Here is a 68981-nt window from a genome sequence, read left to right on the forward strand (position 1 = left end):
ACAATTTAAAAAATTTCTTCTCAAGCCAGCCCGGCTTGCTGGAAAAAATGGGTTTTATCCTGCCTTGAGCAAACAGATCGGAAACTCCATGGAGGAACAGCTGGAGCATCTGCTTCACTGGATGTGCCTCATGGACTGCTTTCCACAAACAGAATATGAGCCAGTGTGCATTTAATTTAGTTGTGTTTTTCCATGGCCAAAGTATATGCTGTGAAGGTGTTCATTCTTATTGAGTTTTTTAGCTTATTGAACTGATTGACCATGTTTAGATGGGGCATTTCTCCTGGAACCGCTGACATTTGGGCCATTGGTGACCTTTGGGCAAATTGTAGACAGCCAATTTTGTTGAGTGATTAAAGCATCAGTTTAGAAACCAGGAGACCATGAGTTCTAGTCCTGCCATATAAAAGCCAGCAAGGTGATTTTGGGCCAGTCACTTTCCTTTAGCCCAACTTGCCTCACGATTTGTTGTGCCACCTCTTATTGTTGTGGGGAAAATAGGAAGAGGAAGGTGTGCACTCAAATGCTTGAAGAGCTTTCAGAAGTTATAGCTGGATGCAAAGTGTGGCAGTGCAGGCAGTTCTTAGGGCCACTAGAATGGTCCATGTTACATCACTGCTTTGTGAGATGCAGTGATCGCTGGTCTGTTTCCGGGTACAGTTCAAAGTATTGGCCATTATCTTTAAAGCCCTGCATGACATGGATCCAGACTACTTGAGGAACCATCTCGCCCTGGAGGGAGGGATCTTACACATTCATTCATCATTTTAAGGGTCGCAGTGTCACAAAACTCGAGGAGTAGTGCCTGGGGCATCCTCAGTAGAGTCAGAGTCTGCAAGATGTTTTTATGTTTTGGCACAAGAAAATGGGGCTGTCTGCAGAACCCATGCAACTATTTAGTGAAGGAACATGCAATTTTGTTAGAGACAGAGATGTTATCTAGCCACTTTAGTCCAGAGCAGGAATAAAAACTTGGACCACAATCAGACTAAATCAGGTTTTGTATATGCAGAACCACGTACCAGACTGTTTGTTTGTTTGTTTGTTTGTTTGTTTGTTTATCAAAGTTGTGTGACACCACAACTTTGGGTTGTGGTGTTTCCAACAACTCTGGGTGACTCACAACAACCCAAAACAAGAGAGTTACAGTAAAACCAATTCAAAGGAAGAAAGAGGAAAAAAATGACAAAAACAGACTGGATGGAAATGAAGGAAGGGGTCTCACTCTCCTTGACAGAAAAATGTCAAGAAAATGTGAGAAAAATGTGGCTTTTTTGGTTTAGTGTTAATTGTATTGAAAATAGTGGGATGTAAAGCACCCAATGAACCATTTAACTTCTATTGATTCATTTTTGATAGACCTTGATATATATTTTATTATAGAGGATTTTTTTTTCAGGTTTTTAATGAGTACGTATACTCTACCTACTTAATTCAGTAAAGCATTGGACACAAAAGCACTAATTAAACCGGCATATTGCTATAAATTTAGGATTGCAGTTAATGCCTTTGAACTAGCAATACATCTACTGCATTAGCAATATTTTAAATAGAAAGGAAAATAAAAGGGAAAAAACATTCTTGGTAAAGACCAATCACACTCAGGAAAAATATCAAGTTGTTTCTTCTTATGTCTTCAGTTTTCTGAATAAAGCAACTGGAGCTAAAATTTCTATCCTTTCATTATTAAGAAATGACATTCAGCTGAAAGAAAAATCTTTATGTGGAATATTGTTTTTCTGTTTTACTTTCAAAGATAACTGCATTTCTCAAGGACTTCAATTTAAAGCAATTCTGAATTTGTGATAACAAAAAATAAAAAATGTCAATCCTTTACAAAATGTTAGGGGCTTGTGATACTCAGAAGAATTATTCTCTTACGGTTGCTATGGTTTACCTTGCCGTGTTGAAATAATCCAGTTTCTTTAAAAATCCTAAATACTTTTGTATTTCTCATTTTAAAGGGTTAACATGATGAATCATTATCAGAACCCATTATTTGGGTAACCCATTACCCATTATTGCCTAATTTAGTTACTACCTCCGATTTGGGTTTTTGTGTAGGAAGCTGGGGGCTACACTCCCCAAAAGTTGGGAGAGGACATAAAAATCATCTCATTTCATTTGAATTTAAATTAATAAGCTACAACTGATAACAATTATTAAATATATGAGATTAAGATTCCTTTTCTGCCCCATTACAAAGAACTACAGTTTGATAATAACTTTTAGATTGGCTCTGAGAACTACATCCAAGAATTTAAAAAATTACCCTGAAGTTCTGTATTTTAATGTCCTTAATAGTTGTGTCACGTTTGTAGTATCCAGAGGGTACTGTTGAAGAAGTAGGACTATTTGTATATCATCACACTTTATCCATATAAATCTCACATTATAAGAAGTCTGCCTTAAAGTCCATTTAAATACCAATGGACAATGCTGTTTATGTGTAACCTTCTTAACAGTTGCAAATGGAAAGTTTTATATTTTCTCCAGATCTTCTTCCCTAGATGGATATTGATCAAGATTCTGTAAAAGACCAGGTTCGGACATATATCCAGATTTGGCAGTGGTAAGAATTGAAGAAACCATGCTATGCCAGTGTAACTAGGACCCCCTTAATGGGGCCTTTTAATCAAGTAGTTGAGAGGAATGTCTTTTATAGCTTGTGTGCTGTTGTAACTCTTGATGCTTCAACTGTTAGGCTGGGAAATGTATTGGGAGATGATAACAGGTAATAAATTAATGCATATCCTGCAAGGTATTTCCAAAGCTGATTTGTACAGATTATTACTTATTTATCTCCCAATCTCCTGGACCTTGAGCCAAAATCGTGCACAATTATATAAATAGAAAGTAACAATCCCAACAATTACAACGCTTCCAGTCTTGATTAACATGATAAACTTTCCTTGCCTCATATTATTCCTGAACTCTGAGTCTTGCCTGCCAAAGTTTCTCCATGCCAAGCTTTTGTTAGCCATAATCTGTTAAATAAATCATAATGTCTGAATTCACATGCTACACAAAGCTGTAAAATCATAGTTTAGAAAGCACAATGCTAACTTGAACAGTACAGTAAGCCCAAACCAAATTATGTTATGGTTCAGCCCAATACATGAAACCCAATTAGAGTCACAACAGTTTTGTGTTGCTTCCTAAACCATTATTTTCTGCTGTCATCTGTATTAGGATGAAAGAACTAGGCCGCAGCCACATTCTTTCATTAGATGGGAGCAAAATGGGGCAGTTCTAACCCAGATTATTGCAGCACAAATCTGATAGTTCTAGTCTGGATTCCTGGTTTATTTTTATTTTCTGTCCTCGTCTCTAAATAGTTTTTGCTCCCACTGCTTCAGACTGATTGTTCTTGGGCTACAGTTCTTATCTGATCTTGAAAGAACATTCTAATCTAGTCTTCAACCTGAGTGATGACCAACCAGCATTATCCATTGGAGCGCTGTTTGGGACAGTAGAAACTATAGAACAAACACTCTGGTAAAGACAAGATTGGGAGATACAGTTTCATCCATTCCCCTATATCTTAACTTAGACAAGGCCATGATATAGGCTGGGCTAATGATGCATTATGCCAGTCAAGGCAAGCATTAAACCAATAACTCATGGATAAAATTTCTCTCTCCCTTTTTCTCTCAGTCTGTCTCTCTGCCAAAGAGGAGCATATACTGTAACTTAGGTTACAATAATATCCTGATTCCGCTTTCACCTAGATGTCAGAAAGAAGCCATAGACAAAGTTCAGTCTCTAAGAATTATGCTCCTTCTAGGGCGCTCCCCTGTGCTATCAGCAATCTCACCTGGCTCCATAAGATTTTGACTGACTGAGCCACAGCATGGTAGCTTCCAATCTGCAGGCTTCATGTTAAAATAGTATACCAAGGGGTCAAGAGCACTGTTGATACTAGCAAGGGCCATAGCTGCACGCTGGGCTGAGCAAGTGAAATGCAGCAATCCTGGAGCCGAAAGAATGCCAATACGGCCCAGGGTATGTAGCACATGGATGATATGAAAAGGGAGGAAACAGAAGGTGAGCAGGCTCGTCACCATCAAGAGGGTTTGAAGGGAATGCCTACGCAATGAAGACGCCTGCATTGTCCCATGGCCCAGATTCATAATTCGGTGGGCAATCACAATGGAACAGATAATGATAGTAAGGAAGGGCAGGAAGAAGCCCAGGGCTGAGGAAGATAGGACCATGGCTGCCAGACTTCCACTCCAAACTTGGGCTGGGAAGTTTTCCATGCAGGCGGTGTTTCCATTGGAGAAACGATGAGTCACGGTGCTCCTGGAGAAGAAGATCAGCAATCCAATCCCTACCAAAGACCAGATAGCCATGGAGAGCAGCACACGATACAGAGGCCATTTGAGGCGCAGGTAAAAGACAGGATGGAGGACAGCCACATAACGCTCCAGGCAGATGCAGGCCAGGAAAAGGGTGCAGCTGAACATGTTGGCCAGGAAGAGGGCATTGGTGACCTTGCACAGGCCTTCTCCAAAGGGCCAGTCATTCTGCCTGGCATGATACACTGCCTGTGATGGCAGCGACAGGGCAAAGAGCAGGTCAATGATAATCAGGTTGTAGATGAAGATCATGATGGGTGGGGCCTGGGCTCGGTAGACCCAAGAGCTCCATAAGGCCACGCCATTTGAAGCCAGGCTCAGGATGCAAACCAGGCTGTAAATGATGGGTAACAGTAAGTGCTGGAATGCTGCTTCAGCCACACACTGCAAATGTGCTGAGTTGTTAGGGAGAGAGCCTGGCGTTTCCCTCAAAGGGAAGGATGCATCTGTGCCATTCTTCCACATCTGCAAAACAAAAATAAGACTTGCATGTTAGCTTAACCCAGAGTGGACAATCTCTGGCGTCTTAAGGAACACCAATCATAGCAGGCCTAATGTGAAGTGGAAACTCTGAGCATGGAGTATTTCCATTGCTTTGCTGGCTGCATGCAGCTGCAAGGGCAGAAATATGGGTGGAGAAAGATTGGACTGTCTACATTCTTTAAGGTTTCTTTCTTAAGGGCCTATCTACTTGGCCTGGTCTGCAAAGATACCTACTGATTGTTTCTGAAGAACACGAATGCACAGCATCTTTCTCAGACTTGTTTCCTGACCCACCACGAAAACAGCCTTGTTCTGTTTTTTTCTCTCCACTTCAAAAGGGGTGTTTTTCAACTTCCACCAATGCAAGTCATGCCGAGGGTCAGTCTAAAGCCAATTATTCTGTGATAAGTTTAGACTTAGGGTCTGTCCTGGTCCTATGTCCCCTCTGAGGCTACTGTGGATGTGGCATCCCTTCTGGCTGCTGGCCACTCATTTTCAGCAGCAGGAGAGTCAGGGCTGTCCCATTGGACCAAAAAGCCACCTTGCTGACTTCTTTTCCCAGCCCAGGGGTAGCAGATGAAGCAGGGGAAGAAAGAGAGGGGGCATTTCTGCCAGCAATCAAAAGACTCATTTCCACCTGTGGAGTAGCTAGAGGGATGCTTCCCTTGTTTCCACTCCCAAGCAAGTCAGTACCACAATCCTTCCATAATGCCATGGCAACTTTCCCACGGGGTGCCAGCAAAAAGCTGCAGCTGGAAGCCTCTCACTGGACCTGTGGGTAGCTCTACTATGGGGGTTGCAGATGCACAGTCACTTCAGTTCTACTGGGAAAGCAGCTCTTTAGGTGCCAGTTCATGGAGAGGTGGGGCTCTGTGTGGTGCCAGGGACAGAGGAAAAAAACCACCAAAAACCCCTCCTTCCCTCCCTTTGCTTTACCTGCCCCTCTGACTGGCAGGAGAAGTAGAGCAGAAGGGCTCTTTCACTGCCAGTTCCCCAGTCCTACAGCGATTGCCCTATGGCAATGTTTCTCAACTTCAGCCATTTTAAGCACGCTGGCTGGGAATTATTTAGGCTGGGAAACACTGCCCTGTGAGATTGAAGACCTTAAAGCAGAATTCCTGTAGATCTTCTGCTGCCAGAAATCAGCATCAAAGGAGGTGTTTCCCACTCACTTCTCTTCTCCCCCTCCCACCTGTGCTGCAGACAGACCCTCTCCTCTGCTGCATTGCTAAGGCAAAATAGGCATCTGGAATGCAATCAGCACTTCTTCAAACCAGTATGGTTTTCTGCTGGCTCTTGCCTTGAATAATAACACTTTGGTGTGGTGGAACATTTAATGTTTTCTTTCCCTCATCAAGTGAAGGAAGCAATTCATATCAACCATTCAGCTATTCATCCTTTCTGCTCCCAGGTAGGGGCACGGCCAATAATCGGTTTCAGCTCTGGCACAGAACTTACTAAACTTGGCAACATCCAAAATGGATGTCAAATCTAGAATTCTGAGGAAGAGCTATTCCTGATGGCGGGATTCTGGGAATTGAACTTTTCCTATCTGGAAGATGCTCAGGTTGCCGTGGCAAAAATCCTCATGCTTTCCAGTCCATCCCCCTCCCTTTACAATCTCCTGTCAATAGGCACAAAATTTCATTTTAAGTCCAGGAGGGAAGGATATGCAGACTACTAGAAAAGGACATATTTTCCCTATATGATGCATATTCTTGATTGACATGATTCTAAGAAAACAGCATATCTCAAGGATTCATAACAGTTGAGAGAAATATTTCATTTAGCTGGTTGTGTTAGAGACCAAAGCAAACTTCAGAACTGGGTGGTGGGGGAAGCATCTGTTTCATTTGGTGCTGCTGCCAGCTTCCCTCCCCCCAAGTACCTTTGACAGCTCATTTCCTCTCTGCTTTCCACACTTCCCGCTGAAGCTTCCCATGCCCCTAACTTCTGTCATGAAAGGAAGCGCTCACCATACCCCAGAGAAATTAGTTGGCTGAGAGAGATTGCAACATTTTTTATTCAAAGATGAGTATCAGTCTAGCATCTTTTATTTTTTTTCTTACATATGCTGTATTTTTTATTAATTCGAACCATGCTAAAATGTCATTTGCAAATGAAAGGCAGAGCATTCTGTAATTAATATGGGAATGGCTCAGAAAGCGGGAGCAGGTTGCCATATTCCTTCCCACATTAATTAGCATATAATTCTCTTTTTTATCTGCCTTTCCAATATCTCTAAGGATTTGTTAAAGAAAATATACAGTTGTATTAAGAATGGTATCAATTTTAGACACTGCCTTGCTTGGATCTAATTTTTTTTCCAAGAAGATTTAATTTTCTGATGGCTATTTTACTTATCTCAAGGAGACAATTACAAATTGCATTCTACAGAGTAAAAATCCACAAACAATGAGAACCTTGAATTTTTCCTATTATTTTTTTTCAATTCAATAGAGGACTCTTTGAAATTTGTATACATCTCTACCTTGCTATTTTTTTATTATTCCGGTAAAAAATGTATCTAGCAGATTGGGAGAACTTGACGATGGAATTAAAGGAAATGCCATTGTCATTAAAACTTTATTATCCCAGTTCCAGACCAAGAGCAATTCAGGAATAATCATCAGTTGTAAATATATTCCATTTTTAGGAGAACAAAACAGATCTTATCCAAATTTATTTTAGCACGTAAGCGATGTTCACATTTCACCCGCAAAGCAGAATAGTATGAGGCTGTTAAATGCATTAAATTGAATGGCATCAAAATAATGTGAAAGGCAGATACAAAGAAAAGTATATTCCCACTATGGCATTCTTGCTGCTATCTGCAGTATCCATACCTTGGGTGTCTTGATGATCTAGAAGATGCCTGCTCCTTTGCTGGCTCAAAGAACTTGGACAAGATGAAAATGGGCGGGAATTATTCTGAAACAACATTATAGGCACCCTATCACCCTGTCCTGGTTTCCTGTTTCAAGGCTAGGCTGGCATAGGTTTTAAAGAACATTTGTGGCATTTACCACTGCTGAGACCTCAGTGTTACGAGATTCATTGTAGTCAGTAGAAATAGAAGACATCCCTACATCTAATTTCCAGTCTGACCATTATAATTGCAGAGTGGTTGGTGTTGCTATCTTCTATAAAAAGTCCCTAGGTCTGAAAAAGATAAATGTTACACAGGAGCTTGCTCTTCCTGAGACCATTGTCTGCAAACTGTCCCTAAATACCACAGTTCATTTTTTGCTATGTTATAGAGCCGCTGATTACAACCTTGGTCATATGAACAAACTAACTGCACTACTAACATGGGCAGCTTCCTGCCCCCACCCCCTTTTCTTTCTTGGTGACATCAATTTGCCTCTTATTAATTGGACCCTAAACAAATGTGCAACTGAACCTATACATGCAACCCTGTACAATGCTGTTATGACTCTGGGGCTTGAGCAGTTGGTAACGAACAATACTAAGCTCAACAATTGCTTAAATCTCGTCTTCTGCAATATCTTAAACTCAATTTATTGCCTACAAGTTAAAGAACCTTTTTCCAACAGTGATCACAGCATGATTGATTTTTTTCTCAATTTGTGTCCTTACAAAGAGGGTCATAATAATAAAACTGGCTACGTAGCTAACTTTAAAAACCACTACAAAGCCTTATGCTGCCAGATAAAGGCTGAATGTACCAATCACCATTGCAAACAGGAGAAAGAGCAGTTAAACTCAAACTCCTCCCGAACTTTCTATAATTTCGTAAATGCCAAACTTAAAGACTCAAAAACTATCCCACCCCTAAAAGGGCCTAATGGGGAAAACTGTAATGATGAAGCTGTTAAGGCCAACTCTTCAATACCTTCTTCAGTTCAGTCTTTGTCTACAGCAATGACTGCTGCCCCCCATTTCCTAGTCGTACCATAACAACTTGTAACGATTTACTACGTATTGATTTTACAGTAGATAACATTGAAACGGCACTACATAACCTAAAGCCATCTCTATTTATTGGTCCTGATGGATTATGTGCCTACTTTTTGGAAAAGCTTGCCACTGCCCTAGCTGAACCTCTATGCACAATCTATGAGGTATCCTTCAGAACCAGCTCCTTGCCCAACCTATGGTCATTAGCCACGGTTATACCTATCTTTAAAAAGGGAGACCCCTTTAGTCTAGTAGAAAATTACAGACCAATCTCACTGTGTCGCGTCATCTGTAAAGTTATAGAATCAATTATAAACCAATCCATCGCCCTCAAACAACCTGCTATCTAACAAGCAGCTTGGTTTTAGAATTTTTTTTCCTGTAATCTGTAACTCCTACACTGAAGAAACATTTGGACCACACATCTTGATCAGGGTAAAGCAATAGACACAATTTACATAGACTTCTGTAAAGCTTTTGATTCAGTGGTGCACGACAAACTACTGTTGAAACTAAGTTCCTACGGCATCTCTGAATCCCTGCACAAGTGGATAGCCACGTTCCTATCCAACAGGCAACAAATAGTCAAAATAGGGAGGGCCCAATCAAATACGGCACCAGTTAACAGCTGTATCCCCAAAGCAGCATTTTAGGACCCACACTCTTTCTGCTTTACATCAATGACCCATGTGATTATATTAAAAGCATTTGTGTCCTCTTCACTGATGATGTAAAATTATTTAACACCACTGACAATGCTGCTGCCCTACAAAGCGACCTTGACTATGTGTCTGAATGGTCACGCATTTGGCAACTCCAAATCTCAACTAATAAATGCTCTATCCTGCACACTGGCAAAAAAAAAAAAAAATCAGAACACCAAATACAAGTTGGGCGGAAAAGATCTCGTAGATGACCCTCACTTTGTCAAGGACCTAGGAGTACTCATCTCAAATGATCTAAGCCCTAGAGCTCACTATAACAGCATTGCCAAAAAGGCATTAAGAGTTGTTAACCAAATCTTGCGAAGCTTCTTCTCCGGTAACATTGTATTGATAACTAGGGCATACAAAACCTTTGCCAGACCAATTCTTGAATACAGCTGATCCACTTGGAATCCACACTGTATATCGGACATTAACATGATTGAGCGGGTCCAGAGCAGGGGTGGGTTCTACTTACCTTCGCTACCGGTTCACAATGGGGGTGTGCGCTCTATACTATAACTTTTCTGCCTGTTGTGAATTTGCTTTCTGCAGTTTGTTTTGGGATGTTCTCAGATAATTTGGGTATCACAGATTTAATTCTCTCCCAGCTGCCACCATACAATATTTACTTTGGGCTTTACACACACACACACACACACACACACACACACACACACACACACACGTGCACACACACACACACACATGGGGGGGGGAGGGAGAGAGAATTTGTACATTCTCTGTGGAGCTGATGGACTGTATCCAACACAGTTGAAATGAATACTGTAGGTTTAAATATGCCCCTTAGTAGAATTAAGCTTTATGAAATGCTTTAATTACTGTGAGCTGCTTTTTTCCCAACATATCATTTTGCTTCTATTATCTAGATCTGGGGGCTGGAGTAGCAATGGGGAAAAGTACACAAACAAGATGCAGAAGGTTTCAGGTGATGGGGAGGGGTGAAATTCCCCTACTAGGAAGTGATAGCAAAGGAACTCACCAGCCTTCCCTAAACTGTCATTTTTGCAAAGCAATTGTATCTTTCTCGTGGCTGAAATTTTGGGGCATTTTAGTCCCAACAAAGCGACAATTTGAGAAGACTGGTATGCACAGTTGTGCTATTTTGTAAGTTCAGCTGTTTTCATGATTAACAATGTCAGTGTGGTGCGATTGTTAAGCATGGACCACGAAAGTCCAGAGTCAGATGCTCATTTAGTGAGAAGCTCCTGGGTTACTTTGAACCAGCCTCTTGAGCTTAATCTACCTCACAGGATTGTCATGATGACAGAAGTTAATGGTAAAATCATACATGCTGTGGAAAAAAAATGCATGGGTTTCTGCAAGGTGGTGGGAGGAGGGATAAAGATAACACATGCATGATGCTATAACCATGCATATGCTACTACTTACACATATGTATGAGATTAGGTATGTGATTATGCCATCATCATGCCTATCACTATTTGGGGGTCCGTGTCAATGCTACAGAAAAGGTGGACTTTAAGTATAATAAACAAATACTGACTCAGAAACAGAGTACAGGTAGTCCTTGACTCACCATTGAGCCCCAAATTTCTGATGCTAAGTGAGACTGTTGTTATATGAGTTTTGTCCCATTTTACGACCTTTCTCCCCACAGTTGTTAAGTGAATCACTGCAGTTAGTAACATGATTAAGTGAATCTGGCTTCCCCATTGACTTTGCTTCTCAGAAGGTCACAAAATGTGATTATATGATGCTAGGATGCTGTGATCATCATAAAAATGAGTCAGTTGGCAAATGCCTGAATTTTGATCATGTGATCATGGGGATGCGCAAGTCCATGTGTGAAAAACTGTCATAAGTCACTTTTTCAGTGCTGTTGAAATATCAAATGGTCACTAAATGAATGGTTGTAAGTTGAGAATTACCTGTACCATGTTTCCCAGAAAATAAGATCCGGTCCTATATTTATGGGGGGCTCCACAATAAGCACTAGGGCTTATTTTCAGGGAAATATGATTTCAGGGTGATCAGCCCAGCTGGGTGCTTTGCCTCCCCCGGCACATGCACAAGAGGCAGCAAGTATGTGGGTGCCGACAGTATCTGGCAGCACCTGCAGCCGGCCGGTCAGGGCATTCTGGAGCTGCACAGCCCTTGCAGCACAGGTGAGTTGATTCCCAGTCCAAACCACTGCGGGGGGGGGGAGGCAGGTATTACACCAGCCCCAGGAAAGCCAAGAGTCGGTGGGCTGGAGTGGACAGCTGGCCGCAGGAGGCTCATCTTCATGCGGTGGCAAGGGCAGCAGATGGAGGCAGAGGCGCAGGCTGGAAGGTAGGCGATCCTAATGTGCTGTGCAGGCCACAGGCAAGCCAAGAGACATTAAGATGAGCCTCCTGCGCTGCTCACCCACTCCAGCCTATCAACTCTCAGCTGTCACCCAGCCCATGCAGCATGTCCAGATTGCATGCCTCCTCCCTGCCTCTGCCTCCACTTGCTGCATGGACAGGGAATCAACTCACCTTTGCTGCACCAGCTACGACCAGACACCAGACACCCATGTGCATTGCCACCTCCTGTGCTGGCCACCTCCACCCCCCCTTCACTTGGGCTTATTTCTGGGGTAGGGCTTATATTAGGTCCACACTTAAAAATCAGGCTATGGCTTATTTTCGGGGTAGGTCCTATTTTTGGGAAAACACGTTACATCAAAGGGGCCTCCTCTCAGTTAAAGGAGAATTGTATAATATTCCCAGCCTTAAGCTACAACTGGGAGCAAGCTAATGGGGTTTCACCAGATGCTTTGATCTTAATGCGTTCCGTCTAGCACGTTCATTCAGAGTCAAATATCTCTTTCCCAAATGTGTGTGTGTTTCCATTTTACAATCCAGTTCCCAGCCATTTATCATCTCCTTCACATTTGCTTGCACTTCTGGGAAACTGTTATCTCCAGAGAAGAACATCCTACTTGTGCCACTTTGGCCCTTCTGGGAGGCTTCTGATAAAACATAAAGAATAACGTTAAGCTCATGGATGCAAAAAGAAAAAAAAAAAAAGCAAAAGTGGCTAACAGATGCTTACACAGGAACTAAACTTCAGAGAAGACAGCAAGCAGCGGAATTTCATCTCTCCCGTTCTGCTGAAGCTGCCTCCTCCTCCCACCCCCTCCCCGTGTCTTCCTTTCCTCGAGTGCCACCTGCTGCTCTAGGTCTGTCACAGCAGGAGACAAATCCATTGGGTTGTTGAACACCCCTGGAAAGTTAAGAATATGTCACAACATGACTCTGTGGGGAAGACCGTCTTCTGTTTATAGGAAGATCGTCATGCCCAACACCATGCTCTCTACAGCCTCCTCTTCTTCCAACCCAAGACAGTCTTTACTAACCTAGTTGACTAGCATTCCATCTTTTTTAAAGGTGATTTTTTAAAAAACACAGCCTTCTGAGAAGGAGCCAAGGTAAAGCATATAGATACAACTCTCTGTCATCTCAGACTCTGACCACAACTGAGCATTTTGGGTTAAACCAGCCCCAATTTATAATTCATGGTAATCTAAACCAAAGGTTGACACAAAGCATGAGCAAGTGTATCTAAAGCCCTCTCCATCCAGTTAACTCACATATCAGCCAAAGCTGTAAACAGTGTGGGGAGCTACAGCCTGGATTCACTCCAGGGGTGGGTTCTACTTACCTTTACTACCAGTTCGCATTGTGCTCGCGCGCACTCTTTTCTGCGCATGCGTGGATTGCTATGATGACATCCGGGTCAGTGGGCGGAGCCTTCCGCCGGTTTTACTACTGGTTCTTGCAAACCGGTCTGAACCGGGGGCAACCCACCACTGATTCACTCACTTGAACAAAGCCACGGTTGGACTTGTGATTTTAGCTTACTGGGTTGTGCGAACTCAACCTTTGTGATTTATCCACTGTGTTTTATTGGAGGTATGCAAACTTACTTTGGCTTGAGGGACACACTAGAATTTGCAAAGCATGCTGAAGGTCTTGTTCAAAAATGGGCTAGGCCAAGGCCTATTTGAAGGTTTTATTTCATTTGGTGTGCCTTTGAGTCAGTTTTTAACACCCAGTAAGTGCCAGGCCAAGTCTCTGCAATTTACTTAGCAAGATTTTTAGAAGTGGTTTGCCATTGCCCTCTTCCTAGGACTGAGAGTGAGTGTCTGGTCCTAAGGCAGGACTACAACTCACAGCCTGCCAGTTTTTAGTCTGATGCCTTAACCGCTATAACGACCACTTCTCTTGTTTGAAGGTAGATTTTAAAAACTGAGGGCTGCAGTACCTGCCTTTAAGAATCTGCAATGCTGAAGATCTACTTGATAATCCTTCACCCCACAAATCCAGCCACTCTGCCAAAAAAAAGTCTGACCTGTTTAGCTCTATTCATTCAAGGATTGCTTTGCAAGCTACAAAAGGTTGGGGTATACTTTTGTATTTTGGGTTTATGACATGGCAGGTTGTGTCTGTAAGAAATATTTACTCAATAAATTGTGATTAAACTAAATATAATTTAAGATGAGGTATGGGCCCAGCTACAACCCCACATCTCCAGCCATTTAAGCTTCTAATGAAAGTGTTTCACCAGTAAGCAGCAGCTGACTCTGGAGCTTCCTTGGCTTATCGGGAGATGACCTAAAGCAGGGGTGTCAAACTCACGTCGTCATGGTGGCATCATGTGACAAATTGGGACTTTTTCCCCTTCGCTAAACTGGGCATGGGTGTGGCCAGCACATCACACATCTGGCCCGCAGGCCGGGAGTTTGACAGCCCTGTCCTAGAGATACACAGCAAGGTCACTGGCTCTTCTTCATTAGATGAATTCAAGCCAAGATTATAGAACATAGAGTAACAGAATTGGGACTTCTAGAGGTCTTCTAGTCCAACTCCCTGAACAAGCAGGAGAGTCTATATCATTTCAGACAAGTTGCTATCTAGTCTCTTCTTGAAAACCTCCAGAGATGGGACATCCACAACTTCTGAAGGCAAGGCATCCCACTAGTTAATTGTTCTGTGTTAGGAAATCTCTCCTTAGTTCTTCTCTCCTTGATTAGTTTCCATCTGTTGCTTCTTGTCCTGCCTTCAGGTGTTTTGGAGAATAAGGTTACTTCTCTCTTTGATTTGTTTCCATCAATTGGTTCTTGTCTTGCTTGTGGTGCTTTGGTAAATAGTTTGCCCCCCTCAACTTTGTGACAGGCCCTCAAATACAGGAGCACTATTATCATATCTTCCTCATTTCTTCTTTTCACTAGACTAGCTATACCCAATTCCTGCTACCGTTCTTCATACGTCTTAATCTCCAGCCCCCTACTCATCTTTATTGCTCTTTTCTGCACTATTTTAGAGTCTCAACATCTCTTTATTATTGTGGTGACCCAAACTGGATGCAGTATTCCAAGTGTGTACATACTAAGGCTTTGTAAAGTAGTACTAATACTTCATATGATCTTGATTCTATTCCTCTATTAATGCAGTTTAGGATTGCATTGGCTTTTTCAGCTGCTGCCACACACTGTTGGCTCATATTTAAGTGATTGTCCACTTGGACTCCAAGATCCCTCTCACAGTTGCTGGTATTGAGGCAAGCTTGACCTAGTTTGCACCTGTACAGTTGGTTTTTCTTGCCTACGTGTAAAACCTTACTTTTATCTACATTGAATTTCATTTTGTTAGACAGGGCCCAAGTGTTCAATTTATAACTCTATGATATTCAGCAATAGTTATGGGGAGCTAAATCCTACTTCTTCTATCTCAATAAACAAAAAGGAACCAGCTAGATAGATATTATAATCCCCATAAGGAAATTGGGTTGCCTAGTCAGTTTTCCATTCTCCATTGTTTACAAGCCACTGTGTTTAGAGGAGACCTGATAGATTACGTACCAGAGTTCTGAAGGAGCTGGCAGATGTTATCTCAGAACCATTGTACCAGTGGTGGGTTGCCCCTAGTTCACACCGGTTCTATAGAACTGGTAGTAAAACCGGCGGGAGGCTCTGCCCACTGGCCCCCATGTCATCAAAATGCTTCTGCGCATGCGCAGAAGAGAGCATGCAAGTGAGCAAAGCGAGCGCGTGCGCGCGGCCCCACTACGAATTGGTAATAAAGGTAAATAGAACCCACCCCTGCATTGTACCATATCTTTTAAAAATGCTGGAGCACCGGGGAACTACCAGAGGATTGCAAAAGAGCTGATGTGGTTCCCATCTTAAAAAAAGGGGGAAAAAACAGGCCCAGGAAACTGCAGACCAATCAGCCTAACATCAATACCTGGGAAAAAATAATTAAAAAAACCGATCTGTGAACATCTAGAAACAAATAAGGTTATAACTAGTAGCCAGCAATAGTTTGTTAAAAACAGATCATGTGAAAACAATCTTTTTTCATTTTTTGACAGAATGACTAAATTAGTAGACCAGCAAAATGCTGTGGATATACAGTAGTATACTTAGACTTCAGCAAGGCATTCGACAAAGTAAATCACAACCTACTTCTTGGTAAACTAGCAAAATGTGGGATAGATAGCATCACTAGCATCAGATGGATTTGTAATTGGTTGACAAACCATATTTAATAGTGCTACATCAACATGGAAGGAGGGAAGGAAGCAATGGGATACCATAAGGCCCAGTACTCTTCAATATCTTCATAAGTGATTTGGATGAGGGAATAGAAGGGAAACTCATCTAATTTGCAGATGACACTAAGCTGACAGGAATAGGCAACACCCCAAAAGACAAGCTCAGGATCCAAAAAGTTCTTAACAGACTTGAACAATGAGCTCTATATCCAACATGAAATTTAATGTGGAGAAAAGCAAGGCTTTACACCTAGGCAGGAAAAATCAAAGGTAAAAGTTTATGTGTACAGTTTATGTGAAACCTGCTCAAAAATAGTAACGGTGAGAGGGACCTTCGCATCCTAGTGAACGATCACTTAAACATGAGCTAGCAGTGTGCAGCAGCAGCCAAAAAGTTAATACAATCCTTGGTTGTTTAAACAGATGCATAGAATCAAAATCCTGTGAAGTATTAGTACTGTTTTATAAAGCCTTAGTAAGACCATACCTGGAATAGGGTATCCAGTTTTGGTCACCACATTACAAAAAAGATGTTGAGTCTTTGGAAAAAGTGCAAAGAAGAATAAGATTATTAAGGGCCTGGAGACAAAAACATATGAAGAACAGTTGCAGGAATTTGGTATGGCCAGTCTAGAAGAAAAAAGGACTAGAGGGGACATGATAGCAGTATTCCAGTATTTGAGAGGCTACCACAAAGAAGAGGAGGTCAATTTATTTTCCAAAGCACCAGAGGGCAGGACAAGAAACAATGGATGGAAACTAATCAAGGAGAGAAGCAACCTGGAATTAAGGAGAAACTTCCTAACAGTGAGGACAATTGATCAGAAGACCAGAAGAGCTTTTCTTTAGAAGTTGTGGGTGCTTCATCACTGGAGGTTTTTAAGAAAAGAATAGACAGCCACCTACTGAAATGGTATAGGGTCTCCTGCTTGAGCAGATAGCTGGACTAGAAGACCTCCAAGGTCCCTTCCAGCTGTATTCTGATGGATTGAGTGACAGATGCAATGATTATTCCAACATTGTGTACACAGAAATTTTCAGAGGCAGATACCACCCATTTTAATTTTTGTTGTCCAGAAACCCATATAACTTTTTGATCCTTATCCTTTTTTAAAAAATAACTTCTAGCTGGGGGGTTGGGTTGGGGGGTGAGAGGACTGTCTCAAAAGACCCTCTTTACCCCTATGATCTAAATATTTAAAGCCCATACTTCAGTTTGCCCATTATCACTCAATGTGGCTAGGCAGGTTCTGGATAGGCATTTCTGGATGATCTGAATTCATTTTGATTAACGTTTTTAGGACCCAAACTGTTTTTTACCAAAGCATTTCATTCCGGAAGACAGAGTTTCTTGGGTTTTTCAGAAACCTTTGTGACAATTTTGCAAAAGTTGTATAGATTAGAGACTCGGCAGATCTTCTCTTGCACAAATAATGGTGCTGCAAAATGATTGCTTATCACTACAGAATAGCAGGTCCCCACTGTGTGTCCTTGATTGGAACTACAAAGTTGATTTGAAAGATGGGCAGTCACATAAATATTTTAAATAAATAAATAAACTCCAGAATCTTAAGCTATTTTGACAGAGTATTTTGGGATTCCCAAAATGTCAGAGATGGAATTATCCTATTGTTCAGTCATATTTTACCTGTTGCCAAAGTCTACGTTAGGGCTGTAGAACCTGTGGTCTGGGGCCGATAGGAGTGTCACAGGTTCCTACCCTTGCCCTATATAGAACTCATGAGTAGTAGTGTGGTTTTGTTAGAATATTCCTTTTAGGCATGCAGCAGAAATCACTAATCATAGTTCAAAGACAAGTCTGGATAGATGAAAACTAATAAATAATAGGGCAGGTTTTTCCACCAGGTGTCCTTCAGGTGAAAGGAAATGTCATTCCTGTGTACTTTGTAAAGCAACCATTTGGGAAATACTTTCTTAGTCCAATTTACTTTTTAAAAAAGCAATTCATCTGTAGCCAAATAATAATTGGCTTAACACATACAAACATACGTCGATAACGCTTGCACTGTAGGACATTTTCCCTAAGAGTTCGAAGAACTGTAGAAGTTCTTGCACCGTTGATTAAGTACAGAGGAAAAGAGAAGAAACTGGGGAGAACTACCATGTCCTTCTGTCCCTTCTCTTTCTGTTCTGTATCACAGGGCCTTTCACAATGACAGACAACTGGAGCTGGTCTATACCTCCATGAATTTTAAAGAAAGTTCTGAATACATGGCTTTTCCAGCAGGCTCTGAGGCAGAGCAATCTGTGAATCCAAATTGGTTGTGTTATATTTTAATCACATTTCTAACTTCCCTGATGTGTGCCATTTGTTATTGGCATTGGTTTCTTTTTATTTGTTTATTTAGTTTTATGATGTGATTTCGGATTTTTATATGTTGCTTTAGCCTACTTTTCAAGTGTATGTGTATGTGTGCGTGCACGCACCTTAGAGTCAATGTTGAGTCAATCTCTGCAGTTTCCTTGGCAAGATATTTTGGAAATTATGTGCTCTTACTTCTTTCCTAGGGCTGAAAGAGGGTGACTGGCCCAAGGTTATCCAGCTGGTTTATTAAAACTGGAGAATCTCAGGATGGTCATGATGGAACAGAAAGAATTCTGGATCACACCGAGAATGATTCTAAGTAATTCTCTGCATACAGTATCCCATCTGCTGTAGGGAGATACCAGTAATAATAGCCCACTGCAAAATTATGTTATAACTCTAATATGGATGCCAATCCACCTCTTTACATGCCCACTTTATAGGGTGTATTTAAAGCAGGAAACTTTATAGGCAGTATTTAAAGCAGGAAACTATGAGTTCTAGTCCCATATGAAATCAGTTGGGTGACCTTGGGCCAACACTGACTCAAAGGCACACAAAAGAAAATATTACTCCTGTGCTAGCCCCAAGAGCAGGGATCCCCAACCCCCAGTCTGTGGACTGACACCGGTCCACAGCATGCAAACAACAGGGCCACACAATCAAGCAAAGCCCTATCCGTGGGATGCAGGCAGCATGCAAAACCATGTTCACTCCGGTCTGCGGAAAAACCTGTCCACAGAACCATTCCCTGATGCCAAAAATGTTGGGGGGCCATTGCCTTTTAGCATAGCATGCTGCAAAAGCTGTTAGAGGTCAATGTGTGAGGTTTAATCAATTAAAAATATTAACAATGTTGTCTGACAGTTTTTTAAAAATTGGTTTGCTTCTTTACTATTAACTGAACAGTTCATCTCTTTTCTCTATCCAAAAGTCCATAAAAGCCTGTAGTACAGTGGACTAAAGCACTGTTATTAACAGATTAACATCTGCTGTTTGCAATTACTGCAAGTTCAAATCTCACCAGGCTCAAGGTTGACTCAGCCTTCCATCCTTTCAAAGGTAGGTGAAATGAGGACCCAGATTGTGGGGGCAATAAGCTGACTTTGTATAAATATACAAAAGTATGAAGGCTATTGCTTAACGTATTGTAAGCTGCCCTGAGTCTCTGGAGAAGCAAAATTAAAAATTAATTAATTAATTAATTAAATTAAATTAATTAATTAATTAAATTAATTAAATTAAAGCAAAAAAAAAAGTGCACACATGAAGGTTAGATTCAGATTTTTTGATAATAGCCGGTACCTGGGCTTCACTTTTTAAAAAAATCTTCCATTTCTATAATACACCCTGTCACGGGGCACAGGAATTGCTCAAGCCATGACTTTAGAAACAAGGATATTGTTCCCTAATTGCCATATACATTGACAGTTGTGCCAATTGCCAGTACAGCAACTGCCTTGTTGAGCAATTAACCTAAGCAGTAGTACAAATTGTTCAGCCACATCATCTAATATGTTGTTCAAACGGCAATCAGAATTCTCTTTTCAGGGCCAAGAGAAATTTCTTGGCTAGAAATATATTTATTTATTTTGCTCTTAAGTACAACCACATAGCGAGTGCTATGTTCTAAAATTTTGCAGTCACACAGAGTAAAAAATTAACAATATTAAATTCACTCGAATTTACTGCCCCAAAATGATTAGGGTTTAAGTCTCAGTTTGGATAATATGAGAATTTTGAGATGTAGGATAAAACTGACCCATGAATTGGCAAGCCTTTCACAGGCGGTATTACACATATCATTTTTAGCTTACAAGAGCTTCTAGGGCTGGCATTGCTCCTAGATACAGGGACATGTTGCGGTTATTGAATATACCTATTTTTCTTAGATTTGAAACCATTTGAGCTGAGGGAGCGCAGTGGTTAGAGTGCAGCACTGCAGGCTACTTCAGCTGACTACTAGCTGCAGTTCAGCAGTTCAAATCTCACCAGGCTCAAGGTTGATTCAGCCTTCCATCCTTCCAAGTAAAATGAGGACCCAGTTTGTTGGGGGCAATATGCTGACTCTGTAAACCACTTAGAGAGGGCTGTAAGAGCACTATGAAGCAGTATATAAATCTAAATGCTAATGCTAATTTGTAGGTACGCATTTAATTACAGTGTATGATGCAACCTTCACACACACATATATATCACTTTGCAAATTTAAGACCATATTGCTGGATCATCATCTGAGATCTTTTTCTTTTAATTCTGCCTTGTACTCCTTTTTCCTTACAGCAGCCTGACTGGACTATGGAAACTATAAATGGCTGAAAGCATATCCAACTACTGAATTGTTGGATCAACAATGCTGGACTTATCTGGATTTATCTTATCTCATCTTTGTTGTTATGTCAGAGGGTAATCATGGTAGATTATTCATGTATAGTACTTAACAAATATGCATTAACATACTTGACTTCATTTTTAGCATTCTCACGTTTTGTTACACAAAGCAGTAAACTTTTATTTCTTGCAGCTAAAATAAATGGTCTAGTCAATGCTTTAAAATTGTCAGAATATATTAACACAAATGGATTTTTAAATTTTTATTTTATTTATTTATTTTCCACTTTTACAAATAATGTAAGGCAGCAAATATATACATCATATCTTCCTCCTTCCTATTTTCTCCATAACAATAACCCTGTGAGGAGGGTTGGGCCGAGAGAGTGTGACTGCCCAAGGTCACCCAGCTGGCTTTCATGGCTAAGATAGGGACTTGAACTCACTGTCTTAACCACTAGACAAAATTGGTTGTCTAATAATTTTGTATATATCTTCTGAGAAATCTCACTGAGATAAATGAAAACTACCTTCAGGCATGCAGGCATAAGATTCCAACTTTGGGAATCAATTTAATTTCAGAATGGGCTAGGTAAATGGCTTTTCCCATTTATATGTCCACACCATAGCTACATAATCTATTTTAAGTAACAAGGTAGATCTAAGAAAATCCATCTGTAAGAAAATGGTGTATATATGCCTGTATGCATTTATTTGGGCAGTTGACAATGACAACATAAAAAAATAACACAGAAACAGCAAACATATAAAAAGCAAGGAAATTAAAAAGATAAAAATGGAGAAAAGTGTGGTATAATGATGAAGGCTTGGTTTTAGTCTCTTGGGCATAGAAGCTGGATGACTGATTTTGGGCCACACTCTTTCTCAGCCTTAAGTAAATACAAATACATCTGACTGTCTGTCTGTCTGTGTATCTGTCTGTCTGTCTGTCTGTCTGTCTATCTACCTATCTATCTATCTATCTATCTATCTATCTATCTATCTATCTATCATATCTATCTAATCTATCTATCTATCTATCTATCTATCTATCTATCATCTATCTATCTATCTATCTATCTATCATCTATCTATCTATCTATCTATCTATCTATCTATCTATCTATCTATCTATCTATCTATCTACATATACACACACACATATATATATATATACACACCTATCTCCCTGCACTGGACTAGCATGTTAGATAAATTTTAATGAAGACAGCTTCATCTAGAAGTGGATTGATTTGGACAGATAATACAGTAATAATATATGCATATAAACATACACAAAGATAAATTCCCCTTCAAATTAGCCTCATAGATGCGAGTGTACCCATTATAAATACTGTGCATATTTTTTCTCTCCTAGTCTGGGCAGTTGCCAGGAATCAAAACTGACTTGAAGACATACACATAAAAAAGGGAGAAACTACTTTATCGGGGTATATTTAATACACTACTGTATCAATCCAATAATTACACATTCACCATTAGCTTTCATGTTAACACCATTAGAACAATCATTAAAAAAAAAAAAAAGGCCAGGAAATAATTGAAGAAGAGCGAGTCTGCACTTGCAACAGCATTTGAATCCAAAATATGGATCAAAATCAGATCCATATTTGCTCAGCGGCTACAATGCTGAATAGCAAAATGTTCAAGACTTTTTTTTTTTTTTTCGTTCTTCAAGGATTAGACCTGCAAGTCTGCATGCATTCCAATTCTATCTAAAGCAATTCTTCAAAAAATTGATTGGGGCTTTCATTTGTAAGATATTTACTTCCGTCTCTGAGATCAGGCTGCTCGCTCCTTGATACTTTTTAAGTTACACAAGTAGCCAATTTTCAGTTCATGTCCATGTTTATACATGTTCATGTCCATGTTTATATATGTTTTCTCGTACATGTTTGACAAGGCTATTGCTTAACGCATTGTAAGCCGCCCTGAGTCTCCGGAGAAGGGCGGCATATAAATCAATTTAAAAAAAAAAAACTAAATAAAATAAAATAAAAGCCTTGAAACCTACTCGACATTCCGATTCGTCTATAGGCCAACTATACGTGATATTATTGTTTCATGACCTCTGAAGCTACCTGTTACTCTCTGATTAGCAACCTTCGCAAGCAATTGCATTTTGGGGAGAAGAAGTTAAGCCCAACCCTTTCAACCAAAGTCTTTGCCATGATGACCCGACCGACAGCTCCCTTTTTTTAAGAGCTTCCCCCCGCCTCGCGAAACAGTGTCAGCCAATCACCCTGCGGCCCATGCCTTCTCTGTGGCTTTCTTTTTTTTTTTTCTTTCGGTGACCAATGAGAAAGAAGGGCAGAGTGGAGGCGGGGGAGTTCCTCGGGCCATTTAGGGACCGATGCGGGCCATGCTGGCGCGGGGATTGGTCGGGCTGAGCAGGCAGTGGGCGGGCTAAGAATGGAGGTACAGTAGCTGGGTGCCGGACCAAGCGGTCGGAGGTGGGGGGGTGAACGTGAGCGGTCGGGTGGGAAGAGGTTGACAGCAGCGGCGGCGGCGGCGGCGGCGGCGCCTCGGGCTGGCTGGCCCCAATGGAGCTGGAGAATATCGTGGCCAACACTGTGCTGCTCAAGGCGCGCGAGGGTGAGAACCTGGTCTCGGTTGGGGAAAGGTTTGGGCATGACCGGGAAGGGAACCCCGGGCATTCTCCGGGCTGAACCAGGGCTGGTCCTTTCTGGCCCAGCGTCCCCTTCTCTTGTCTGGGCACCGCGGTCCTTATGCAATGCACGGCCTCTTCGATGCAAGGGGTAGCCGGCGGAGCTGTGCTCTGGCCGGCCGGCTGGCTGGTAGGTAGGTAGGGAAGTGGGCGGAGGACCCGGTGGTCTTCAGAGGCAAGGCGGCTCTGGTGGAAGATCCCGAGGGCCAGCCCGGCCGGCGTGAGTGGTCAGGCGGAGGTGAGGCTGGGCTGGCAAGGCGATGATGCTTGTTTGAAAAAGCATCGGCGTGAAGGAAGTTGTGGCGCGGTGGCCAGAGAGCTCTTGCAACCTCGGCTGCCCTGCTGTCGGAAGGACGAGGCAGCAGAGCTTCTGAGTCACCGACTAGCAGCCAAGAGAGGTGGACGTTTCCTAGGCCTGGCGGAGGAGCTGTCCACGAAGTGGTGAAAACAAGTATAGATACTGTAATTTGAGAAATAGATCAAAGGGGCTGTATTGGTTATGGGGGTGGAACTGTAGTTTGGGGTGAGATACTATGGAGATGCTCTGACTGACTTCTTCTTTTTTAAAACTATGAACTTTTCTGGACTTTAATCTGGACGCGAAGAGGATATCCTCAGAAGTCTTGCATCAACTCAAGAGTGTATTTCCCATGCTTGAGAGGAGCTTAGAAATGCCTCAGTGTACCACCCAATTCTAAGGGAATCCCTACAAGTTTGTTAAACTAGTATGCTTCTGACAGATAAGTTTCATTTTCATATAACTAGCCCAGAATTTAATCATGTTTCGTTGAACAAGCCATAGTAGTCTGACATACTATATTTACCAGATGAAACTTTTAAGGCTTAGTGATATATGTGGATCAGGCCACAACAATTTCTGTGGGTGCCGTTGCAAATCTTATCATTATCCTTTTATAGGTATGATAGAGGTATATGCATATAACATATGTCCTCTGTGAAAGGTTTGATATGACTGTGAGGCTTTGTATGTAAATCTGTATAGATCTATGAGTGTGGATTTACTAAACTGTTTCAGTTCTGCTTATTGTGGGGGAGGGTTTATTGACTTGTGAAATTCTTGGTTCTTCTGATTCAATTCCTATGGTCACAAGTAACACATTGAATGCCAGTTTGAATTCTGAATTTAGCAACAAAGTTCTTATAGCTTGATGGCAAGGGAGAAAATTTTTGGAATTAACTTCTATTAAGGCAATGACTTTGCATTAAAGGCCATGTTGATGTTTCCTTTACAAGTTTATTGCTGGAAAATGTTCTTTTAGCATTCTGCATCTACCCTTAAGCATATTTTCTTAAAGGTGCTTCTGCTTTTATATAGGATTTATATTGTCTTTATATAGGATTATTTTTCCTGTATGTACAATTTGTGGGAAATGGGAATCAGTTACTCAGACTAAGACAGCATACTAATCTTTATTTTATTTAGAAAATGTGCCACATATCATTGGGACTTGCTCTCAGGAAAGTATGGATATCATTGCAACCTAAGCAAGACTCCTCATACTAATTGAAAATTCCAAGTAAGCACATATAGGAAAGTGTCCAAAATGTTTTAATTATTTAAATTTAAAAATTTCATTGAAATACTGCAAACTATTGTGAAATAAAGGGGAACTTCTATGACAAAATCTAGATTTCTTTTAATCAGAACAAGTATTTCCTCATTTGGTAGCTATTTTGATAGATAAGCTGTATAAAAATTAAGATTCTGAAGAAGTCTCTGCTTAGACTTTTAAAAAAATCTTGAAAATAATAATAAAATTTATAGAATTGAATATCCCTATTAATTAAACCACCTGAATCATAGGAAGGGATTGACATATATAATGAACAATTGCTGTTGAAATGCTTTGGGATAGTAAAGAGAAATGTGGAAAGTTAAAATCTGTAGAAAATTGAATTGGGATAAGAAAATGTCTGGGTCAGTGCAAGAATGGCTTTCTTATCAAGGTATTATGTATAGTACATAATTTTAAGTTGATTATAAAGAGGGAATAGTTTGTATTATGTTTGAAATAATAGCTATGGCACTATAAAATGCTTAGGGTTTTTGTTTTTTGTTTTTTAAAGAAGACATCATGCTATTAGGTCTGGAAGATTTTCAGGCAGTAGATTTAGATTACTTCTATATTGTCAGTCATTGTCCAAATACAGCTGGATATAATTTAACCTGTGTCCATTAAAAGTGCAGCAGAAAATGTCTGTGACTGACTAGGCATTTATGTATTTATCAAGACTCAAGACCTTAGTTAAATATGCAGTCTTATAAATATGTGTTTCATAGTAAATCCACTGAATCATACAGTTTGATAAGTGTATGGGGTGCAGTTTTTTTTGTATTTTAAAGTTTCTTCTTTTGTGTAGGAGTGTTGTAACAATGAACCTTCTAAATTTGACAAAGGAAAAGATAGAACATTAGTTCTAATGGGGCAATACGTTTTATAAGACATAGTCTTCTGAAAAAGTATGGATGCATGTGAGGCAACCAGACCCGGCCCCTGCCATGTGCGTCATTTGTATAGTGTACTCTGCCAGGAGTTGTGTCTGAAATCCACAAGCTTGTTTATAAGGAGAGTTATAAAGAGTAATGTAGACACAATAACATTAGGTCTCTATGTACAGATTGTCTCATAGGTACAACCATTTATCTCATTGAAAAATCACCATGCTACAATTCTAGCAGAAATCACTGTATAGGGCACAGAGATCTACTAGTTCCATATGTTTTATGCAGTGCATTGAGATGACTCAAGTAGCTATGTAAATAAGCTTAGAATCCTTAAGATATTTGAGAAACTCCAATTTCAGTCCAATATGAAAACTGGTAGTTTGTAGGAAAAAGCATCCAAAGACCTTGGAGGCCTGTTTTATTTGTTTATTTATTAGATTTATATGCCACACATCTCACTTTGCAAAGCAACTCTTTGTTTTGTTCTGTTCAATCAATACTCAATTAGAATAGAGCTGGAAGAGACTTTGGAGATCTTGTAGTCCAGTCCTCTGCTCAAGCAGGAGACCCTATGCCATTTCAGACAAGTGACTGTCCAGTCTCTTCTTAAAAACCTCCAGTGATGAAGCACCCACAACTTCTGAAGGCAAGTTGTTCCACTGGTTAATTGTCCTCACTGTTGGGAAGTTTCTCCTTAATTCCAGGTTGCTTCTCTCCTTGATTAGTTTCCATCCATTATTTCTTGTCCTGCCCTATCATGTCCCCCCAGTCCTTCTTTTCTCTAGACTAGCCAAACCCAAATCCTGCAATCATTTTTCATATGCTTTTTGTCTGAAGGCCCTTAATCATCTTAGTTGCTCTTCTTTGCGCTTTTTCCAAAGTCTCAACATCTTTTTTGTAATGTGGTGACCAAAACTGGATGCAGTATTCCAGGTGTGGCCTCACTAAGGCTTTATAAAGCGGTACTAATACTTCAGGTGATTTGAATTCTATGCCTCATTTTATACAACCAAGGGTTGTATTAGCTTTATTGGCTGCTGCCACACACTGTTGATTCATGTTTAAGTGATTGTCCACTAGGGCGCCAAGGTCCCTGTCACAGTTACTGTTTTTGAGCCAGGTTTTGCCTAATCTGTACTTGTACCTTTGGTTTTTCCTGACCAGGTGTAAAACCTTGCTTTTCTTCACTTTAAATTTCATTTTGTTGGATAAGGCCCATTGTTCAAGTCTGTTCATTGAGCACAACAAACAGTAGTACTATACTAGTTCAGCTGGCTATAGTTTTTACGTACAGCAAAATAAATACATGTTTGGTTATTATATAAGATCTACATGTAAATTCTTGATTGATTTTTTTCTCTAATTTAAAACATTTTTATTTATTTATTTATTTATTTATTTATTTATTTATTTATTTATTTATTTATTTATTTATTAAATTTCTATACCACCCTTCTCCAAATAGGACTCAGGGCGGTGCACAGCCTAAGTAAAAACAGAGCATACAAAATTTAAAAAACAGTATTAAAATAATTAAATATTTTGGCCGTAAATTAAAACAACCCAATTTAAAATCAATTTAAAATTTAGCTCAAGCCAGCCCAGCTAGTTAAAATAAATAGGTTTTCAGGGCCCGACGAAAAATCCGGAGGTCTGTTATTATACGTAACTCTGGGGGAAGGTTGTTCCAGAGGGTGGGCGCCGTCACAGAGAAGGTTCTCCCCCCGGGGGTCGCCAGCCGACATTGTCTGGCGGACGGCACCCTGAGGAGGCCCACTCTGTGCGAGTGTACTAGCCGGTGGGAGGCTATTGGTGGCAGAAGGCGGTCTCGTAAGTACCCCAGCCCTAAGCCATGGAGCGCTTTAAAGGTGGTCACCAACACCTTGAAGCGCACCCGGAAGACCACCAGGAGCCAGTGCAGCTCGCGCAGGAGAGGTGTCACATGGAGCGCCTCGTCGCCCCCATAATCCCCCGCGCGGCCACGTTCTGGACCAGCTGGAGCCTCTGGGTGCACCCCAGGGGGAGCCCCATGTAGAGAGCGTTGCAGTAGTCCAGGCGGGAAGTGACTAGTGCCTGAGTGACTGTGCATAGAGAGTCCTGATCTAGAAAGGGGCGCAACTGGCGTATCATTTATTTGTGTAGCTGCCCATCTTTCAACCAAGTCCTGGTGGCTCTCAATCAAACTATTTTTTTGTATAGGAAGTCTTTATTAAAAATAACCATCAAGGCTAAACACATTCTCAAATTCTCTTTTGTACAGACATATTTTTAAGAAAACTAACACTTTGTTCTGTAGAGATTAACCTCTTCTTTACCTTTGGTGCTGGATCTGTCTATGAAATTTTCACCCTTTTATGCTAAAGTACCTATAATCTAATGTTCAATATTGGTCAATATTGTAGGTTTTGGATGGCAGCAATTTTGCAACAAGGCTAAGCAACCTCTGAGTGTTGTATTTAATATTTTGATGAAAACAAAAGAATAAGATGGGATAATCATGCAAATAAAAAGGGGTTGGTGTTTTTTTCTTTCCTGGGCTTGGGAGGAAATTAAAGTTTGCCTATTTTTAAAAGTCAAAGAGCACCGTGAGAAAAATTAAATATGGAAAAAAAATCAAACTAATGACAATAGATACAAAAATCAGCCTTAAAATTGACAATGAAGATGTCAAAAGGGTTGGATAGATTCTGCCTTGTGGAATCAACAATCAGCAATAAAGGAACAAACAATCATGAAATATGCTGTGTTCTGTCTATACCCGTGATGGTGAACCTATGGCATGCATGCCAGAGGTGGCATGCAGTGCCCTCTCTTATGGCATGCAAGCCGTCACCCCAGTTCATGTGCGCACGCCTCATGCCGGCCAGCTGGTCTTTGGGTCTCTGCTGCGCATGTGGGGGGAGCATGCGGGGGGCATGCGGGGGGCACACATGCATGCGGGGGATGCATGCACAGGGCCACGCACGCATTGCATTTTGGGGGGTTGGGCACACGCACGCACTTTGGGCACTCAGTCTGGAAAATGTTAGCCATCACTGGTCTATACTTACAGAGCAAGCTATGGTGTTCCCTATGGCACTCTACGGAAGCAAAAGTTGGACTTTGAAGAAGCAGGATAGGTAGAGTATTGACACCCTTGTACTTTGTTGTTGGAGAAGGCTCCTAAGAATATTAAAGACAGTCAAGAAAATAAAGATTGGCTCATTGAACAAATCAACCTGGAATTTGCACTCGAGGTACAAATAGCCAAGCTCAAATAATCTTATACTTTATGTAAAGACCTAGCTCGCTGAAGAACACTGTAATAGTGGGAAAGATGGAAGGAAAGAGAAGTAGAGGACAGCCAGCAGTGAGGTGGTTGGACTCAATTACAGAGTGCAGCATCGGAAGAAAGACTGGACTAGGGACAGATTATTAAGGAGAAAATGTGTGTGGTCACTTAAGAGTTGACAATAAATCAAAGGTACATAATCAAGCCTATTATAGAGCTTACAGTAATATGTTTCCTGCTTCAAAATGGCAGATAATTACACTAGCAGCCATATCAGTGAAGACTCTGGGAGGTAGGGGGAAAAATTAAAATTCCCAACCTTGAGATGCAACAATATTAAGATGGAACTGAGGCAATGGCGTTCCAAACCGTGTAAGATAAGTGATCTTCAATATAGCACTAGTAAATCCTATAGATGTAAACCAACATTATATGATGGAATGTAGTGTAGATCCCCAGGAGGGAGGGAGGGAAGCATTGCAGAGGAGTAAGAGGCAACTCAGCCCAGATAGCATATGTGAGAGAAAAAGGGTGAAGACAGCCTTTCTCTAATAGTTAACAGAGAATATTGTAGATATAGCTACTAGAGTGCTCAGTCTGGCAAGATTTTGTCTATCGGTTTCAAACAATAAAGAATTTGGCTTGGGAGAGTTATCATGTCATACTTGGTTTTTGGCCTGATACAATCATGTATCTATAAACGTGCAAGGAATCACAATTTGAAGGAGACTTTATGATATCTAAACATTCTACATTTTTTCATATATAAATATATATTCAGCAATACGTATACACTCTGATTTTACAACATTCTCCTCCTGCTCATCAAAGAAAACAACATTAATTTTGTACATTGTTATGATATGCCTCTCTTTGGCTCTCTTCTCATAAATTCCCTCTAGACTTCAAAATAACTTACAAAAACTAAGCTGCTTTTATTCAGCTGTGCCTCTTTGCAGTTATGTACATAGTGAATCCCATTTGCAGAACAAATGTTTTCTAAAGAGAATTGGTAAGGATTTTACTAGGGGAGAAATTGGAGGACCTTTTCCCCTTTTTGAGCAATTCTGCCATGGTAGATGACTGTTCTACAGAGATAAGATGAATAGAATGGCTGAGCTGCTGTCTTCTTTTTTCTTTGCAATGGATTTCTCCTTTGGAAGGAAAAAATAATGATCGGTGCTGGGCTTCGGTAAATGATCGCACTGGGAGCCTTGCATTGGTAAAACCTTTACAACACAGACCTTTATAAGGAATATTTACTTCTGGTGCTAGTTAGCGTCTCCCTTCATGGAGCTGCAGTTGAGAATATTGTACAGCTGGCTGCCCATTGCCTTGATTCACTTCCTTCCTAGATTTGTATAGTCAATCATATGGTACAATTGTTTTGTGCCATTTTAAGCAATGTCTGTTCTCTAATAAGAAAGAAAAGGGTTTGCTTCACATCAGTCTTTTGTATTCTTCTGTCCCTTTCCTGCTCTCTGTATTCCATGGTTAAGTTTCCAGGAAAGGTAAAGATGCCCTCAAGCTCAAATCATGGTGATTTAATTCATACATTTTTCTTAGCAGTGTTCAAGAAGTTATTTGTTATTGTTCCAGGATCTCTTTTTGACTTCCTAATCTAGCCAAGACTCTTAGAATTTGAAGGTAGTCCCCCATTTAAGCAATAACCAGGGTCAACCAAGTTCAATTCCTGAGATCAGCCACAGCAGTAAAATGAGTCTCAGAACCACGATGTGTTAATTCTAAATATCATCTCTAATGTCAACACTTAGGCTTCTCTTTTCAATATAATAATGTGATCTGTACTGTAACTTCTTTCAAACATGGAGCTTTATTTTCTAGAAATGTTGCTCATCTTCCATTCAATCAATTTCAGTTGATTACATAAGGGATGGACTGAATGCTGGTGGTACAAAGAACTGGTTTTTCTTTATAAGCTGCAGAAATAGTAAACACACAGTTTCTTCAGTTAACGAGATAGTTTCTAACTTCTGTGCAGCTGAGCTGACGGTTGTGTTTCTCTACTCTATAGATGCATTTAAATTGTCTTGTAAAAGAGTTTCACCGGAAATCTGGCCAACCTGTTTCAGTTTAACCATACTGGTTCATTACTAAAGGTTTAGGCTGACAGATATTTCTTAAGAGTAAACTTCCCTTTTGCTTCCTTCTTAGAAGTATAAGCATTGCAAGAGAAATTAATATTAGACTTAAATCCTGATTTATATTCTGATTACTGTGTTTCCCCGAAAATAAGACCCTGTCTTATATTTTTTGAACACTGAAATAAGCGCTTGTCCTTATTTTTGGGGATGTCTTATTATTTTGGGGCGCGTGGAGCAAGACGGGGCTCCTCTTGCCTGATTTCCAGCTCTGTCTCCCTCACCCTAACCAGAGGAAATGGTGGGGACAGGCTGCGCATGCAGTTAAATATTTTTGGGGAGGGCTTATTTTTGTGGGAAGGCTTATTTTCAGGGGAGGGCTTATTTTCGGGGAAACATGGTAGATGGTCTTGCACATCAGTATTTCTCAGCTTCTGATTCCTTTGCTGTAAGAATATTAGGGCTATAACAACCTGTATAGTTTATACCAGGAGTGTCAAACTCAAGGCCCACGGGCCGGATTTGGCCCACAGGGTGGTAAGATCTGGCCCCCAGGGCCACCCTGGAAACAGCAAAGGACTGGCCCACGGTGCCGCTGCCAATGAAAATGGAGCTCATAAGGGCCACCTGCGGCCCTCCCGAGCTCCGTTTTCACTGAGCAGAGGGTTGCAGGAGGCCATCACAGCTGAAAACAGAGCTTGGGAGCCCGTTTTCGCTGGCAGAGCGCTCGGGCCGCCACAGGCGCCTCTGACACGAGCTATGTCGAGCTGGCTATATCCACCCCAGCCATGTCCCCCCTGTCCTCCCAAGGTCAAACACAACCCTGATGCAGCCCTCAATGAAATTGAGTTTGACCTCCCTGTTTTATACTGTTATGGAGGTGTTGGGGGGGAATAGGGGGGAGGAATCTGTTTTTCTGCAAAGCATCTGTATGGGTCAATGCTGTCTAGGTACTCAAGGCAATAAAAAGGCCTAAGTGGGGAAAAAGTGGTTGCTGGATACCTTATGACAAATTGCTGGTACATATAGAAACTTAAGTAGTTTTAAATTCCTATAATCCATCATAGCACCCAAGAGTATTTTAGAGGAATTCAGCAATTTAATTTCTTTTTATTAGCATTGTAAATTATATAATGCTACTTTGGTTTAGGCTTAGGCCATATTCTTATTTAATGTTCAGACTCAAGTGATCAATATATTGGTAACCAGTGGTGGGATTCAAGTAATTTAACAACCGGTTCTCTGCCCTAATGATTTCTTCCAACAACCAGTTTGCCAAACTGCTCAGAAAGTTAACAACCGGTTCTCCCAAAGTGGTGCAAACTGGCTGAATCCCACCGCTGTTGGTAACCCATAAATTGACTTCACAGGCTGTGCAAAACACTTTGGATTAGGTACCCTGAAGTATGTGACTATAGCATCAATCTGTAATTCTTTTAAGAAGTGGCATCTTTTCCCAGAATCATACGGCTTCCATCTGTGACTGTGCTACTCAGTCCTAGAGACGTGATTTATTCAAAGAATTTCAGATAGGTGCTATATTTATGCTCCTGTGCAGTCCACATGTGACCTGAATCTCTGCACAGCCCTATGAGGTAAAATCTTACAGGTTCCTGTCCTTTGGCACTTGTTCTTTTGTAAAGCAACGTCATTCGCGTATTCAGGACTTGGCGCTGAGTAGAGTATATTGTTTACCTCCAATTGTGATATGGAAGAAAATCCTGGAGATCATATTTCAATGCATTGTGTCACTGAAGGTTATTTACAGGGAGATGATCCATGATCTTAATGAAGCTCTTCACAGTTGCACTTTCACCATTCACATCTACAGAGAGTTCTTTGGAAATGTTTTAGATAATATATTGCTCAGAAAAAATGTTGGGGTAGATTTCACCACTGATTGAGTTCTGATGGTGAGCAACAGTTCGTAACAACAGGATATGTATAAATAGTGCGTTCTGGTTTTCTCACTATTTTATTAGTGTTTTCTTTCTTATTTGTCTCACGTAGGTGGAGGTGGGAATCGGAAGGGCAAGAGTAAGAAATGGCGTCAAATGCTGCAGTTCCCACATATCAGCCAGTGTGAAGATCTTCGGCATACATTGGGTGAGGAGTAAGATTTTGCGTGTTACTTTCTTGAGCCTACTTTACTAGTACAAGGATTGCTTGGTTGTAAGTGAAAAGACTTCAAATGCTTGGAACCAGTGGTGGGTTCCTCCCGGTTCGGCCTGGTTCTCCTGAGCCGGTAGCGGTAACGATATGATGTCACCGAACCTGTTCTGTCCCCCCCGCCCCCCCACCCCTCGCATTATTCTTACCTTTTATTTGGCCCCACCCCCAATCTATTGCTGCCTCCTGAGTCCCAGCTGATGGCTAGAGGGAAAAAAACTATTTAAACTCTTGCTGCGGGGCTTCAAAGGGCTGCCCTACAGCTGATCAGTGTTAAAAGAAAACAAATGAGTAGACCAGTGCCTGCAAAAATACATGACTAGATCAGTGCCTGCAAAAAATAAATGGGTAGATCGATACAGCTCTGCAAGCAGTTAAAAGCCTGGTAGATCAGTACCTCTGCTAAATCCTAAATAATTGTCACATGACCAAGCCACGCCCACAAAATAAGCCACACCTGCAGAACCGGTAGTAAAAAATTTTAGAACCCATCTCATGCTCATTCATCCTCGGTGAACTGTGTTTGTTCATGTATTATTTGCATGACTGTGTTGGATTTTATAATGGTGCCACTGTAATGAAAAACATTTCTGACATGGAATTATGACCTAACTTGCCTTGTACAGGTAGTCCTCAACTTGTGACAGTTCATTTAGTGACCGTTTGAAGTTACAACATCACTGAAAAAACTGACCTATGACTGTTTTTCCACACTTACAACCATTGCAGCGTCCCCATGGTCACATGATTTGCATTCGGATGCTTGACAACTGACTGACGCTGCAATGTCCTGGAGACATGTGACCTTCTGACAAGCAAGGTCTTTTGTGACCTTCTGACAAGCAGAGTCAATGAGGAAACCAGATTCACTTAACAACCTTGTTACTAAATTAACAGCTGCAGTGATTCACTTAACAAATGTGGCAAGAAAAGTCGTAAAATGGGGCAAAACTCACTTAACAAATTTCTCACTTAACAACATAAATTTTGGTGCTCAATTTTGTATACAAAATAGCAGAATACAGGTAGTCCTCAACTTACAACAGTTCATTTTGGTGACTGTTCAAAGCTACAACAGCACTGAAAAAAGTGATGTATATCCGTTTTTCACACTTAATGACCATTACGGTATCCCCATGATCCTGTGATCAAAATTCAGCGCTTGGCAACTGACTCATATTTATGATGGTCACAGCAGCCCACGGTTGTAATCACTTTTTGTGAACCTCTGACAAACAAAGTCGATGGGGAAGACAGATTCAGTTAACAATCCTTTACTAACTTAACAACTGCAGTGATTCACTTAAGAACTGTCGTAAAATGGGGCTAAACTCACTTAACAAATATCTTAGCAACAAGTTTTGAGCTCAATTCTGGCTGTAAGTCGAGGACTACTTCTATAGGAGGGAATTGCAAAAGCAAAATTTGTCTTTCGAGGAAGAAAAAGGGCCTGGTGGCTCAGCAGACTGATAGCATTGTGATTAACACCAGCTGTCTGCAATTACTGTAAGTTCGAATCTCCCCAGGCTCAAGATTGACTCAGCCTTCCATCCTTTCTAAGGTAGGTTAATTGAGGACCCAGTTTGTGGGGGCAATAAGCTGACTTTGTATAAATATACAAAAGTATGAAGGCTATTGCTTAACGCATTGTAAGCCGCCCTGAGTCTCCGGAGAAGGGCGGCATATAAATCAAATTTAAATATATATATATGGCGTTTCTCTTGTTTTGTCCAGAATACTAAGCCTAGAAAACCATAAACTGCTTTCGGAAAATCTCCAGACTATCCCTAGTGTGGCTCAGTTAGCATGGTCCAAAAAGGAAATGGACCATTCCAGAGTTCTGCTTAATATTCTATTCCTGAAATGGTAAATTTCGCACATCTGTACTTTACGGTCCGCTAGATTCAGAGACAATCTCAAGTACGAAGGCTAGCAGGGGGAAAACAACCTTCTGCTTGAATTGTTTATGAACAACTGCCATTCAGAGTAGGCTCAAGCATGTAGGTTCATAAGTTAACTAAAAGGGTCACTGATCAAAGTGTCACAGTCACACACCGCCATCTTCAAAAGTTCCAAACACAGCTGTAACACATTAAATGTGCATAATACTTTTAAGTTTTTACAGCAAACTCAAATAAAGACCATATGAGAATCAATGCTGGTAGAAAGTTTTGAACTTTTTGATAAATCTGGAGGCTGTGGATCATCTTTTCAGATGTGTTCAGGCTTGGATGCAGCACTGGAAAACAGCATTGCTTCTGCTTGTTGAACACGTCTACTGGGACTAAAATGAGGGCAGTACAGTTCTCCTGGATTTATCTCTCATCAGCTTTCAGTGCAAATGCTATCCATCATGGTAACCTTTAGGATTGGCCTCAGGGATCAGGAGGAGAATTTATATTGCAGTGGTTCTCCTTCCTCTGTGGTCAGTTCCAGTCAACATTGGTGGGAGGGAGGGAGCGATTGAATCAATGTCCTTTGCTTTCTGGTGTTCCTTAGGGTGCAGCACTTACTTCTTGCCTATTTAACATTTACATGAGGCTGTCAGTCAAGGTGATCTGACAGCACAGTCACAATATGCTGAAGATGCCCAGTTATGTCTCTTGGCCTGTAACCAACCAAGGTCAGTCTCAGTCAGGGGTGGGCTGCTGGAGGTTCGCAAGGGTTCGGGAGAACCTCTAGCTAAAATTCTGTGCAGTTCGGAGAACCCCTAAATCCCACTCCTGGCTGGCCCCGCCCACCCCACCCCTCCCAGGAGTCCCCACATGGCCTATTTTGGATGCAGGTAAGTGCAGGGCGCACACGGAGGCTCGGGGAGGGTGAAAAACGGGCTTACTGGAAGTTCGGGGAGGCCCTTTTCTGGTCTCCAGAGGGCCTCTGGAGCCTCGGGAGGCTGTTTTTGCCCTTCCGGAGGCTCGAGGAAAGCCTCCGGAGCCTAGGGAGGGCAAAAATGCCCCCTCCCCATCATGGTGCAGGAGCCCACCATGGCCACGCCCACCCAGCAACCGGGCAGAGAACCCCTTGCTAAAAAATTTTAAGCCCACCCTTGGTCTCACTGTTGGAGAAGCTCTTAGGGTCTGCATGTTAAGAAACAGGCTTTAAGCTTAAGTCTGTACAGTTCCTTAAGGCAGCTTTAAAAATCTAGTAACCATTTCCCACTTCAATAGGACATGAGGTGGGCATTTGTGAGATGGGCAGTTATATAAATTTGTTAAACAAATATTTTTGATTTAAAAATTACTACTATTTTTTGTTTGAAGAAATCTATTACATGAGACTTGACTTTTTGTCCCATGTTTTATGGAGAGTTGACTGCTTACAGTGTGTGCACCATACTATTTTGATACTTTTTTCTCTAAAAAAAATTAATAACTTTGTAGTACTATAATTGCATTAAGGAAAATCAAAGGCACTGGTAGTTTGGGTGAATGCTGATCCTTAATTGTTGAATTCAATTTTTCCCCTCTGGCATACATAGAGTGTTAATGGAAGGAGGTTGGGCAGAAATGTCTTTGCACAGAGTAACAAAAAGAGAAAAAAATAATGTGAGCTCCTATCACTGCTCAAAAAGGAATTTTATTACTTGTTTGAAAACCGCAATCTGGTTAGTTTTGGGGGTTCTGCTTGCCTAAAATCTGAAAACATTCTTCCTGAAAAATGGATTCATGGATACCTGTACGTGAGGCTTTTTGAACCTCAAATAAGGAATCTGAAAGAAGTGGCACCAGTTGATAAATTTACACTGACATAATTAGGCTTTGGTGTAAACTTAGCTGAAAAGAAGAAGCTCATCCCCAAACTTGGTTTTTTAACACAGAGAATAATGGCGAGTCTGTTCTTATTTGGAAGACTGATGTTCTGAATGATTCTAAATGATGTAGGCTATAGATTGAGTTGGATTGTTGTCCATCAAACTTTGCAGTGATTCTTTGGAGCTCAAATCGAAAAATTGAATATGGAACCTCCTGAATACAGATCATATTATTATACCACTGACTCATTAAGTCCAGTTTCTCTTTTGTTCCTGTTTAACCATTTTTCTTGTTGGTGTATTGAATTAGGGCTTCCGTGAGCTGTCCACAGTAATGTTTGAGCTTTTTCCTTGAGTGGTTTTACTTAATTATTCCTTCTGATGCATTATCTCATATTTGATGGAAGAGGAAAATTCAGTTTTGGATCTTGGCCAGAATTTCAATGTTAACCCTAAAAACCTGAATGTTTTCTGCATAGCTTAGCTATTTGTTCTCTTAGGAATTGTAATATTGACCTGAGTTAATTTGAAAAGTACACTTTTCTCTTCCCCATCTTGAAATTGGAATAATATCTAGCTGACTTATAAAAGGCTTGTTTTCTTTCCAATTCTTTATAGCAATAGCAATAGCACTTCGACTTATATACTGCTTTACAGTGCTTTACAGCCCACTCTAAGTGGTTTTACAGAGTCAGCATATTTCCCCCAACAATTTGGGTCCTCATTTTACCCACTTTGGAAGGATGGAAAGTTGAGTCAACCTTGAGCCTGGTGGGATTTGAACTGCCAATTGCAGGCAGCCAGCAGGCAGCAGAAGTAGCCTGCAGTACGGCACTCTAACCACTGTTCCACTGAGGTTCTTTTAATGCCCAATTTGCAGTTTACCAAAAATATTGATGACACAATGAATGCTTCTGTATATGTAGAGATGGTACACATTAAAACCTTGATGTCCACCTAGACCAGGGGTGTCAAACTCAAGGCCCGGGGGCCGGATCTGGCCCATGGGGCCGCCCTGGAAACAGCGAAGGAGGCCCTCCTGAGCTCCGTTTTCGCTGGCAGAGGGTTGCAGGAGGCTGTCGCAGCCGAAAACGGAGCTCAGGAGCTCATCTTCTCTGGCAGAGCACTCAGGCCACCAGAGGCGCCCCCGACCTGAGTGACGTCAAGCTGGCCATGCCCACCCTGGCCACACCCACCCCAGCCCCCTGAGGTCAAACACAACCCTGATGCGGCCCTCAATGAAATCGAGTTTGACACCCCTTGCCTAGACAGATGTCTTAAAGATTGTGAGTTGGGCACAGAATACAATGTAGGTTTTCAAATCTCTGCAGATGTATTAACTAATGAGCAAAACTGTTTGAAATTGGCAACCTGTGGTTGAAAGATTAGAGAAAAGCATGAAATTTCCCATCTCACAGGAAATCTATTTTTCAGCTATAATGTGTTAATTTCCCTCAATTCCACTATGGAGCCCTGGGGCCAAATCAACCTATAATATGAAGCTTCTGTCTAGCACGTAACTCTTGCCTATATTTGGCTTGACCATGTTCTTGAGTACTGAAGAATAATCTTGCCAGGCTCTGAACCCCTCACCTTCCCTTATTCAATGCACTCATTTCCTATCAGAGGAAGAAATGGTTCGTTGGCATGCGGCCCCTCCCCCTCATGTTTCTGGAGTTGGTGTTGTTTTTCTTCACAGATCAGGAAACCACAGCTTCCTTAGAGAAACTGCTGCACAGAGAAGGAGAGTCTTACAACATGTGCCATGACAGGGTTGGGGCAGGCTGATTTATGGGCAAGAGGCTTCCTGGGAAATTATGATTAGTCCTGATTCCAACAATGCAGCAAGATAATAAAACAACACCACGAATTTGGAGGCTATCTGGAAAACAAACCAGGCCACTATGATTATTATTATTATATTTTTGCTCAATACCGACTTGAAAAATCTTTAAACATTGTTTTACTGGGCACAAAACTATTGATCTGCCTTTACTGGTTTTTAACAAATTGCAATGGCTCTTTCTTTCCCAAAATCCCAGCTTGGAAGTGTATACAGAAATGAGGTCCATTGCATAACTGAGTTAACATGTTTCTGAAAACCAATGTCCTCAGATAATGCTTCAAGCATAATTTGAAGCCGTTTGTTTGTTTATTAAATGTATTTGCCACCCAACTCATTCCAAAGCAACTCTAGGGCCTTATAACATAAATAACCATTGTAGTCCATTTGCTCTTGATAATACAGTTATGCAGTGATCCTCATTTATGGACTTCAATATAAAGTCTAATTACTAATGAAATGGAGGTACGTAATACTGGAGGAAAATCTCTTCAGATAGGATGCTGTACTGACCTTTGTGGAGAGAAAAAAAGTGGCAGAAAAGTACAGAGTTACTGATAATGATAGAAATGATGTGAAGGATTACTAATCACTTAAAAGAGGAATCTACTGCTATAAAGTACATATGAAATGTTTGATATATTCAAACTCGACTCTGTAATTGTTTGAATTTGTGGGATATCTGTAGAGTAGCTACTGTGTAATAATAATTAAGGTGTTAAGGTAGGACCAGGGAGATCTCAGTTCAAATCTACATTCAAAGATGTGCTACATGAGATCCCAAAGGATAGAGGATATAATTCCAACATATAAATTGATAAAAGTTGGAATTTCTCAAGATTATAAGTGTATTGGAACAATATTCTCATTGTCTATATATTTCAGTTCAGTTCAGCTAATTAGCAGGCATTCCGACTGGGAAAAAGTCTATATATCTTCACAAGGATTATTAAATAATGTATCAGTCCCTGGATTATATAAAATCTGTTTCTCAACCTCATTAAGTTTTGTGTATCAGCAGTGAATTATCAAGCTAGATGGTGGGCTAGACACCTGTGAGGCTGAAGTATACACCTTCAGATAAAACTGTTTATTGCTCTCTGCTCAGTTTCATAGTAATAATCTTCTTTTTCTCACTTGATATGGGCAAATCATCATGTCATCGCCTAGTTAAACCTGATGCAACAGAATCTTCATTGAAAAGCTATCTTGTTGCCTTTTGATAGAAGTCACTCCTAAATATTTGCCTCCTTCCAGTTGTATTGACATGCCCAAAGCAGGAACAAAGACCTTGAGAGAACAATTCAACAAATGAACTGAATATTTATTTTTCTCTCCCTCTATGCTTTCTTGGATGATGGCAAAGATTGGAATGAGGTTTATCTTTGGAATTAACAGAGAGGAAGAGAGAGAGAGAGAGAGAGAGAGAGAGAGAGAGAGAGAGAGAGAGAGAGAGAGAGAGAGAGAGAGAGATTGAGATTCAATGTCTTGGGTGTAAAAATGAACTAAAGGGCAGAAAAATAATCAATGAAAATATGGTGGTTTAATTTTGGCAAGCAATTGAGGGAGGTAGACCTCTTTTCTATGGGTCTGCAATAAAGAAACAAAAGGAGAACTGCAAAAGTCATGAATAGAAATGAGGTTAGGGTCTGAGAAAGATCCTTTCCTCTCTAGCTGAGAATAGTCACCAGGAGGTTAAAACAAAATACCAAATCTTCTCTGGGACCAATTAGTTGAACTGATTTTCTCTCAAGGAAAGCCTGCTTGGAATCTTGTTAGACAAAGAATTATTTGACATGAAATGCAAGATTTCTTTCTTGGAAACTCTTCAGTGTGAAAAGAAAGCTTTTCCAGGACAATTGTGGATTTGGTTTTATTCTTGAAATTTAGAGGTAATAAACGATGCCGCACAGCCTCCTCAAAGTGGCACATCTCGCCAAGATGTATTCAGACAGCAACTTTCAAAATTCTCAGCCAGCAGGTCAATGTGTTGGAAAGTGTTTTAAGTGTTGTCTCATTATGAAAATACTGAAAGCCATATCACAATGAAGGAGGGTTCGAGTATTTTCATAATGAGACCATGTTTATTTTGCTTTCAGAGCAGGACTACCGCAGTTTGTGTGATAAACAGCCAATTGGACGTCTGCTGTTCCGACAGTTTTGTGACACGCGACTAGAACTCATGCGCTGTGTCAAGTTCCTGGATGCTGTGGTAAGCACAATTCATTAGGAGTACCTGATGGGGATGGGGGCACTAATTGCACATTTTTGCATCTGGGGATCCTACAGTGCATCCATTTCAAATTGTGTGCATAGCCCTGTTGCTACTTCCTTGTTGTGCTCTCTTCAGAGCAGAGTCTAGTATTATCCCTGAAATGTACTACAATTTCTCCTCAAGAGATACTGGAACACATACAGAATATTCTCCCAAACCTGTCTCTTTGTACATAGAATGGCCGTTTTGAATCTTTTAAGCTGTGCTTTTATTTCTAAGCAGGGATCTGTAATAATGGTGCTGCTTGCTCTCATTTCAGGCCGAATATGAAGTGACCCCGGATGAGAAACGGAAAGAATGTGGGAAGCACCTGATTGAAGCATATTTGAATCCTAAGGTGAGCAGCTTCTCAGGTTGTAGCAGCCAAGCAAAGGAGCCAAGGGCCCATTGTGAATTACTTTAATAATAAGCTGAGCTTTGGGAAGAACAATTGCCTTAGTGAGAAGTCTATTTGTCTTTTTTCAGGGTTTTGTGGTGCGTGTGTGTGTGTGTGTGTGTGCAGATTGTCAGGATGGTCACAACTTGGCAATCTTGAGATGATTGTGATCATGATGCAAGTAACTATTTCAGCCCTTCCTTATTCAGTGCCTGGTCCTTGTAAAAAAGCAATCAAGACTACTAATTGTCAATATCATTCATTGCCAAAGTTCCTATCCTACAACAAACTCTAGCAATGCAAGGAGAAACACCAAGAGGCTACAGTAATTTCTTCTATTTATTCCTGCTGCTGCCCGATTCCATTCCCTCCAGCCCCACGATAATTCTGCCAGGGACTAGTGCTTCGGGAGGGTATTTATTGCTTTTTGCAGAACTGTGAATCCTTATTTGACACTGATGCTTTGCCCTCAGAGTGTGGACCATGTCCCTGAAGTGCCCTTGGAGCTAGTGAATCTGTGTTCTGAGCAACTGGAACAGGAACCAAGTGAAGAACTCTTTAAGGAATCTACCAAGTGAGTGGAGAGAATAGGTGGAATTTGATTAATGCTCTGTATATTTTTCTGGACAATAATTGGTCACCCAACAAGATCTAAGCTTGCTCTTCACCAAAAGCATGAAGAACTTGTTCTATAGCAATGGTGGAATTCAATTTTTTTTACTACTGGTTCTGTGGGCGTGGCTTGGTGGGTGTGGCAGGGAAAGAATACTGCAAAATCTCCATTCCTACCCCACTCCAGGGGAAGGATACTGTAAAATCCCCATTCCTTCCCCACTCCTGTGGGAAGGATATTGCAAAATCTCAATTCCCACCCCACTCTGGAGCCAGCCAGAGGTGGTATTTGCCAGTTCTCCGAACTACTCAAAATTTCCATTACCGGTTCTCCAGAACCTGTCAGAACCTGCTGAATAGCACCCCTGTTCTATAGTATCATTCATTTCTCTGTCACAGAAGAGCTGCTAGGCAACACAGAGCAAAACATCTTTGTGCACATCTTAATAAGTGATATTTAGATTATTAGCAGATATGTTGAAGTTTTGATAACCTGATGGAAAAGAAGAGATCCTAACCTCATGTTTCAGACCCAGATGTTTTCTTCTGGGTCATACTCTTTGTCCCTGGAAAACACTATGCCTTCATTAGATAGCTGAGGGTGTGTAAGTCAGTTGGCAACCGGATTAGTAACCATATTAGAGATTCCTTAGACACCGTGCGTCCATTATATTGATTTCAAGAAAGGCAGGACATATAGAAATAAGGACATTCTATATTTCAAACCTCTTATATTATCTGGAAACAAGTACTGGCCCAAATTTGTCTAGCAAAGAACTTCTAGTCCTCTATTGCATCTGTCAAAAAAGTGTTATCAAGTGGGTAATGAATCAATGGACTCCTGCTCTTTCTATAAATGAGAATCACTTTCCTATTGCTATCTTAAGTTGAGTATTATATCTTTGGCTTTCCTATAGGGTAATGTCTTTGGGATAGCCTTGGCCACATAAATTATGAGTTTTCCTAATTCCATGAGGGTTTTCCACCTTGTGTCCAGTCAATCTTTTGAACAAAGAAGCATCTGGCATCATCTTTATTTTTCTGCATGAGGGTGACTTCAATTTCCCTAAGAGGATCTAGTTCCTTTTCTAGGCTCATCCATGACTACCTTAGCGTGGCACCTTTTGCAGATTATCTTGACAGCGTTTATTTCAACCGCTTCCTGCAGTGGAAGTATCTGGAAAGGTAAATCTTTGTTATGGACTTTGTGGTACTTGTGATCCAGCTTCTTTGGGCCTTTTGTTTATACAATATATGATTTAAAGAGCCTGTTTCCTGCCCTTAACAATTTTGCTGACTGTTGGGTGGGAGCAGTGGTGGGATTCAATTCTTTTTACTACCAGCTCTGTGGGCGTGGCTTGGTGGGCGTGGCAGGGGAAGGATACTGTAAAATCTCCATTTCCACCTCACTCCAGGGGAAGGTTACTGCTAAATCCCTATTTCCTCCCGATCAGCTGGGACTTGGGAGGCAGAGAATAGAAGGGGATGGGGCCAGTTAGAGGTGGTATTTACCAGTTCTCCGAATTACTCAAAATTTCCACTATCGGTTCTCCAGAACTGGTCAGAACCTCTGGGTGGGAGGGGAAATCTTGGTTACATAATGAAAATGAATGCAATCCTCATCAGGATTTTTCATCATTAGCCTGCTAGAAATTTTTATTCTGGTTTATTGGGCTCATGTATAAAATTTTGCTTGCATGTTGTATTGATCAAAAGAGAATAGAATTAATACTTCATCTTTCTAATGGGCAACTGATCTTTGTTTTCTCTTAGGCAGCATATAACCAAGAACACTTTCCGTCAATACCGTGTGCTGGGGAAGGGAGGCTTTGGAGAGGTATGTAATTTAACCAACCCCAAGGAAGTAGCTCCCCTGCCTGCTTTTGGGAACCTACCTTATGGAATAATTTTGTGTTTCTGAATGAGAATTCCACAAGAATGTGATCTTGGTTAATTGAGCTGCTGGTGATCACAAGTACCTTTCTGAATAGCATGATTGATATGCAAAGCATTTAAAGATGCAAAGCATTTAAAGCTCTTTCATGCTACTTCCTACAACATTTGATGCCCCAAACTTTGCAGTCAGGGTAATACTAATGGCTGCAAAACATGAAAGGATTCTGAGCTCCAGGACTATCATATTATTCTCAGCAGAAAGGTCACGAACTCTTTTTCTTTTCTTTTCTTTTCTTTTCTTTTCTTTTCTTTTCTTTTCTTTTCTTTTCTTTTCTTCTTTTCTTTTCCTTTCCTTTCCTTTCCTTTCCTTTCCTTTTTTTTTTTTTTTGCAGTAAAAGCCAAGACTTTTGTGATGGAGTCAATAAACCATTTAATCATTAAGATATCACAGCATTTTTGCTTTAAGATATCAAAGTAATGACTTCAGGATCCAATAAACCACTTAACTGATGAAGATGATAAAATCCTGTGAACTGCCAAAACCATCACCCTTAATTTCTTCCTTTCAAGGTTTGTGCTTGCCAGGTGCGGGCCACCGGAAAGATGTACGCCTGCAAGAAGCTTGAGAAAAAGCGGATAAAAAAGCGGAAAGGGGAAGCCATGGCCTTAAATGAGAAGCAGATACTGGAGAAAGTGAACAGTAGGTTTGTAGTAAGTACATAGGAACTGCTTTACTTCTGCCCGGGGCTTGAGAGGACGTCGGTCATATAATTACTTGCTGCCCACTTGCTCAATCTCTGCTCCATGATGGGCAGGGGTTAAAGCAGGGCTGTCAAACTCGCTGTTCTGACCCCACCTTAGCAGAAACAAGAAACAGACTCCTTGTCTCAAAAAACCTCTCTTTATTATCTCCTGTGGCATTCACACATCAAAAAGTCCAGGCAATAATCCTTCAAAGAGTTAATTGCAGTAACAGACCTTATCAGTTCTTTGAGATAATTGCTAGGCTGGGAGCTTCCAGCCGCAAAGCTGTAAATAAAGTTCTGGGAAGCAGTCTCTGAGGCACGAAACACGATGAGCCAAATCTTCCGAAATCCGAACGATTTGTCTCCTACAACCACCCATCCCCTTTCCTTCTATTTATTCCCCAGCCAGAGAGGGGCCATTCAGTGTCCACATGTACCTTGCTTCCCGAGTTGACTCCTTGTCCTCAGTTGTTCTCCTCTCCTGACAGCTCTGTATATACGCGCATCTGGAACAGGCCCCAGCTGTTCTTCCTCCCCACTTATCTCAGCCTCCAAAGGCAGCTGTCTCTCCGGTGGATGGGAAATGTCGGACTGCCCTGGCTCTATCTCTGCTTCCGATGCAGAGCATCCATCAGTGCCTTCCTCAGACTCCAAAACTGGCCCAAGTTCCTCCCCAACCTCTTCCTCACCTGAGTCTACCGCCACCTCCACTGGAAGCTGGCGGGCCACAACACTCGCTGCCTGCGGGCTGGATGTATCACGTGCTGACCACACCCACACCCGGTTTAGCAAAGGGAAAAAAGTCATGATACGTCACTATGACGTGAGTTCGACACACCTGGGCTATAATAAGTGGGATTTCCTTAGCCAGGTGGCAAGGCTATTGGGCTTTCCCCCTCCTGGCCTATAAACTTATAATGCTAAACCTATAGCCGCTACAGAACTACTGGCGTCAGTTTATATGGGATTTTGGACTACAGGACTACAGACATCAGTTTATATGGGATTTTGAACTGCCAGTAAATGCTTTGTGGAAGGTCTGAATGATAATGGGCAGTTTTCACACTTACGACAGTTGTAGCATCCCCACGGTCATGAGAGGGCGGGCGAGGCAAAGTGCCTCTTGACGTAAGTGACATCGAGTTGGCCACGCCCAGCCAGCCAGCCATTAGGGCAGAGAACTGGTTATTGAAAAATTTGCAGCCCATCACTGGCTACACCTTTTTGGAATTGAAACATTAGGCAAATTACAGAAAAAGAGTTATAAAAAAATAAGCCAAAATAGTTAGGGAATGAGGTGGGAAGAGGAAAGGATATAGAGTTAAATCTATATCCGGACAACATGTTTAGTGCACCTCTATATAGTTCTTGTTCCCTGAAAACCATGTCCATGCAACAGTTTGTATATTTTGTGTTTTAAGCTTCTTATCTCTCTATTGTGCTAAGAATCTTATCAACTCCATTTAACTATAATTTCCACAGTCTTCATCTTGGACCTACCTACCTACCTACCTACCTACCTTCCTTCCTTCCTTCCTTCCTTCCTTCCTTCCATTTTGCACTTGTATTTAACAAAATGATGGCAAAACTCTTCAATGGCTTTACTTGCCATTCAATGTGCAGCACCTGAAACTTAGGCTACATAACAATAGCAATAGCACTTATATACCACTTTATAGTGCTTTACAGTCCTCTCTAAGCAGTTTACAGGGTCAGCATATTGCCCCCAACAATCTGAGTCCTCATTTTACCCACCTCGGAAGGATGGAAAGCTGAGTCAACCTTGAGCCTGGTGAGATTTGAACTACCAAATTGCAGTCAACCGGCAGTCAGCAGAAGTAGCCTGCAGTACTACATTCTAACCATAGCGCCACCACGGCTCATGGCACATAGGTAGACTTAACTGCATGGGTCCTGTCCTTCCCACCTGATTCTAAATCAGGCCATATTTGATGGGAGAGAATACACAATTGGCCTTGCCTGCAATCTGCTGGACTTTCTACTGATGCTTTTATTGAAACCAGTTCAAGATCCCAAAGGGGATACATAGAGATAACTGAGCAACCTTACCTACCTGCAATTGTTTTTGTTTCACTGAATAGAAACCAATTGAACAGCCTCTTATTGCAGTGACCTCATTGTATTTGGCCTTTTCACTACTCCCGCTGTTTCCTCTATTGCTTTTAGCTCCTCTGCACCACTTAACTTTACATTAAACTTTATAGCAGACAGTTAGCTATTAACTATCATTAATGCCTGCTTGAGTAACATCTCATTTCAAGACCTTTTTCTATCTCTGTATATCCAGAGTTTTTGTAAAGATGAATGAATAGTCAGCGCAGCTCTTCATATTTGAATCTGGATGCTGTGCTTTCTGGAGCTATTTTAGGTTTGTTTTAGTCCTGAAACGACCTGATTTTATTGTAGGTGAGTTTGGCCTATGCCTATGAAACAAAAGATGCTCTCTGCTTGGTCCTGACTCTCATGAATGGTGGAGACCTGAAGTTCCACATCTACCACATGGGAGAAGCAGGATTTGAAGAGCCAAGGGCTGTTTTCTATGCGGCTGAAATCTGCTGTGGCTTGGCGGATCTCCACCGAGAGAGGATAGTTTACAGGTGAGAATGCACTTACCTTCTGGGCACAACTGGAACTCAGCTGGGGATCAACTCAGAAATACTTGAGTGCTGTTAATGTAAAATTAACACTTATTGTTCAGAAACTGGGCAGATGCATTTCCTCCCGAAGGAAGTGAAAATACGTGTTGGCGAAATCTAAGGAAACTAGTCCTGACTGACCAATATTCCCTTTACCCAAGATATAGATAAATACATTGTATGAACATCTTGATGACGTTATTCTTATAAATCCATGTTCCTCTCCAGGGACTTGAAGCCAGAGAATATTCTACTGGATGACCATGGTGAGTAAATGTTTTTCACAGACCAATTGATCCCCTCCATGGGTAAGTTGATGCTACTCCTCTTTTATAGCAAGTGAGGGAAATCTGTAAACAAGACATTCTCACGATTCCTTTTTCCATAACAAGGTCACATCCGTATTTCTGACCTGGGACTAGCTGTTCATGTTCCAGAAGGACAGACAATGAAAGGTCGGGTTGGAACTGTTGGCTACATGGGTAAGTATCTAAGAAGGGCTCTGGAGTGTTGACTGGAAACTGGAAATCATGAAGCCCATCAGAGCAAGGACAGAATATTTTGTCAGAACTTAACAGGGCAAAACAGGTGAATGTCATCCTAAAGGGCATCTGGGCTTAAGTTTGAATAACTGGTAGAAAGTGGTCGCATATACTCGATCTGCAGGGCAGAATAAGGAAATGCATTTGTCGCTTCATTTGCTTCTATTTTGACAATAACTTTGCTTGATCCAAATATTTCTCCTTCAGGGTTACCTTTAGACTCCCAGTATTGTTTGTTTTGTGGAGCCAACAGAAATATTACAGTACTGGTAAAACAAATAAATCCCTAATGTTTCTGCAGATCTGTAGGCAGACCTGTTGAAGAAGCTGAGGCAGCTCCTTGGGAAAGTGTTTTCAGGTTGCCCAGAAATAAACTTTCATTTCAGACTTCTGACTGTGGAGGATTTTTAAATATTCAGCTTCAGGATTGTGTACAAATGTAGCAGCATTCCTTCCTGAAACATCAGTGCCCAAACCCAGATGCACTAAATTGGAGTAACTCAAACAAGCAGAATTCCATTTGCTCTCAACTAGTTTTTGCACATTCTATGTCCCAAACCATCCAGGGGTTGCAGACTAGAAATACAATTGTAGTTGGAAGAAAATATTCAAACAGTTCAAATTGGCTTGCATTCATCTTCTGAATATTTTCGTAGATAACCCTAAGAGATTGATTACCTTGTACTGCTTAGATGGAGGAGAAGGACTCAACAGTTTTGTGACAATGCTGTGCAAACAGTATGGAAAGGTTGGAACCTCTAATTACAATAGGATACAGAAAGAGATGGCTTACTCTTGCATTTTGTGTTACATCTCTGAATCCCAAGTAAGGGGAAATAGAAAATGCAAAAGTAAAGATTGTGTCAAGATCTGGTTCCAATGGTTCTTTTTGCAGCTCCTGAAGTTGTGAAGAATGAACGGTACACATTCAGCCCAGATTGGTGGGCTTTCGGATGCCTGCTCTATGAGATGATTGAGGGCCAGTCTCCATTCCAGCAGCGCAGGAAGAAGATCAAGCGTGAAGAAGTGGAACGTCTGGTGAAGGAAGTCCAGGAAGAGTATTCCGAGAAGTTCTCACCTGCCTCCCGCTCCATGTGTTCCATGGTACGTCTGTTGCCTCTTTGACCATCAGGCACAATTAAAATTTGCAACATAAACCCTTTCCTTTTCAAAGGGATTGGTGCTTGGTGGACTATAATATAACTATAATATAATTAAAACTGAATTTGCTGTGTTGGCTTACTCCAGAATGGGTTCAGCCAAAACAAAAATCAAAGTTTTTTACTATATGTGTTAAATTGTTTTTTTTTTTTAAAAAGAAACAGGAACAGAAGTACTTTTGATGTAGTTTGGTAGCCAGTTGTGCAAGAATTTCAGTTTATCATCAATGATCAGTGCCTTGGTTTTTACCACATACTAAATCATGGATTATTGGTTAATATATTCTAAACCATTAAAGATGGTTTACAGAGGCTATGTATCACCCGCATAACAAGCAAAACAAACCATATTATATATTAAAGTTGTCTGCAAACCTGTATTTAGACCAGTATGTAGCACAATCTTGCTGCAATTGTGCTGTACATCTCGATGTATCTATATACCAACTAATCCTACCTGACATCTACTGTACCTGTGAGAAAGCAGTTAAATCATACTTCAAATCCTTTGTATCCTTGTATAAACTTGTATAGATGTTTATTCTGAAACTTTCCTTTGTTTAGAAAGCAACTTGATTTCCCAGTTTATGAACCAGTAAATAAATAGCCATTGTTTCAGATATTCTTTCTGCACAGTTTTGTTAGAGAGAGGCATGGAAGAAGGAAGGATATAGATCAACTTCCCATTATGGGTCTCAGTTTCCCTCATTAGCTTGCACATCGGCCTCAAATCAGAGGAAAAATGCTTACGTATCAGAAATCTACATGTCTCTCACTATGATAGTTTAATACCACCACGTGATATTAAATTAATAACCCCTTTCTGACCCAGTTTTATTAGATATCCCAAGAAGACATATAAGTGATCTTAATTTTGCCTCTTAACTGTAACTGCCAGGTATGAGGAAGACTGGAAAGGCTGTTAGCTATCAAATAGTGAGGCATAAATGTTAGGAGGAAAAATCTATAAGCTAGTCCTTATTTAGCAACTGCCTCATTCCATTCATTAAAACTTATGACAGAGATGAAAAGTAATTTTGCTAGCAGTCCTCATATTTATGCCTGTAAAGCAAAGGAAAGCCAAAGTAAGTTCATAAGCGCAGTTGCCATTTTATTTAGCAATTGCTTCATTTAACAACCAAGTCACCCATCCCAGTTGTGGCTGCTAAATAAGGACTACCTGTATACTTCTGTTATGATCCATGAAGAGCCCTAAAAGACTACGGAAATAAAGCAGGCAAAAGATGAAGAGGATCATCTTCACCACCTGAAGATGATCCTCCAGCTATGTTGCCCTAGACTAGACAGGCAGTGTTCGGTCACCACGATTCACGCATTAGGGAAGGAGGTCTCCCTGGGATTGGTCCGAAGGCTATAACTAAAGCAGAATGAAATGGTTAGGTTCCTCATTGGGGTGCTTTATGTGTATGCGCCCCTGATTGCCAATGAGCCAGACTCAAGGGGCTAAAATTCTAAATAGGTTAGCTAAAAGAGCATCTCCTAATACATATTAGCCTTCAGATATTGCTCTGTCCCGTGATTTGCAGATTAGCAGTTGGTGTCATTGCCAAGATGGCCTCTCTCAACAAGGGCTCTTGTCATGTATAGCCACTTCCCCTCTTGATAAGACAAAACCAGAGACATTCCTGCATTTTAGGTGTATTTTGGTTGTCCTTTAATTTCCCCCATCTGCTTTTGTGTCTTGTATTTTTTACTGGGTTGTTTTAAGGTTTTTTTTAAAAAAGTTAAATTTTATCTTGTGTTGTAGCATATTGTGTAATTGTTTTAAATCATGTTGGTTTTTTTTAAAGGTTTATAAACATTTAATAGATTACTATATGGTGTGCCATTTTTTAAATTTTATGGTAAATAAATGGTAAGGACGAAAAAGAAAAAGTGCAGTTTGATGCCGATTTCTAATCGGCCAAAAATATAAAATAATATAAAATGAGTTTTGGGATTAGCAAAAACCAGGACAAAAAAACAGTCTACAAAGAACACTTCAAGTTTTATGTCAGTATCCCCCCCCCACCAAAAAAAAAAAACAGTTTTAACAGTTTAAATGTGGGTTAAATTTATTCCCCTTTTAATGGAAGCTGTGTAACCGTATAGAGCAGTATTTCTCAACCTTAGAAGCTTGAAGATGGGTGGACTTCAACTCCCAGAATCCCCCAGCCAGCGCTGCTGGCTGGGGGATTCTAGGAGTTGAAGTCCACCCATCTTCAAGCTACCAAGGTTGAGAAACAGTGGTATAGAGGCAGCTTGTGTTTGATCTTCTTGTGCTGCATTTTAGCTCTTGTGCAAAGACCCCTTGGAACGGCTGGGGTGTGGAGGGTCCGGTGCTCAAGACGTGAAAGACCACCCTCTGTTTAAACATCTGAATTTCAAACGACTGGAAGCTGGGATGCTGGACCCACCTTTTAAACCTGATGTGAGTTGAAAATGCACGTATGGTGCAGCCATGTTTTATGCTCTTATGATATTGTTTGCTATTTTACATGGAAGAAAATAACCCTTCCGTGCATTATTTTTTTCTGTATTCCTTCTAGCCCCAAGCTATTTATTGCAAAGATGTCCTGGATATTGAGCAGTTTTCCACAGTCAAAGGGGTAGAGTTAGAACCAACGGACCATGATTTCTATCATAAATTTGCAACAGGAAGTGTCCCTATTCCCTGGCAAAATGAGGTAGGTTTTCTTCCGGGAAATGATGCTTCTGAAAGGAGAATTTGAAAATGGCTTATCTGCTTTTGCCACAAAAACTGGTACTGGTAACTGATTTTGGATGCGGGCAGCTCTGAGAAACAAGTGGGTAGCCATAGCAGAACTATAATAAGTTCTGAAATTTTTGTCATTATTATTTTGTAGATGATAGATACAGAATGTTTCAAGGAGCTGAATGTATTTGGTCCAGATGGCATCATACCTCCTGATCTGGACTGGAAAGGGCAGCAGCCTCCCCTGCCCAAAAAGGGTCTGCTCCAGCGTCTCTTCAGCCGACAGGTAATTCATCTGACAGGTGAGAGTGGGATTGCCTGAGGTGGAGATCTCATTTGCCTTGAGACGCGTTTGTTTGGTATGGTCCCCTTCAGCTCTTCCCATTAGGTGTTTTCTATAGCTCTTCATCTCAGCTTCCCCAGCACATCCTGTATTGGAGCATCTCTAGGACATAGTTAATTTATGACAGAGGAGAATATTTGTAGCTCAGGGTTGAAATGAGGGGTCCTTGGTGCTCTCTGAGCTTGGTTGTTTTCTTGCAGATGTTTCATTACCCAAATTAGGTAACATCACCAGGGCAGTACAGTTAAAATTTAGTTGATTGGCAAGATCCTTAAGGTGTGAGTCCTTAATATCCAAAGCAACTTATTCTCTGAATGATCAGAAAAGGTTTAGTAAGCAGCAGGTTTCAATTTGCAAACCTGGAAAGAATTTGAGTGTGACTGGCAGCAAAATACAATTATTCTAGGCTTGTTTGATTTGGGTTGGTAACTAACAAACGGATGTTCCTTTTAATTGTATTAGCCTTATGATCCTTGACAAACAAAAGAAAAATATTTATCTTATTTATATATATATATATTTATCATGCCTTTCTGTTAAAAGCATTTTAAGACAATGTACAACAACTATGAAAACCAATTAAATCACAGAAATATTGTCAGATTATTATACCAAAGGTATATTGCTAGTTGTTAAACATAAAGAGCCTTGGTGGCGCAGCAGACTAAAGCACTGTTAAGTAACACCAGCTGCCTGCAATTACTGCAAGTTCAAATCTCACCAGGCTCAAGGTTGACTCAGCCTTCCATCCTTCCGAGGTAGGTAAAATGAGGACCAGTTTGTGGGGGCAATAAGCTGACTTTGTATAAAAAAGAACACCACTTGTGGGGGGCCGAAAGCACTACTAAGCAGGTATATGTAGTAATACATATATGCAGGTATATGTAGTAATGTAGTAAAAGTATGAAGGCTATTGCTTAATGCATTGTAAGCCGCCCTGAGTCTCCGGAAAAGGGCGGCATATAAATCGAACCAATCAATCAATCAATCAATAATAAATAAATAAATAAATAAATAATAATAAATAATAAATAATAAATAATAAATAATAAATAATAAATAATAAATAATAAATAATAAATAATAAATAATAAATAAAATGAAATTGCTAAAAGCAGTTTAGCAAACAGGATTGAAAAGATATTTCTCTTAATTTTTTTTCCTGAAAACTAGAACTAGAATCAATTGCATCTTTTAAGGAAGATCATTTCACAGTTTAGTGGGCAGCAAGAAGAAAACTCTTTGACAAGTATCTAATAAACAATATTTGCAAATTATGTCATCTCAGGGCATCTTCTGTATATACCGATAACCAAACAAATTTATAAAGAAGCAGGGCGCCCTTTAAATAGTCATTTCATAAATTTTTAAGACTACTTTAAAGATGAATTACCTTGAACGGAGGACAGAAAACATTGAGCAATCATGCAGATTTTTCAATATTTATATAATAGAGTGCTAATATTAATATTAAGTAACGGTCAAAAGCCTACATGCAACCTTTTATATAAGTTTCTGAATGCTTTTCACATGTTGTTGTAAAGAGCATAAATCATCATGCCAAATTATACCAACCCAGTAAAGGTCACAGCTGGAACATTTAAATGTAATTGTGCAAACACTTCTTGCCAAAGTTACAAGTTTGCTCTTTTGGAGGGTTGCAAACTCTTTCAAAACAAGTCCTCTCTGAACCAGACTTCCTCTTCAGCAACAGAACTGGACTTACAAACTTGTTCCTTCTTATCGAGCCTAAGCAGGATTGAAGGATATGAGCTGTTTCCTTCATACTGGTAGTTGCCCAAGAGTGATAGAGCTAAAGGCCCTATCACATATTGGTGATATCTCATTCCAGAATTCCAAGCAATCTCTTCCACCCAGTTTCATGTATAAAAAGTATTTGTTGAATAAGGTGGGCCATATCACAATCCTGCACGATCATCATGGGAGAAAAGCTTTGTTTATTGCCTCCTGCAACCTTTCATAATCATCTTCATTTCCCATGACATTAATCTTTTTAGCTTATTTAATTAGCAAGGAGGAGCAACCTTAGATAAACATGTAGTAGCCTTCACTGCTGTAGATTCCCTGTTCACCTCCTTAAGCTCAAAGGATTCCAAGAAAGCAGATAAGTAGTTGCCAGCTAATATAGTAAGTTATATTAATTTGACCCATTATTAATTCAATTTAGTAATGGAGTCTCAGTCAGGGTGAACATTTTTTCATCTACCAGGAATGATCTAATTCTGCCGTAAGGGGAAGGTCAAATTAGGACTGATAGGAATAAGTCATTTTCATATTCCATACGAGCTAGCTTTGACATTCTCTAAATGAGGCAGGAAATTTCCTAAGCATCTTCAAGTGGCCATTTTGATTCATTTGCTGTTCAGAGGAAAGTCGATATTAGTATTAAGTCCGGAACAAACCATTATGATATCAGACCATTAAACAAAGATAAATCAAAAGGCTTTTAATAGCACTTTTTTAAGCTAACCAATTTTATTAAAAGGCATAAACTTTTGTCAGCTATAGCTTACTTCGTATAACTCTTCTTCCTTCAGAGTATCTTTTCCATCCATCAGACTACCAAATGAAGTAGTGTTCTATTGCATTACATATTCATTACCACAAGTTGCTGATGGACATGAAATTCTGGGTTATTCCTAAATAGACTTGGACATTTTATAGTCTCTAGGCCACATCCAGTCCTTTGGCTGTCCTTGTCCGGCCCTCATGAAATCAATCAGAAATTAGAAATCAAATGTAAATCAGTGTATGCCATTCACACAATACAACTGCATTGTTATTATTTTGAAGGTGGTTGCTATTTTTTTTCCAATTTACATATGTGTGTGCATATGTGCCTATGCACCTTCACAGTTCTATTGGTTCAGCTGTCCACCACAGTTTCTCTTGTGGGCCCTTGGGAAAATTAATTGCCCACCCCTGCTCCTAACTGAGCAAACTTGATGGGTTTGTTAAATTACTACGACATAGTAATCTGGGTTGGTCCAGCATGAACCTCCAAAGTTGTTCCATGTTGCTTTAGAATTTGAAACAATTGGGCAGCAGGTCATAAGGGATATCATTGTCACCTCATGTATCAAAATTAGCAGACTGTTGAATGGTTCATCTGACTATATAGACATTTAGCATTCCTGCACATTCCTGTTATTCCTCCCAGCCTTGCTTGGTATTGGTCAGATCTCTGGGATATGTATGAAGTTTGATTTTGTCATCAAAAATCAAATTTTGAGTGAGCGATGTCTTCCCAGTAACTGATCAGGAGCCTAAATGCAGTAAGGCTATCATAGCTGAATTAAAAAATCTGGACTGCAACTAGCTGGCTGCTAATAGCAATTCTTGACCGAGGTTTTCTGGTCATCCAGAGTTTTGCATCTCAAATGCAGTAATTCTGTCTTAAGGTCATGTGTACCACTTTGTAGTTATCTCAGTTTCCTTCCTGAAGTAGCAGTCTATATGGAGGAATACGTTTTAAAGGCTACCATCTGTTCTTTGCAGTGATGATAACCACTTGTGAAGTCATTTCCATGAAGGTCCATTTAACGTAAACATTCCATTTGCTCCTGAGTACAGGGGATGTGCCTGCAACCAAATGCTTTTAAAGCTCTTCCGGGGATAGCAGCATAGGAGCAGGGAGGCCCCTTTGCAAGGAACAAGCCACCTGGGCCAGCAGCATCACATTTGTAGCCTCGTCTTCAAAGGATGATGAGTCCGAGGCTGCTGAAGTGCCTCTTAAGAAACGAGAAGCAACACTGAGTCTTCTAAAAGACCTGTTGTCCATACTGGGGCCAGAATTTCTGTGTCTCATGGGGAAAACTCCAAGCCGGCAGAAGCAGGAGAGTTCAGAACCACTTGAAAGTCCCATTGTTTTCTCCCAGGGTTGTTCCTTCTCTTTCGCATGGCTTCATGATTTAAAAATAGAGCATTTTCCACAGCGCCCACAGCTCCCATGTAGTTTAAGAACAATGCTGCGTCCTTTATTTTAATTATTTATTTTATTGCATAGATATAGTAAACAAGGGCACTTTTGAATTGGCCTCTGTGTTCTATGGGAACTTGCTGCTTTCCAGTAAAACTCCAGTAGCCTCCTCTAGTGGCTCTGTTTGATGGCGGAGCAGAGATCCCTGGTTGGGCCTCTTACAGCGTGTTCGCTTTTTTCAGAGGTGAGGAACCTCTTCTCTCCCAGCTGTTCCAGACTCCACTGCAGGCATGACAAGACAAGGGAAAGGAATGTGGACTCCTAACCCTTTCAGTTCCTCCCTGCCCCCTCCCCTGCCCATCAAGAAATGCTGCTTCTCTGCATTAATAATCCCTTGAGTCACTATTTCTACTTCCTGCAAAACACCAAGATTGCTTTATCTCAATCATTCAGTATGGAGTTTTGAAATATCTCCGTTTATTACGGCTCCTGTATCTGTAGTCCCATTATTTGAAAATGAAAGGTTGTTTTTTTTTCTTTTTCATCTCGTACCAAACGTCCTGGGGGATTTCTAAGATCTTGCTAATATTTTGGATACTTGAAACTTCCTGAATTTAGGTTCCTGTGTTAATTGCCTTAGTCAGTCCAATGGAATAAGTGGCCCATAGTTCTGTATTGCACATCTTCCAGCTGTAATTTTACTGAGCTGGGTTACATTCTGATCTTTGGACTGGGTTCACTAATACACACACACAATAACAATTGCTTTGTTCATGGCCACTAATGGCATTTATGTTCTCCATTAATCCATAAATCAGAGTTACCGGTCCATGGGAAATGCAAAGAGTGGCCAGAAAGAAATGGAATGGAAGGTCCAAATAGTTTTGGCTTCAGGAGAGTAGTCCTGTACTTTGAAAGCAGTACTTTTGGCAGCCTTGTTTTAGGTGGGGCTGGGCCAAAAAGTATATTTCTGAGTAATGGAGTTTCTCTGTGGGGAATGGGAATAAAATCCTGTGGCTCCCTGCTTGTTCAATAAGTGGACTCACACTGCGCTTGCTGTGCGCTCTCCCTTTCTCCCTTTCACTCCCTCCCTCCCTCCCTTCATTCTCCAGGACTGTTGCGGGAACTGCAGTGAAAGTGAAGAGGAACCAACTCGCTTATGAGCTGATTCAGAAAAGAAAGCCCTCGCTTACAGTCGAACACATGCCACCACCAGCATGTGTGCAGCTCGTTGTTTCAGGCTGGCAGCAGATTCTCACCCCAGAAGGGAAGTGTTTGAAGGCCGGGCAGAAGAGGAACCTCTGCAGAAACCTTCCGTGTACTGCTAGGGAGCTGTCTGTCTTGCTACCACTTTTCCATGATGAGAGAGTGTTGGTGGCAGGAGTGACTATGGAATATCCCAGGGCTGGCCCTGACCCCAGTTTTTGACCTGCTCATCTGCTGGTGTTCGTTTGTTTGTTTGTTTTTTAAAAAATATTTATATTACTATAAATGTGAATGTATGTATAAAACATACGTACATTCTTAATGATTGGAAAAAGGGTCCTTCTGTATTTCTCTCTGCACTTCCTTCTCTAGCCCATCATCACTGCTTCATCTTACTGATGAGCCTGCGCCAGCCTTCCGCTGGACATGATGATTTGAAGATGCTAAGGTATGGCAGGTAAAATGAGAGAGCTGCCATGGCTGTTATATCTGATCTGCAAGGACAACCGTCTCTGCACATGTCTTCTTCTCTCTTAGCCAAACCCTCCCCCCCCCCCACCCATTGTAAGCTGTTGACTTGATATGTTATCCCAAGGCACTGTAGAAATGATGGCAAGATTTAAGTTTCCCTTTGAATTTGCAGATACGTCTATCATTTAGGCAGCAATCATTGATTTTTCTTGGATGACAATCTCTGAATTTTATCTTGGGAACTTGGCTTAATGAGAATAACAAATGCTAGAATATCAAGAATAGTTCCATTGCTAATGGAAGTACACTGGTTTCTGGCTTTATTTCTGTTTTGGAACTCCAATTGGGATTGATATGATCGAATAGGGTGTGAAAAGTGTTTATATCTCCTCTTCCCAGCCTTCATGGGAAACTAAGCCCACCCTTTTTCTTCTTCTTTCTCCTTCCCTTTCTTGTAACACATTGTCCTCTTTCCCCTCCAGGAAAAAAAAATGATTCCATTAACGTTAGTCCTGATTGATTTGCAAATTGCCAACTGTACTCATGAAAGCAAATACATATTCCTTAGCCTAGAAGCTCTTGAGCAGAGAACCAAGCTACGTTGAAGTGGGAGGTTTGAGATCAGATCTTTCGACATCTTCATCTGTCTTGGAAAGCAGTTAGAAGTCTTTAATTTTTGGAGCAACACTGCTGAGTTAATCATGTTCGCTTGCGCAACTTCCTCATTCACATTTGTAATTCCCAAACTGCTGTTAGGCTTGCAATTGATTAAATTGTTAGGGGAAGGGATTAACAAGCCCTTTCCCTGTTAGGGGCAAATGCAGCTTTGGAGGATGAATTAATTTGCCCTTTGGCCAAGAGCACAGTAAAAGCGAGAGATCCAAAGACAGATGCCCTGGAGCTCCTTACCCAAAGTCCTGATCCACTTTCCATATGGAATCTCTCGTATGTGGTCTTCCATGACTTGGAGCCCTGGGCCCATCCAGTACTGCACTTGTGCCTTCATGATGCTCTCCTGAGCAGGCCTCATTCAGTCCTGCTTAATGCTGGGATTAAAATGTTTCTAGTCTTATCCTTGACCCCTGTCCAGAGGGCAAATCGTCCATCTCCCCACAGTTATTTCCAGCCTTGTGCTGTACTTGTGCAGGTGCCTTGTTTTGGGACAGGTTAACTCCATTTTATCGTTCACTAGTGGTACCTCACGCTAGTATGGCATTGTACTGGCAATACTGAAACTACTCTTACTGTGTTAATTGTTAAGTACTGACTTGTCATTGCTGTGGTACAGAAGGAGATGGCGTGAATACATTCATAGGTGCTGAACCATCTCCTGGCGATGCACTCTTAAGAATGTGAACATCAACCATCCTGCCTTTCAGTTATAAAGAGCAGCCACCTTGCACAACTTACCTGTGTGTCTGACTGCTTTGGTTACTGCCTTTTACCCTTGGCCACTCTCTCCACTTCTTGATGCCTCTGAGACTGTTTTTCACAGTCTAGTAGTAGATTTACCGTCTTAATTTTTCCCTTGGAATTTCTAGCAGAATATTGTATGACCTCCTCAACATGAGTGTGTACGCATTTTGTCTTTCTTTTACTCTTTCCCTTAACTTGATCCTTCTTTCAAAATTCATTCTGGCCATCTGAAATTGTGTGGTTTGTTTTGTTTGTTTTTTAAAGAAAATGGTTGAGAATATTCTGTATGGATTTAAATGACTAAGCCTCAAGCAATATCTTAAATCAGAGAGTAAGGTTAAAAATAGAAAAGTATGGTGCAATCATGCTTGCGTAGACGTTAGGGGAACAAGAGTTGCAGATCTATTACAGGGAATCCCAGTATTTAAATTTCTGTGTATTGCACAATTAGTAATGTTGTCTATAATTTTATCATTTAAATTGTGGTCGTTTTTGAATTTTTTAAAAATGTGAGTTAAGATTTCTTAAATGTACATATTGTAAAAAACATCAATGAAAGAAACAGTTTCTCAAGTGTGGAATTACTTGATTTAATAAAACTACTATATGTTGCTAAGAAGGAAATTTCATCTTTCTAGTTAATTAAATCTGGGAGTATCAATTACTTTCTGTAACTGTTTTATATTTTAAACAATGTCCCATCAGACTATAGATGATTCTAAAGTAAAAGATTTATTTGATCATAGGCCTAAGAGTAAAAAGCAAAGGCAGAGCAGCTTTGTTCTAATACCAGTTTTGTATTCTAGTTTCCAATACAAGCTGAAAAAATAAAGTTTTTATCAAATCTGGAATTGGGGAATAACCTGAAGTAGGAGGGTTCTTCTTGAGAACAAGGTTCCAAATTATTCACTAACCAGGATTGTCTGCTCCAAGTGGCAATGGTTCCCCAGGGGTCTCTCAGCTTTTACTTCCTTTTCTTCTTTAAGAACAGCTTCCAAATACTGAATCTGGTGTCCAGAGGTGTCCACAAGAGATGTTGAGAAATGTCAAGGTGGCACCCACAATAGTTAATGAAAGCATTGCATTTTTATTAGTCAAAGTTTTTATTATTTTTTAACCACACCCCCGTGGACCTTCCTGCTAGAGTGTCTTGTAGGTATCTTGTACCAACAACCTATAGACTTGAGCCTCTAATCTGACAGCCCCTCCAATTAGACTATCAACTAGCTATTTGGTCTTTATTTGATGTAATTTAAGATTAGAACCATAGTTAATATGCTGGAGATCTGTCTTTCCCTTGTATCTGTTTTCAGGCTTATGCCCTGCCAATATATAGTAGAAGCCAGATGCTCTAAAATTAGGAACAGTTTTATGTTTTGTGCTCATTTCTCTCTTTTTTTCCCCCTGCATGATTGCTAAAACTCTGGTTTCATTGGAATAGTCTCTCTCTCTCCCACTCTCTCTCTCTCTCTTTCTCACTCACTCACTCTCCCTTCTCCCCCGTCTCTTTCTTCTTGACTTTTTGAGGGTTTAAATTCTTTTTCTCCTTTCTTTTTAACCTAATTTGCAGTTGTCTATGTTTGTTTGGCTTTCCTTGCTGCTGTTTAAAATTGTATCTATCTTTAGATTCTCCTTCGTAATAACAATCTGCTTTATCTTGGGTATCAGCACTTTTATGGATCTTTACTCTTTTTCTGACAATTGTTGTCTAATCCCTGTGTTTTTGTGTCTACATAGCAACAATGAACAGGTGCATAGAGAAAATTATAAAACTGTGAAGATATGCACTATAATATATAAAACAAATATATCTGCAGAAAGAAATTAGAGCAATCTATTCTCTATTTTCCTCCAAGAGTGATTGTTTCTGGAATTGTTTCCTTCTATCCTCTCCACTCCATCTTCCCTTGAGCAAAATTCCATGAACATAAAAGGAACTTCTTCAAAGATCCTATTATGGATCCATTCATAAGCTGAACAGTTGCAAACATGATTTGTGAAAATACTTAAAAAGTAAGTACTTGTTGGAATGGCATCTCTCTCCTAAATTATTTGGAGGATTAAGTATACTAGAAATCATACATCGCTCTTCAAATCAACTTCAGAGTTTGTCTATGGAGATTCTCAATTCTCCAGGTCATGATTGACCCAAAACTGAAGAAATTTCTTAGATGAAAAGTGAAACATTTTCAAGAAAAAAACCCTAAGAAAGTCCAGTTGCCTTTTGAAACGTGACTTTGGGACAACTTCAGAGTTTCTAATGCAACTCTGTATCTTTGAATGCCATACCTTCATCTTAGCTATGAAATAAGATTAACTGAAGACAAAAGAGCTTGGTTATTCATTTTGCTGGAATTATCCATGTTTTATATGTTAGGTATAAATCAGTGGTGAAATCCAATTTTTTTTACTACCGGTTCTGTGGGCGTGGCTTGGTGGGTGTGGGCGTGGCTTGGTGGGCGTTGCAGGGGAAGGATACTGCAAAATCCCCATTCCCTCCCCACTCCTGGGGCCAGCCAGAGGTGGTATTTGCCAGTTCTCCGAACTGCTCAAAATTTCCGCTACCGGTTCTCCAGAACCTGTCAGAACCTGCTGGATTTCACCCCTGATATAAATTCACTTTTAAAAGTCTTAGTTTTACTGTTGTTTATAAAACAATCTTGGGCTGCTGTTGGGAAAACAGCAGTCTTGGAAAGACTTCAGATGTATTAGATGTTCTTTTTTAATACAAACCAAAGTTCCATCAACTGAATACATCTGGGGCAACCTATTCTTGGAATTAGTCTTACCTAATCCCACGGTCCTTTAAATCAAGTCCATTCCTAGTTAGAGCAAGTGTTTTCCATTTCAGCAGTCCTATTTGCTGAAGACAAAAACAATGTTATTTTTTTTTCAGTTGTTAAACAATCATCAAGTCAACAACACTGGTTGAACTACAGCAAATCATAAGTCCCAGTCTGTTTTCTGCCCACTTCAGCTGTAATACTTTGGTGTTTTACATAAAACTAAAGCTATAATCTGACCTTGGCCAATGGACACTTCTGCATTTTCTCTAATAGCATAACAAATGGCATTATCTAGCTTAAATTTTTTGATCTCTTAAAAACATTAAGTAGAATGGATCTTATTAGTGTTTGGATGGTAGAGTATCAGGAAATCAGAGGGCTGTATTTCTGGCTAGTAAGTTAAGAAGGCAATGACAAATCATCTTTGTATTATTATCAGGAAAACTACCTGTCCCCTTTCTTGAATCAAATAAGAATCGGATTCAACTCCAAACAGCTTTTCCCTTCGTGACTGAACTGATTCTATTCTTATTGTACAGAATTAAATTCTATTTCTTACACATATTAATTATTAAGTGAATAGAATACTTTGGTTGTTGGCAGAAGGTGGTTATCTTGAAAACTATTGTCAGTACACTACATGTAGTTATGAACTGGTGAAAGAGAGGCAACAGTTTATTCATGCATAGAGATAAAAGTTCCCCTTGCACATATGTGCTAGTCATTCCCGACTCTAGGGGGCGGTGCTCATCTCCGTTTCAAAGCCGAAGAGCCAGCGCTGTCCAAAGACATCTCCGTGGTCATGTGACCAGCATGACTAAACGCCAAAGGTGCACGGAATGCTGTTACCTTCCCACCAAAGGTGGCCCCTATTTTTTCTACTTGTATTTTTTATGTGCTTTCGAACTGCTAGGTTAGCAGAAGCTGGGACAAGTAATGGGAGCTCACTATGTTACGTGGCACTAGGGATTCGAACCGCTGAACTGCTGACCTTTTGATTGACAAGCTCAGCTTCTTAGCCACTGAGCCACCGCATTCCTTTTATTCATGCATACCCAGCTCTATTTTAATCACTTTATGCCACTTGACTTGCAACTTGCAAGGTATTCTATGGAGATTCTAGCTTTACTTGCCTAGTATCATTGCATGAACTTGCTTGGGTTAAAATCAGCTTTGGTTGTACTATGGCATACTAGCCAAAATGTTTCAGAACAGATGATCCTTCCTGTTGGCAGGAAATACTGCATGCAGCAGGGATGCAATAAGGCTGGGGATCTAGTCTACATCTTTTCTGCATTGATAAAAAGTGTTATATTAAAGCCTCCGTTGACTCTAGGTAATGGTGTTCAATGCCTATGGTGATGACCAGGCATAGAAAAGATTGCGGCTTATGAGAGAAATAAAAGGCAAAGACCATAAAATTTTGGATGAAAAATGTGTTACGGGTCTGAGAAAAGAAGAAAATGGTGAAGAAATAACAGAACTGAATGAAAGTAGCTTGGTCATGTAGTAAGTGTTTTGAATGAGAGGGCTAAAATATATGTGAGAAAGTATAAAGTAGAAAAGGATGGACTACGGTAATTGCATGCTACACTCCAGTGAATGGTGATAATGGGAGACTCGGAGATGAATGTAGGGAAAATTATGGACATTCTGAATTAATACACTTCGAGGGGGAAATAATTCTGTTCAGTGACATCAGTGGACAGGTGAGAAAAAGATGAAAAAGTAGTGAAAACGTGATGGTGCCATTCTGAGATCCAAGACTGAGTAAGAATGGTGATGAGTGAATATCTGCTTAGAAAAAGGTCTGCTTCAAATAGGTGATTTAAACATAAGTCTATTTCTGGCAAAGGAATCAATATAAACGTTAAAGCATTTGAAGCTCAACGATTGACCAAGCAGGATTTAGCAGAGGAATTCAACTAGAGAGAGAAAAGATACCGAGAGAAGAGCCAAGGGGAGAAAGAGGCTACTGGCTGACTGATGCTGCTGTTTCCTGAGCGGCTGCTGATTGCCCATTGTGTGTAATTAGAGCATTGCTTGCTATTGATCTAGTTGAGCCATCTTCAGGGTACATACTCTATAAGGAAGACGGCTGCCCAGAGATCAATCTCACTGAATAAACAAAAAGAAAAAAAATATAGGAATATGACAGGGGAATATTTTATTATTGTTCCTGGTTGTTCATCAGATGATCAAGAAGATGCATAGGACGGCTCTCGTGACCTACAGGGATTTGCTCTGTTTTCTTCCCCAAAGATAGAGAGCTTTCTTGGAAGAGAAAGTAAAGACACCAAATAACCTAACTTTCAGGATTTGGGAGAAGTGAGTAATTCTTGAATCAGATGCAAGAGGTACTTAGGAAGTGGAAAAAGAACAATTTCTGAGAAGATAGAGGAAAGCCAGACAGATGAGATGGAACAGTGAAACACATCTGTCAAGCAAACCTCCCATACTTGGGATTTTGATAACAGATTTCTGAGCCCAACTATTAATGTTTCAGAAACAGCAGCTGCCCAGGTCCAGTGACTGAAGACGAAGGCCCTACAGGTCATCCAAAGGGAAAGATTCGTGCTTCTGTCCCAAAGGAGAAGCAACAAGCAATAGTAATTGGAGATTCTGAACTTTTATGCTGGCAGTTCTAATGTCAGCATTCCAGAACAACCCAACTCCAATTAAAAACTCCAAGACAATCTTCATCTCAAAATCTTCATTTATTGGAATAGGTATACCTGCACATCTGGGGAAACCCGAATCTGAGAGTTCCGGGTTTTCCCTCAATAAATCAAAACCCCATATCCAGCCCCTGCACCCATCAGTCCATCACATGGCCCAATCACCATCCGTCCCAACTTGAGACACCTCTGCAACCACTCCTCCTCCAGATGCAGGAGCACCCTGACCTTGACCGAAAAGAAAAATGCTATTATGTCTAACAAAAATTGCTTTATCAAATCCCCCCTCCTACTTTCCCAAGTGCAAGAAGGTGGCAGCGTGGACGCTTCCGAGCTTAATATGGCTTCCAAAGCTGACATCTAAAATATACAGACTTGAATGTTCTTGATTGATTGATTCAAAACCACAAAAGTTTTTTTTTGTGTTAGTCCATTGTTGGAATCAGCAGAAATTTATGGCAGTTTCAAAAGGATTGACTTACACCTTCAATTCCTGTCTGCCTTGGACCCAAAGTATGGTAGGAAGTCTGTCTGCACCAAAAGTGTGAGGTGGAAAGAGATAGAGATGGATTATGGATTATCAGATTTGGTGTCACTAACTGGTAGCAAGAGATCCATAGGTTTTCTGCTGTCAGTCAGTTCTCTGATCCCCGGGAGTGTTTGCTCTGTGGAACGTCTGCTGCTCCTTCCTGTCCCAGGACAAGAGAGATGAGAGGAAGAAGAGAGTCCTTCCTCCTTTGCCCCTCACTTATTTTCTTGCTATGGGAAGAAGCAGAGAAGCAGGTCTTCTGCTATCAGTTCTCCAGAGTAAATCACTGTGGGATTGGAGAAATGGAAGCAAAGGAAGCCATTCTCCTCAGTCCTTTCCTACCCTTTTTTTTCTTGACAGCCGTGGATGGCAGGCAAAGTTGAGGGAAAAGGGAAGCAGAAGTTTGAGGCCTGTATCTAAAAGAACCACTTCCTGCCACAGAACAACAGCTGAAGAGCTGCTTACCCCTACTTCTGTTCCCACAGGGGGAGGAAAGGCGGGGGGGGGGTGTGGAAGCAACTCTGTAGCTGGCAGTCTCACAGGAAAGCTTGGCTTCATTGTGGGGATACAAGATGCAATTCCTGCTGACAGCCTGCATGAGTGACATGCTAGTGGTTTCATTGCAAGGGTGCCAATGACAGGTGTTCAGCTGGCAATGCTACAGTGAAGTTGCCCATTCCCTGGGATTTAGATGCTGCAGTGCCAAAGCTGCAGGGGGACACGGTACAGGTAGTGCTCGATTTATAACAGTTCATTTACTGACTGTTCAAAGTTACAATGGCACTGAAAAAAGTGACTTATGACCATTTTTCACACTTAGAATCATTGCACATCCCCATGGCCACATGATTGACATTCGTATGCTTGACAACTGACTCACCTTTATGATGGTTGCAGTGTCCTGGGATCATGTTGTCACCTTTTGCAACCTTCTGACAAGCAGAGTCAATGGGGAAACCAGATTCACTTAACAACCGTATTACTAATTTAACAATTGCAATGATTCACTTAACAAATGTGGCAAGAAAAGTCATGAAATGGGGCAAAACTCTTACAATTAACAAATTTCTTACTTAGCAACAGAAATTTTGGGCTCAATTGTGATCATAAGCTGAGGACTACTTGTATACATCTGTCTAGGATGCTGGTGTGGCTTCAGTGTTTGGGAGAACTGGCATCCAAGAGACCCATCTCCTTCCATCGCCCCATGCTTTTCCGTCCACTGAGGGTTGTCAAGAGAAGTGGAAGCAAAGGATTTTCATTTTGAGGAATAGCCCTGGCTCTCTTGCTGCCAAAAGGTGAACAAAAATCGGTGACCAGAAACTAAAATGGGAATCCATCCACAATAACCTTGGATGGCCAAAAAGAGCAAGACAGGTTTGCTTTGGAAAAGTTATTCCCAGACAGAATGCTTGGCATGGCATGATTGTGCTGAAAGGGGCTGAAAGAACATTATTTGGAGCAGAGCAAGGAAATATGAGAGCAAGCTACTTTGTGGCGGTCTGAGGTGAGTTAAAATGACATTGCAGAATTATGCCCTTGAGAAACAGTTAATGGTGCATTTTCACCCTGGCGTGAACACAAAATTTGAAGGAACCTTTAGAGGTACAGTATAGAATAGAATTCTTTATTGGCCAAGTGTGATTGGACACCCAAGGAATTTGTCTCCAGTGCATAAGCTTTCAATATACAGTACGAGCAACAAGTAATAAATCATGATCATAATCATTATAAAATACTTCTCATAGAAGAATAGAATAGAATAGAATAGAATAGAATAGAATAGAATAGAATAGAATAGAATAGAATAGAATAGAATAGAATAGAACAGAACAGAACAGAACAGAACAGAACAGAACAGAACACAGAACACAGAACACAGAACACAGAACACAGAACACAGAACAAAACAGAACAGAATTCATTATTGGCCAAGTGTGATTGGACACACAAGAAATTTGTCTTTGGTGTATATGCTCTCAGTGTATATAAAAAGACAAGATATACTCGTCAAGAATCATAAGGTACAACACTTAATGATAGTCATAGGGTACAAATAAGCAATCAAATCATACTAGGAAACAATATCAATATAAATTGTAAGGATACAAGCTAGCAAGTTACAGTCATGCAGTCATAAGTGGGAGGAGATGGGTACTAAGTAAGCAAACAACAGCAGCTATCTGTTGGCTGGAAAGCCCTTCAAGAGAAGCTCTTTCTACATCTGGATCTGACAGAAAGTCTTCCAAGACAATTCAAGCCCACTGATAAATTTATTTATTTATTTATTTGATTTGATTTGATTTCTATACCGCCCTACTCCCGAAGGACTCAGGGCGGTGCACAGCCAAACAATAAAACACATACATACAAAATTTAAAAGTAGAATAAAATCAAATTAAATAATTTTGGCCCCAACAAATTTAAAACCCCAAACTTTTAAAACCAATTTAAAATTGAATGTATAAAATACTAAAAGATATTTAAAAATTAAAAATCTTTTAAAAGAGGGAGAAAATTAAGCCAGGCCCGCCTGGTGAAATAGTAAGGTCTTTAAAGCGTGGCGGAAGGTGCGCAGATCCGGGATCCTCCGTATCTCTGGGGGGAGCTCGTTCCAGATAGTAGGTGCCCCCACAGAGAAGGCTCTCCCCCTGGGGGCCGCCAGTCGGCATTGTTTTGCTGACGGCACCCGGAGGAGCCCCTCTCTATGGGAGCGTACCGGCCGGTGGGAGGCTATTGGTGGTAGTAGGCGGTCCCGCAAATACCCAGGTCCTAAGCCATGGAGCGCTTTAAAGGTGGTAACCAAAACCTTGAAGTGCACCCGGAAGACCACCGGGAGCCAGTGCAGCTCACGCAGGAGGGGTGTTACATGGGAACGCCATGTCGCTCCCATTACCACCCGCGCGGCCGCACTCTGCGCCAGTTGGAGCCTCCGGGTGCTCCTCAAGGGGAGCCCCATGTAGAGAGCGTTGCAATAGTCCAGGCGGGAGGTGACAAGGGCATGAGTGACCGTGCATAACGAGTCCCGATCCAGAAAGGGACGCAACTGGCGAATCAGGCGAACCTGATGAAAAATCCTCCCGGTCACGGCTGTCAAGTGCTCTTCTAAAGACAGCCATGAATCCAGGAGGACGCCTTATTAATAGATCCACCTGTGAATAAATGATTTAGCCTTGAAGACACCGCAAGGGGCTGTGAAGCAGTGAGTTGATGGAGGCCCTACAGGTACAAGTGTCCTTTTCTTCACTTTTTTTATTATCAAAGAACATAGTCCAGAAAAATAGAGGGTACTGAAAGTGAGTAGTTGGCCAAGCAGATGGTGCCAATGGGAATAACTGATGGGACTCCTGGCAAAAAAATAGGCTATGCTCTATTGCATGAGTAGTAGGAAGAACATGTCTGGAAATCACCTTGCAAGCCTTACCTGGAGAGTTTTAAACTGAATCCAGGAGGTGGAGGGAAGAAAGCCAAAAAATAATGTGAGGCCAACTGCTGAGAACAGGACTGAGAGGAGGGCAAAGAGATTTTCCGTCATCCAGTTGCCTCTTGAAAAAGCACCTTTGGGAGGACACAGAAGGTTAAGGCATCTGATAATGTCTTTATTCATGTAACAAGGAGAAGTGGTTTACCATTAGCCACCATAAAGC

General features: G+C 40.8%; 2 protein-coding genes across 5 annotated transcripts; one reads left to right on the top strand and one right to left on the bottom strand.

Moving 5' to 3' along the window:
* Window positions 1–3758: 3758 nt before the first annotated feature.
* Window positions 3759–4826, bottom strand: LOC139309641 (uracil nucleotide/cysteinyl leukotriene receptor-like). Its single transcript, XM_070933788.1, has one exon. The coding sequence runs from the start codon at window positions 4824–4826 to the stop codon at window positions 3759–3761; it is 1068 nt and encodes a 355-aa protein (XP_070789889.1).
* An 18413-nt stretch (window positions 4827–23239) lies between these two features.
* On the top strand, window positions 23240–59965 carry GRK6 (G protein-coupled receptor kinase 6). Of its 4 annotated transcripts, none has more exons than XM_070937140.1 (16): window positions 23240–23309; window positions 33233–33328; window positions 41085–41197; window positions 41520–41597; window positions 42110–42210; window positions 43329–43433; window positions 44022–44085; window positions 44715–44855; window positions 47318–47508; window positions 47776–47813; window positions 47940–48029; window positions 48985–49193; window positions 51543–51680; window positions 51799–51936; window positions 52117–52251; window positions 57361–59965. In XM_070937140.1, the coding sequence occupies exons 1-16, from the start codon at window positions 23258–23260 to the stop codon at window positions 57409–57411; spliced, it is 1740 nt and encodes a 579-aa protein (XP_070793241.1). In that variant the 5' UTR covers window positions 23240–23257; the 3' UTR covers window positions 57412–59965. The 4 variants fall into 4 exon arrangements, with proteins under 4 accessions (XP_070793241.1, XP_070793242.1, XP_070793244.1 ...); XM_070937141.1 differs by having other exon boundaries at window positions 43341–43433; XM_070937142.1 differs by lacking the exon at window positions 23240–23309 and having other exon boundaries at window positions 33259–33328; window positions 41090–41197.
* The last annotated feature ends 9016 nt before the right edge of the window (window positions 59966–68981 follow it).

The sequence above is a fragment of the Pituophis catenifer genome, unplaced genomic scaffold (genome assembly GCF_029215685.1).
Source record: "Pituophis catenifer annectens isolate HBS135680 unplaced genomic scaffold, rPitCat1.0.hap2 SCAF_2, whole genome shotgun sequence".
NCBI classification, from domain to species: Eukaryota; Metazoa; Chordata; class Lepidosauria; order Squamata; family Colubridae; genus Pituophis; species Pituophis catenifer.

Excerpts from the sequence above, each read along its gene's own strand:
- LOC139309641 (XM_070933788.1), bottom strand. The coding sequence starts at position 4,826 with ATGTGGAAGAATGGCACAGATGCATCCTTCCCTTTGAGGGAAACGCCA.
- GRK6 (XM_070937140.1), top strand. The coding sequence starts at position 23,258 with ATGGAGCTGGAGAATATCGTGGCCAACACTGTGCTGCTCAAGGCGCGC. Across the intron at positions 41,198-41,519 it reads TCAAGTTCCTGGATGCTGTG|GCCGAATATGAAGTGACCCC; the intron begins GTAAGCACAATT and ends CTCTCATTTCAG. Across the intron at positions 47,814-47,939 it reads TATTCTACTGGATGACCATG|GTCACATCCGTATTTCTGAC; the intron begins GTGAGTAAATGT and ends TTCCATAACAAG.